This window comes from Neomonachus schauinslandi, chromosome 13 (genome assembly GCF_002201575.2).
Source record: "Neomonachus schauinslandi chromosome 13, ASM220157v2, whole genome shotgun sequence".
In the NCBI taxonomy this organism is placed as follows: domain Eukaryota; kingdom Metazoa; phylum Chordata; class Mammalia; order Carnivora; family Phocidae; genus Neomonachus; species Neomonachus schauinslandi.
In genome coordinates this window covers 31,547,378-31,619,466 of record NC_058415.1, presented here as the reverse complement: position 1 = coordinate 31,619,466, position 72,089 = coordinate 31,547,378, and the positions used below count along the sequence as shown (strand labels likewise).

Genomic DNA, 72,089 nt, shown 5'->3' with positions numbered 1-72,089 from the left:
TCACCCAAATTTAACGAAAGTACAGACTGGAAGTTATTGTCACTTATGTTGTACCTCAAGTGGAGAAGGGATTGAGTCACTTAGAAATCACAAACACCCATGAGTTTCAGGCATGTAACTATAGTCCATCGAGGTCTCACAGCTGAAAATGTTTGGGAACTGCCATCCTAGAAGACGGGAGCACAGTATTTAAAATACTAGAGGGGCAAGAATGGCCTTAGAGTGTTTTTTGCCAGGCTTCAGTCCTGCATCTGTATTGGGTTGAAGAAAGAGATTCCAGGTAATAGCAAGAATTGCAACAGTGATGCAAAAAGTAAAACTAGGAAGCAAACACCAACTGGCAATGGCTGAGAAGGCAGTGAGAAAAGTCATTCCCAAGGAGTTACTGGTAACTTAATGCCCTGGACCTGCATCCCTTAACAATTTTCATGTATCTTTCACGTCATCTATATAATATAGATATGACACACACTTTCTCTCTCCCCTTTAAATAGGCAAATGCTTTTACTTTGTGTTCCGTGTAAAAATAAAGAGTCCAGGGCCAAAAGGGTACTACTAAGTTTTCCTTCAGCTCTGGTTCATGTCCCACCTACAGTGGTATAAACAAAAGAATGAGAGGAAGTGACAGAATCCTTTCAAAGTAGAAAAACCTCTGGATTCTCAAAATATTTAGAGATCCATCAACATAACTCTTCCTTAAAGACCTAATCCCCAGGATGCAGGCTCAACCTCCCAGAGTAATATCCAAGTAAGGTTACCCTACTCTAACCAGAACTTCTATAGCCCTGAATTGCTGCCCTCTATTTGGACCCTCAAAAGTGGAGTCAATTACACAATTACTCCGCTTTTCAAATTTAATTCGCTGAGATCACCTGAGGACTTCGTTAAAAATACAGATTCTACTTCAATAGGCGTGAGGCTCCCAGGTGAAGCTAATGCTGCAGGTCCTGCTGATTCAGGGACCATACTTTGAATAGTAAGAAATTAGGAGACTGACATTCTTCAACATCCATTTTCAAACTCTGGTGGCCATGAGAATCTCCCATGGGGTCTTGTTAAATTCAACCACTTGCAATTCTGGGGTTAGCTGAGCACCTATAATAAATATCCACAAGTGTTGTGGATATTTCTTTCTTGCCTATACCTTACCAAAGACTAAAAGCAGCAAACCTAACATAAAAGACACTGTAAATTTGTTTTTATTTATGACATTTTTCACTACATAGCAGTAAAGGGGTGCTTTTCAAATAAGCACAAAGGCATTTTATAGGCTAGGGGCAGCCCTGTGATGCCAATCCAGTAGTTGTCGGTTATAGATCTACTACTCTGTCCATGGACTGTGAATTCCAAAGAGTAAGAGAGAATGGAGGGAATAATCACTGCCATGGCTACTCCTCGGCTCACAAAGAAGTATACACAGCTGAAGCAGTGTCTTCCTTCTGTCTTCAACTCAATGGGGCACCAAAGGTCCATTTTTCATCCCTACTGGTTTATCACTGAGCTGAAGAAATCAAAGTAGTGAGTTATCAACTCTCCTGGGGGAAGAGGTACAAAAGGGTAATTATCCTCAACATGTTTTCCCTAAACCCGGAATGAGTTTCCTGGTTTACTGGAAGTCTACTTTGTTGACCTGAATTTAACTCAATTTCTACTTTTTCCTCAAGACAGCCAGGTGCCATGTTTTCTTTTAGTATATTTGATCATTAGACTTTAGGAGTGTTTCCCAGGTACATATTCTCATGCTTCATTTCTATCTCTTGTGAAGTCACCAAAGTATCCCAGCAATTCATGTACTCTTATATCCCTAGCTAAAAAATAGTAAATAGTATCTTTTGACCAAAAGATAAAAAGGTATCAGTCACTAGAGGTATAGCAATATAAATTTAGGTAGTGTTTAACACATATGATTTCAAAAGCAAAGTATACAGTATAATTGAACACCTGTTTTTACAAGTCAAACAGTAAAGGATCAATATAAAGCAGCTTCAAACACCTATCAAAGATGCTATCACTTATTTAAAAACAAGTTAAAATAAACCCTGGCTCTTTCTCTCTCAGAGTATAATCTCTGGCAGCAAAGTAAAATTGACTCCACTTTTGAGGGTCCAAATAGAGGGCAGCAAAGTAAAATTTCTGGGCAGTTTTTGAAGCTAAGCCTATGAAGGGAAGAAAAATACTCCTTTCAAATCCTTTGTGGCTATAGGAAAACGCTACTTCCACCAAATCAAAGAGCTACATTTACTCCAAACCACAGAACTGAAGCCAAACTGTGGTCTATCCAACTGGAGAATGCCACCTTTTTGGGGGGGGGGGGGCGGAGAGACAAAATTGGGTAGGCTTGGGTCTCTAGGTATAGATTTCTCCGGTAAGAAAAATCTTCAATAGGCCAGAGCATGGCCATACCATACAACTACCAGAGACACCCACAGACACCCTCACTGCCAAACCACTTTCAGCCTTCAAGTATGTAACGCTGGCTATGCTCCAGTTGCTGTTTTAAAAGCTTGTGTGAGGGGGACTACATCAGAAGGTGAGAAGCAAAAAGAGCAAAACAGTCTTTCATACTCCTTTCCATTCTGGGAATAATCCCCCTTTCTTGCCTATACCTGGGAGTTTAAACCCGATTCCGAATTCCATCAATAGCTCGTTCCTTCAGCCCAAGTCTCTAATCTTCAAGACAGATTCCAATTCTAGAAGAGGAGCCAGAAGTTTTGTAAACCCTTCGAATCTTCAGTGTGTTCAAATCCCTTCACAGTGAAGAGTCAGCCTAGGGTTCTTGAGCCTAAGAGGAAGCGAGTTCTAAGTTTCCCTCCTCCTATTTGGGAGGCGGGAGCGCAGAGGAGCCACGGAAGCAATGCGAGCCGTTAGCCGGTCAGCGGGGCCGGGAGCCGGAGCCGTCGGCCCTCCCCACTAGCACTCTGGCATGGCCGCCAGAGCCTGCTGCCCTCCCCGCCTCCAGGGGCGCCGACCCCGCAGAGCGCGGGAAGCTAGGGAACCCAGGCGCTCCGGCGGGCTGTGCCAGAGGCTACTGACCGGCTGAGAAAGGGGGGTGAGGTCTCTGCGCTCTGGGTGCCTCCGCCGCTGACCCTGCCAGGCGCACCTGCACTTTAGGGCTCGTAGGGACCCCGCTGCGCCCCCTCGGCGGGGCCTGGGCCTGCACTCTGAGCCTCGCGGGCTGCCCACCCGAAGTGGAGCCAGGTGCTCTCTGCGCGCGGCGCACCAAGCTCTCGGGCCCGCCCAACCTACGCGTTCTGGCGGCGCCCTGCAGCCCGCTCCCCGAGCTTCCCGAAAGGTGCCGTGGGCTCGCCTCACCTGCTTGCCCCGGTAGAAGAGGCGCTGGCACTCGGGCCGCACGTCGAACAGCGCCCATACCCGCTCGCGCAGCTCCTCAATTGTGGCTTTGCGAGACACGTCCTCAATGGTGCGCGTCTGGGAGCCGTCGATGGTGCGAACCTGAATCCACATCTTGGCGCCGGGAGAGGGGGCTGGCCCGGCTTTGTCTCCCCCTGCGTTCCGGACGCCGCGCCCCGCCCGGCCCGCTTCCCCAGCGGCTCCGGCTCTCCGCGGGCGGCGGGCGAGCGCGCACACAAATGAGGGAAACCGACCAGACGCCGGGACCCCACAAGCGGCGGCGACTCCGAACTCGCACGCCTGCCCAGCCGGGCTGAGAAGAAAAGGAAACCGGAACCCGTCGCAGGGGCCGCCACTACCGCAGACCCCCACCTCACAAGTAGGAAGAAGCCTTGTCTGCGCGGCGCGGAGTGTTTACTTATAGAGCTCTAGCTCCCACATGGAGGTCACGGCGCCAACCCGGATCTCGCGAGATCGACGGCCGGCTCCGCCTTAAAGAGGAAGCAGCGGGGGTGGGGAGGCGCGGAGGAGAAGGCTACAGACCCGAGAGAACTAAAATGGGCGGGGGCGGGGAGGGCGGGGTGGAGGGGCGGGGCTGCGGAGAGCCGTTACTTGCCGCTTCTACTGCACCTGGGCCCTGGAAACGCCCTCTAGTCTTCGGGTTTCGCGCGGTTACAAAGCCCACCGCATGGGTTCCCGTTTTAGTGTTGGTTTTGGGACCCAGGGGGCTAGCGACTCCTCAGGCCTAAGCGGTTACGGTTTCTGTGGTCTCAAAAACACATCCAAAAAAAGCAACTCTGACGTGCGCTTGTATGATCATGAAAATGGGGGTACGGGCGGGCGCGTCCTAAATTTCTGAGAAAGCACATAAGGAAGTGAGCCTGCTCCACGGCGCCCAGCCGAACACGGCCCGACCCGCGGCGTGGCGGGGCCCGCCGCCCGGGAAAGGACCCATGACCCTTCTGCTTCGCGAACTTCCTACTGGGCCCGAATTTGCCGCCGGGCCCGAATGCTGTCTGCGCGCGGAAACCTGCTTCCTGTGGTTTCCCGCGGCTGGGTCAAGGTGGAGGCTTCAGGTCGCAGGCCGCTGGTCCCGCTGGTATCGCCCTCTCTGATCCAACGCGCTCAGGCCTGGACCTTTGGCCACAGAGGTTTTGGTGTTGCCACCTGGAGCGCCGCTCGCCAGAATCGGACGTTTCTGATTGTGGACCTTCCTTGTCAGTGCGCCTTTGTCCTAAGGGATTGAAGGGTCATGGAAAACACTTATAAAGGATGCAGAACTACACAACTCAGAAGAAAAAACTCCGAAGATCCTACCAGGAATAAATTCTCAGAAATAGGCCCAATGCGGGATTACCTAACAGTGGGTTTATTTAAAATGAAAATGTCTTCATAAGAAGGAAGAGAACATATGAAAGTAGAGCTATATAGAGGGACATAGCTATAAAATAATATATATAACAAAATTTGGACTTTATATTTGCCATAATCCATGACTTGACTATTCAGACTGGTGCTAATTATTACCATAAAGGTAGAGCAGCAATTTTGTAATAACCGATTCAAATAATTACAAGTCTGGCGAAGTCCAGAAGTAGCATAAAAAAAAAGGATGGTCCAACATGGAAGAGACAGAAAAAATGGAATACTTCCACATATTTTGGGTCTCTGCTCTTCCTGAAAATTTTACATTCACTTATATCTTCTAAATATAATTCATCTTATCTGCTCCTGATTTAAGTACAGCAAATATTGAATATTCATTACATGTGTGAATGAGATGATGGAGATATGTAAAGCACGCTTCTAACCTGCCCCAGTAAGGAATAGCTATTTGCTATTATAAGAACGTGCTATTATACCCTTGTGAAGACATGTTAAGAGTTTCTTTAATTCTCTGCATACAGAGAATTTACAACCTAGTTCAGGTAAGATTTAGAAAAGATGAAAACACTAAAGAATTGTTTAGTATTAAGTAGTTTGTTGTCAGTTTAAACAGTAATTAGCAATGAAAGAAGGGGGACTGGAATGATCTGGAAGGGTAAGGATAGGGGTACAACTTGACCTAAGTTAGATGGTATATTGTAATGGGGGCAGCATTTAAATGTTCAACTCATAGATGAGATAGATCTGAATTATAATCCCAGTTTTGATGTTTACTTCAAATATGATCTTGGACCAATTATTTGTTTTAATTTCCTCAATGTAAAATGGTGTTTATAACATTTAATGAATGTATAGTGTTTAGCATAGCACCCATCCCTTGGTAGGACACAATAAATTATTTTTGTGGATTTAGATAAGCAGAGAATGCCTAAAGAGAAGAGAATGCTTACACACAGAAAGTTTGCATTTTTACAGGTCAGAAGAGATTGTGTATCAGAGAAAGGTTTACTAGATAGAGAAGGGCAGAGTGTCAAGATTAGCATTCAAAGCAGTAGGTTTTGCAGGCCCCAGGGAGAAACTAAAATTTTAAGGAGTCCACTGATGCATTAAATATACATTTGGAAAGATAACAGAAGGAATTTTTTTTTTTTAAGATTTTATTTATTTATTTGAGACAGAGAGAATGAGAGAGAGAGAGAGTACATGAGAGGGGGGAGGGTCAGAGGGAGAAGCAGGCTCCCCGCCCAGCAGGGAGCCCAATGCGGGACTCGATCCAGGGACTCCAGGATCATGACCTGAGCCGAAGGCAGTCGCTTAACCAACTGAGCCACCCAGGCGCCCAACAGAAGGAATTTTGAAGGATGTCTTAGGGAAAAACTAAGGGACCAATCAGAAAGTTTAGTGAAGAAGCAATTGTGTCAATTTCAGTGAAATTTTGTGGCAGTGGATAAGAGAAGAAAGAGCAGATTCCAGAATATTCTAGAAAATCAAGCCTACCAGACTTGTAAGATGTGTGAATATGAGGGATGTGGAAATGTGAAATGCTGGGACTAATTCCTGGGTTTCTAGTTTGGGAGAAAAATGGATGCTCTTAACTGAACTAGATGGAGATGTATAACTGACCATTGGAAATATAAGTCCAAAGTTTTGAAGGGAAGTAGAAAAGTTCTGAAAGAGGAACTAGTCAAGACTTTCTGTACTCACCCCCATGAGGGGATTTATCCTTGTTAATGTGGTGGAGAACTTTTGGGGGGAAAGCTGTCAAAATTGGTATCTACCTGGACTGTATAGGATTTGTGTTAATCCAATCAATATAGATCCCAAAGGATTGGTAGGACAGGATTTAGAGGTGTGAGACCCAGAAAAGATATATTTGTCCTGTGTAGACCAAATTAATTACCTCTTGAAACATAAGCTTATGTGTGTAGTAAGTTACTTAGGATATAAATAAGTAATTGCAAATAGCGATTCTATATGTAACAAAATACACCCTTCTGTGTTTCTCCACACAGTACATATTGTAACTAAGGTTTCCCCTCTTTTCCTACATGCCTTTGCCTACTTAGAAAGTTGCCCAGTTGAAAAAGCAAGATAGAAGTTCTCTGACAAAAACCAAAATATCAGACAGTTCTGACATAACATGCTTCATTATCACATGAGTAGCTGAAACAACTTGGATGTGAACAGGCAAAGGAAAGAGGAATTATTTATGTAGCTAAAAAGCAAATGCTAAAATTTATGCCATCAGTCATGACTCAAAATTTGTTCAAGTCAAAACAGGCAAAACAGAAAACGATTGATTTTTGAGCTAATTATTCTAGACTCCTCACACCACAGAATATCTCCAGTTTTCTCACCTAATGTCCCATAGTCAACAACTTTCATGTATATTAAAAAAGAGAATTTCAATTTGCTCTCTGAAGCTACGATTATCACCTTTTCATCAGCATTTCTATGTTGGTGGTCTTCCTTTTTCTCCACTAGAGCCACTCTACCTGCTTGCTGTCCTGGAGTCCAAGGGCAAGGAATACATCAATGGAATCAGTGCTCTCAGGCTTCTAGTTGAGTCTGGCCACTGGGAAGGAAGCACAAATAGAAAACTAAAAGAATGAGGTCAGTATATTTATTCCACTGGCTTTCCCCCTGAAAGTTCATCTCTAGCTATCTGTTGCCTTCCTGGGAAGTTACTACTCCTCTTAAAGTAGCCTACTCTACGTGACCTTTCGTTTCTCTTGTTGCTTTGGGTCTACAGATTGTTAACAGTTCTACAGTCCTAGATCCATGCATATTCCTTCAGTTTTCTGTATCATGGCCCATACCCTTTCATTTGGTCCCTTGCAAGTGTATGTGTGTGTAGTGGGGGGGGTGTCATTAAAGTACCTTAATTGAAGGAGAACTACATGTTATGAGAAGTGAACTAAAATTTCCATTGACAAAAGAATACTTTATATTGTGGCTCATTACTTAAATTAGCTATATTTTAAAGGGTATGCTCCTTTTTAATAGAATCACAGATTCTTACTGTGGACATCTGCTTTAGAGATCATTCCTGGCTATCTTCTCTTTAACAAATAAGAAAATGATTTGGATAAGGATGTGTAATCAATGAATAACAGTGTTAGAGCTTAGACTCCTGTGTCCTTCCTCTTTAGACAATGTTCTTTACCTTTCAGCTGTCCCTCTTTTGTTTCTCTCAAGGCTTCTCCATTCACTTTGTCTAGAGAATAATCCTTGTCCTTCCTGCAATGAGTGCCTCTCACTGGTTCTTTGATGGCTCAGATAGAAGTGGGGACCTGGGATTCTCACTAAAGACTTACAGTTTATCCATGTTTTCAGTCACATGCTTTCTCCTACCTTCTAAAAAAATTTTTTTAAAGATGTTATTTTTAAGTAATCTCTACACCCAACATGGGGCTCAAACTCACAACACTGAGATCAAGAATCGCATGCTCTACCAACTGAGCCAGCCAGGTACTCCTCCTCTCTTCGAGAACTGGTCCTCCTCTCTGAGGGTCTTTGGGTCAATTCAGCTCAGATTTTCCCCACTGGAGGCAGGTAAGGCTCTATTTTCTAGTGATGGGGTCAATTCTAGTTACAACTTGCTCTATGAAACAAACGTTAGAGGTTTAAAATAACAACAGTGCCTTTACTGTTTTTCACATTTTCTGTAGCACAAGAGTTCTAAATTGACTCAGTTGGAAAGCCTGAGTTCTGGCTCAGAATTTATTATGCTATTGTAATCAGATGGAGCTAAAACTGGAAGAATGGAGACTAGAGCAATTGGGAACTATCTAGGCATGTCACCCTTGGAAGTTTCAGGACTTCTCCACGGACTTCTCTATGTGGGCTAGTTTGGGCTTTCTCACAGCACGGCTGCCTCAGAGTAGTCAGGCTCCTTAACGTGGTAATTGAAGACTTTAAGGGTGAGAATTCCAGTGAGCAAAGTATAAGCTGCATCACCTTTATGGCTTTGTTTGAAAGTCCTATAGCATCACCTGTACCATACTCTTTTGACCAAAACATTTATAAAAGCCCATTCAGTTTCAGGAGGAGGGGATACATACCCCACCTCTTGATGGGAGGGGTGTCAAAAGTCATATTGTAAGAAGAACATATGGGATGGAAGATACTGTTGCAGCCATTTTGGGGAAATAGAAACTTCTATAACTTCTCCGTCTAATTTCTTCCATCTTTCTTTTTTTGTATAACCAAAGTTTTTAAATTATGAAATACATCAGTCATACAAAAAAGGTATAGAGAATAATATAAACCCTTTTGTATTCACCACTTTGCTTTAGAAATAAAGCATTTCGAGTAGTTAAAATCCCTCTCTGCTTACATTCTCTTTCTTTTCCAAAGAGAGAAACATGGTCTTGAATTGAATATTTATTATTGTCATGCCTGTCTTTATACTTTTAATGCATGTATCTCTAAAAAATAGTAAATTTCAGGTCTTTTTACAGTTTATTTATAACATGATTCTTTATAACATTGAAACGTTTTAATTCAATATCATTTTTCTGAGATTTATTTGCATTAACATATAGCTCTAGTGCAAACTGTATTAAAGGTTCAGATGGGGAATATGTTAAGTTTTGTGGACAGATGATATCTTGCAACTTTTCATCCTACACTTGTAATACAAAAGCGGCTACTTAATACATAAATGTGCCTTTGTTCTCATAAGACTTTATGAAAATAGGTGGCAGGGTGCAGAATTGCTGACCCCAGATCTAATATAAAAATTATAACACTACAAATATCTCATGTTCCCTAAAAGTTACTTTAGGTTATAACCCATCGCCAACCCCATCCTTATCATATTCCTTTGCCTTAAGAAATTTTGAGCAACACTGACTTAAGAGTGAAATTGGCAGTTTTACTAAATTTTGATTTGTGGAAAGCCTCATTGGACTCTAGTTTTCACCTTTTATTCTTGAGGGTAAAGGTCAGTAAACCCCTGTCTTTAGACCCCTCTGGCCACCCTCTTTTGAATTTGCCCAGGCTCTTTCTTACCATGCCTTCTCTGCCTAGAAAATTTCAACACCTATGTCATGATTTCCCTCAAATGCCACTTCCTCCAGGCTGACTTTCCTGATACTCCCCAGCTGAAGGAAATGCTTCACCTGTATTCTCAAACTTAGTTCATGTCTCTACTCTAACACTTAACTCAGAGCTGTAATTTGTTTGCATAACTGTCTTTCCCCACTAAATTTTTGATTCCCTAAAGGACAGGGACTTAGTCTATTTATCTTTGTTTCCAACACAAAAGTCAGTGCTTGGTGCCTAGATACACGTGGTTGTTATCTAGAGTCTATTCAGGTATCTAATTGGACCAAGAAACAAATTTACATAATCTGCAGACCTCTAAAGGCAGAGATACCACTTTCTTCATCATTATATCCCACCTCACCCTAGAACATTTCTTCATGTCCTCTTTGCAGGGAAGTAGGTAAATCATGTATTCTTTTATACAAATAACTATAATTTTTGTATAGAGAAAACTTTGCTGTACATTTTCTTATAATCTAAATTTCCAGGTACTAAGAGATTGAATGCCTTTAAAACTAATTGCTATTTATGAAGAAGTATAAGAAAATTGAGGTAATAAAAAACAGATTTTTTTGTCTAGACTAGTACAGAGGAAAAAATACAGTGTTTCAATCTCACTAATGTATTTAGTTTGCTATGAGGATTACTGCCTGTGAAGGGGAAAGGTTATTAACATAAATACATTCTATAGAAAGGTGTTTTCCCCCCATTTTCCAATTGAAAACACATGTTGACATTATTTTGCTGATTTGCATGAGCAAGAAATCCTTTATAACTGATCCATATCCATTTAGTAATTAGTTTATTTAATGAAGTTTAATGAAAGTGTATAGCATGTATGGGCTCTAGAATCGAAGAGACCTGAATTTGACTCTGCAATCTGCTAATTGTCAGTGTCATAGCATTGGGCAACTTACTCAATTTCTCTGAGCCTTGATTTCTGTATCTGAAATAGAGTGCCACAAGAACCAAATGAGACAAAGTCTCTCTGCATAGGCACTTGATAATGGTTAATTTCTTCTGTTGTTTTTTTTCCCCACAATATCTGAACGCATTCTGTCAATAGAATTTATTCTGGTTTTCAAATGATTCTGTTGATGATTTGAGACAATAAAGAATTTGGAATGGGAAGCAGTGTTGTCATTTTTAGTCCATTTTATGGATTTGGGTTTATGAGCTTGAAGAAGCTCTTTCCGATAGGGTTCCAGTCAGCTTAAGATGGAGATGAATTATGAAGTGCTAACTTCTGCTTGGCAGAGTTGCATATATCTAAATTATTTTTGTGTTTCATTAGTTCAACAAGCAAATCATAATACTTATAAGGCACTTTAAGGAGCTTTCTATCCTCTTATGAAATCCCAGAGGATTTCCAAAACTCAGAAAGATCTACTATTTGCCTTCTCTCTGCTCATTCCCAGACTCTAAGTTTAAAATCTAAAACACAATTTTGTAAAGCCAAAAGAAAAAAAAATCACAATACAATTGCAAAAATATTTACAGTGATATAATAGTCTCATTTTCTCATTTTCTTCCTGGTACCTAAAATGATATTTACACTGTACAAATAAACCAAATATATCTATGTACTCCCTATAAAACTGTACTATTAAAATTGCATTTTTAGGGGTGCCTGGTTGGCTCAATCATTAAGCGTCTGCCTTCGGCTCAGGTCATGATCCCAGGGTCCTGGGATCAAGCCCCGCATCGGACTCCCTGCTCAACGGGAAGCCTGCTTCTCCCTCTCCCACTCCCCCAGCTTGTGTTCCCTCTCTTGCTGTCTCTCTTTCTGTCAGATAAATAAAATCTTTAAAATTAAAAACTTTAAAAAATACATTTTTATAAAGTTTCCATACAGTGAGGAAATTTTGTAATCCCTTTTAGGTTGTTGAATGAGAATTTTTAAACGATATTTACCCTACATATTTTCTTTTATAAACTACCATGAAGATTTTTTATTGTGAAATTTAATATAATTTATAAACTACAAAAAATTTTAGCAAAAGACTACATTAGACTAAGAGTTAGCAGGGACTGGGTTGAGCAAGATCATAGTTTTTCTTGACTGTCGATTTCCTATCTCTAAATTGTAATGAGCAGGAAAAGTAATATTGCATTAGAATAAACCACTAGTGATTAGCTGGTGGTGAGGTGGCTGATAGCTTAAGCTTTAGAGTCAGCTCTGGAGTCAACTCTGTGAGACAAACCTCAGTTTCTCAACTGTAATCTATTATTTACCTAATAGATTTATGGTAAGAATAAATGAGATATCATATGTAAGTACTTGACATTCCATTCAGTGAATGTTGAGTACCATTATCAGCAGTAGCAACTATTGGCAGGACTCAAAAGCAATTGTGTTTGAGTTTTTCATAATGATAATTAAGAATTTTTTTCCGAGACACTGGGTGGCTCAGTCCATTAAGCGTCTGCCTTTGGCTCAGGTCATGATCCTAGAGTCCTGGGATCGAGTCCCACATTTGGCTCCCTGCTCAGCGGGGAACCTGCTTCTCCCTCTCCCTCTGCCCCTCCTCCTGCTTCTGGTCTAGCTCTCTCTCTGACAAATAAATAAATAAATAATTTTTTTTTCATGAAGTACTTGTGATATACTTCCTGTATTTGTTAGATTTTATTGCATTACAAGCCACCTCAAAACTTAGAGGCTTAAAACAACAGCCATTTATTTCATTCATTATTCTATGTGTTAACAATTTGGACTAGGCTCAACTAAGTGGTTCTTCAGGTTTCAGATGATGGCTGGCTGGTTTAGAATGGCCTCACCTGAAATGATCTGTCACTGAACCATGTGGGTCTAGCCTGGGTTTATTCACATGGTAGATGTGCAGGGTTCTAAGAAAGCCAGTGGAAGCCTACAAGACCTCTTGAGGCCTAGGCCTAAAATTGGCACAGTGTCAATTCATCAGATTTTATTGAACAAATCAAGTACAAGCCCAGCCCAAATTCAAGGAGAGGGAGAATTGACTCCCCTTCTTGACAGGAGGAACTGCAAAGACTCATTGCAAAGGGGTAGGGAGGGAAATAATTATGGCCATTTTGTAATTAATCTAAAACACCATCTATTAATCCTACATGTAATAGATTACCCATTGGTAATCTTTTATAGTATTAGTAAGCTTGTTACTCTATTTCTCATAATCCACCAATCTCTCAGTCTAACCACAGATTGCTACTGTAAGTGCACTTCATATATTTGCTGGTTCAGGCTGAATTTCTTGTCACATGACTGGTTGGTGCTGGTAAACTTTGATCTACCTCAAATTTGTGATGCAGTATCATTTTATCTAATCCCAGCTAGGGCAAAATTATATACTTTCTTGAGTGACCCCTTAGAATATATCATGGTACAATCTGAAAGATGTTAGGAATTACTGTTTTGTTTTATATCCATAGCAATAAAAAATGTTTTTAAGAATATCACAACAATGTTTAGTTTCTTAAAACTTACCACAAGTCCCAGGAGAATGGACTAAAGATAAAGACTGACAATGTTGAGTGGTAGCAAGAATAAAGAGCAACTGGGACTTTCGTACCTTGCAGGATGGGAACACAGATTGATTCAACCAAATCTGAAACCTGGGCAGTTTCTACATACCTACCCTAGGAGCAATTCTACTCATAGGTATATATGCAACAGAAATTAATGCATATGTCCAATAAACTATGTACAAGAATGTTTGTAGTAGCTTTAGTTATAATAGCTCCAAGTTGGAAACCACCTAAATATCTATAAATAGGAGAATGAATGAACAAATTGTAGTATATTTATACCATGGAATTCTACACAGCAATAGAAAAGAATGGGCTACTAATATATGCCACAACATGAATGAATCTCAGAGTCATTATGTTGAGTAAATGAAGCCAGGCACAAAAACTATATACTGTATGATTTCTTATATAAAGTTCAAGAAAATGCAAATTTAATCCATAGTGTTAGAAGTCAAAACTTCGGAGAATGAAGGAATTGGTGGTGTTGACTGAGAGAGTACAAGAGAAACTTCTGGGTGATAGTAATATTCTATATTATGATCTGGATAGTGGCCACAGAAGAGTTTATATATGGAAAATTTTACTTATGAGGTGTTCATTTTATGTATATTGAATGTTTATATATACCTACACTCACATAGTTATATGGATATCCTTCTTAGAAAAAGTGGACTTTTTATGTCTACCTATGGGTGGTATAAATGAAAATGAAAATTCTAGCTTTAGCATTGATCTGTATTGAGAAATTAACTTTCCACTCTTCTCCCTCCCTTTTTAGAGACTAATTAGGGAGAAAGTTCAGTATAAGAGTTTGATCTGGTCAAAGGTAAAGAAATTTAAAAGCTTGGCAAGATGGCGGAGGAGTAGGAGACCTGGATTTCGTCTCCTCTCAGGAATTCAGCTGGATAGGGATCAAACCAATCTGAACACCTACAAACTCAACAGGAGATCGAAGAAAAGAAGAGCAACAACTCTCTGAACAGAAAAGTGACCACTTTCTGGAAGGTAGGACGTGTGCAGAAGTGAATCCGAGGCAATATTTGGGAGGGTAGACGGCGGGGGAGGGGCCTCCGTCGGCCGCTTCTGGCAAGTGATAGAACCATGGAGCACAAAATCGGAACTTTTAGAAGTCTGCTCCGCTGAGGGATGTCATTCCGGTGGCTAAGCGGGGGGGTGGAACCCTTGGGGGAAAGTGTGGTCTCAGGACCCTCGGGGTCACAGAAAGACCGGGGGTGCCTGAGTGTGGCAGAGCTCCCAGGTAACAGAGCAGGGAAGCCTGCTGCAGAGGCGGAGCCCAGGCGCGGGCTCTCAGCTCGGGGTTGCCATAAACCGTGATCCGCGGCACAGTCGGGCCACTGCTCCTCCAGCAGGGACCTAACAAGAGGCAGATCCGGGGAGACTCACCTTCCCCCCCAGGAGGAGTCGCGTGGGAGTGCACCGCAGGGATCCACTGGGTTTGGAGACTCCACCCGGGGTCGGGTGCCAGAGATAGAAACACGCAGTCACAGGCCGGGTGAGCACGGAGTGTGGCTGGAGACCAGGGAGACGGGAGTGACTGGTGGCTTTTCTCTGGGGGCTCACTGAGGAGCAGGGCCTGAGTTCTGGGTTCCTCCGAGGCAGAGATTGGGAGGCTGCCATTTTCACTCTGCCTCCAAACCTGTACGGAAAGCTTGAAGGGAACAAAAGCTCTGGAGAGCAAACTCGAGCAGATTACTTAGTCCGGACCGGGCAAGGGTGGCGCAATTCTGCCTCTGGCAAAGACTTTTAGAAACCACGGCAACAGGCCCCTCCCCCAGAAGATCAGCAAGAACAGCCACCCAAGACCAAGTTTACCGATCAATGAGAACGGCAGAACTCCAGCGCTAGGGGAATACTGAACATAGAATTCATGGCTTTTTTACCATGATTTTTTGTCTTTCAAAGTTAATTTTTTTTAACTGTCTTTTTTTTTTTTGAATTTTTCTTTTTCCCTTTTTCAACCAACATCTTATCAATCCCTTTTTTAAAAAAAAACATTTTTATTTTTCATTTTTAGAGTCATAGCCTATCCCTTCATAGTAGATACCTGTATTTTTGGCATATATATATAAGTTGTTCTCTCTTTAAAATTTTGACATAGTTTCTTCTAACAGATCAAAATATACCCTAAATCTCTATTGTATGGTTTTTTTCTACTCCCCTGCCTGATCATATTCTCTCCCTTTTTTTCATATCCTCTTCTTTCTTTTTTCAAACAACTTCTTATCAATTCCTTTTATAAAATTTTTTATAATTTCCATCTTTACAGTCATATTCCATCCCTTCATCATAACAACCGTTATTTTTGTACATATGTAAGTTTTTCTTTCTTTAAAATTTTGGGAGGCACTTTCTTCTAACAGACAAAATACACCCAAAATCTAGTGTGTGGCACTGATCTATATACCAGCCTGATCATATTTGATCACATTCTCTTTTTTGTTGTTGTTGTTTTGTTCTGTTTTTGCTTGTTTTTGTCTTTATCTTTTCCTTTTTTTTTCTTTTTCTTTTTTTATCTCTTTCCCTTTCTTTTCCCACTGCTTCAGGTCTTTTCTGATTTGTTTAGAGTATATTTTCTGGGGACGTTGTTACCCTGTTAGCATTTTGTTCTCTCATTCATCTATTCTCCTCTGGACAAAATGACAAGACGGAAAAAATCATCTCAACAAAAAGAACAAGAGATAGTACGGACTGCCAGGGACTACTCAATACGGACATTAGTATGATGTCGGATCTAGAGTTCAGAATCATCACTTTAAAGATACTAGCTGGGCTTGAAAAAAGCATGGAAGTTATTAGAGAAACCCTTTCGGGAGAAGTAAAGGAACTAAAATCTAACCAAGTCAGAATCAAAAAGGCTATTAATGAGGTGCAATCAAATATGGGGGCACTAACTGCTAGGATAAATGAGGCAGAAGAGAGAATCAGTGATATAGAAGACCAAATGATGGAAAATAAAGAAGTTGAGAAAAAGAGAGATAAATAACTACTGGATCACAAGGGCAGAATTCCACATATAAGTGATACCATAAGATGAAACAACATTAGAATAATTGGGATCCCAGAAGAATAAGAAAGAGAGAGAGGGGCAGAAGGTATACTGGAGCAAATTATAGCAGACAACTTCCCTAATTTGGGGAAGGAAACAGGCATCAAAATCCAGGAAGCACAGAGAACCCCTCTCAAAATCAATAAAAATAGGTCAACACCCCGACATCTAATAGTAAAACTTACGAGTCTCAGAGACAAAGAGAAAAGCCTGAAAGCAGCTCGGGAGAAGAGATATGTAACCTACAATGGTAGAAACATTAGATTGGCAACAGACCTATCCACAGAGACCTGGCAGGCCAGAAAGGACTGGCAGGATATATTCAGAGCACTAAATGACAAAAATATACAGCCAAGAATACTATATCCAGCTAGGCTGTCATTGAAAATAGAAGGAGAGATAAAAAGCTTCCAGGACAAACAAAAACTAAAGGAATTTGCAAACACGAAACCAGCCCTACAAGAAATCTTGAAAGGGGTCCTCTAAGCAAAGAGAGAGCCTAAAAGCAACATAGACCAGAAAGGAACACAGACAATATACAGTAACTGTCACCTTACAGGCAATACAATGGCACTAAATTCCTATCTTTCAATAGTTACCCTGAATGTAAATGGGCTAAATGCCCCAAACAAAAGATACAGGCTATCAGATTGGATTAAAAAACAAGACCCATTGATATGCTGTCTGCAAGAGACTCATTTTAGACCCAAAGACACCCGCAGATTGAAAGTGAGGGGGTGGAAAACCATTTACCATGGTAATGGACACCAAAAGAAAGCTGGGTGGCAATCCTTATATCAGACAAATTAGATTTTAAACCAAAGACTGTAGTAAGAGTTGAGGAAGGACACTATATCCTACTTAAAGTGTCTATCCAACAAGAAGATCTAGCAATTGTAAATATCTATGCCCCTAACATGGGAGCAGCCAATTATATAAGGCAATTAATAACAAATGCAAAGAAACACATTGACAACAATACAATAATAGTGGGGGACTTTAACAACCCCCTCACGGAAATGGACAGATCATCTAAGCAAAAGATCAACAAGGAAATAAAGACTTTAAATGACACACTGGACCAAATGGACTTCACAGACATATTCAGAACATTCCATCCCAAAGCAACAGAATACACATTCTTCTCCGGTGGCCATGGAACATTCCCCAGAATAGATCACATCCTAGCTCACATATCAGGTACAACTGGTACCAAAAGATTGGGATCATTCCTTGCATGTTTTCAAAATACAATGCTTTGAAACTAGAACTCAAACACAAGAGGAAAGTCAGAAAGAACTCAAATACATGGAGGCTAAAGAGCATCCTACTAAAGTATGAATGGGTCAACCAGGAAATTAAAGAAGAATTAAAAAAATTCATGGAAACCAATGAAAATGAAAACACAACTGTTCAAAATCTGTGGGATGCAGCAAAGGCAGTCCTAAGAGGAAAGTATATAGCAATACAAGCCTTTCTCAAGAAACAAGAAAGGTCTCAAGTACACAACCTAACCCTACACCTAAAGCAGCTGGAGAAAGAACAGCAAATAAAGCCTAAGCCCAGCAGGAGAAGAGAAATAATAAAGATCAGAGCAGAAATCAATGAAATAGAAACTAAAAGAACAGTAGAACAGATCAATGAAACTAGGAGCTGGTTCTTTGAAAGAATTAACAAGTATGATAAACCCCTGGCCAGACTTCTCAAAAAGAAAAGAGAAATGACCCATACCAACAATCAGGAATGAAAGAGGAGAGATCACAACCAACACCAAAGAAGTACAGACAATGATAAGAACATATTATGAGCAACTCTATGCCAGCAAATTAGATAACTTGGAAGAAATGGATGCATTCCTAGAGATGTATCAACTACCAAAACTGAACCAGGAAGAAATAGACAACCTGAACAGACCTATAACCACTAAGGAAATTGAAGCAGTCATCAAAAATCTCCCAAAAAACAAAAGCCCAGGGCCAGATGGCTTCCCAGGGGAGTTCTACCAAACATTTCAAGAAGAATGAATACCTATTCTTCTGAAACTGTTCCAAAAAAATAGAAATGGAAGGAAAACTTCCAAACTCATTTTATGAGGCCAACATTACCTTGATCCCAAAACCAGACAAAGACCCCATCAAAAAGGAGAACTACAGACCAATATCCCTGATGAACATGGATGCAAAAATTCTCACGAAAATACTAGCCAATAGGATCCAACAGTACATTAAAAGGATTATTCACCACAACCAAGTGGTATTTATCCCTGGGCTGCAAGGTTGGTTCAACTTCTGCAAATCAATCAATGTGATACAATATATTAACAAAAGAAAGAACAAGAATCATATGATCCTCTCAATAGATGCAGAAAAAGCATTTGACAAAGTACAGCATCCTTTCTTGATCAAAACTCTTCAGAGAATAGGCATAGAGGGTCCATACCTCAATATCATAAAAGCCATCTATGAAAAACCTACAGCGAATATCATTCTCAATGGGGAAAAACTGAGAGCTCTCCCCCTAAGGTCAGGAACGCGGCAGGGATGTCCACTCTCACCACTGCTATTCAACATAGTATTAGATGTCCTAACCACAGCAATCAGACAACAAAAAGAAATCAAAGGCATCCAAATTGGCAAAGAAGAAGTCAAACTCTCACTCTTTGCAGATGATATGAGACTTTATGTGGAAAACCCAAAAGACTCCACCCCAAAACTGCTAGAACTCCTACAGGAATTCAGTAAAGTGGCAGGATATAAAATCAATGCACAGAAATCTGTGGCATTCCTATACACCAACAACAAGACAGAAGAAAGAGATAATAAGGAGCTGATTCCATTTACAATTGCACCCAAAAACATCAGATACCTAGGAATAAATCTAAACAAAGAGGCAAAGGATCTGTCCTCAGAAAACTGCAAAATATTCATGAAAGAAATTGAGGAAGACACAAAGAAATGGAAAAATGTTCCATGCTCATGGATTGGAAGAACAAATATTGTGAAGATGTCAATGCTACCTAGAGCAATCTACACATTCAATGCAATCCCCATCAAAATACCACCCACTGTTTTCAAAGAAATGGAACAAATAATCCTAAAATTGGTATGGAACCAGAAAAGACCTTGAAGAGCCAGAGGAATGTTGAAAAAGAAAAGCAAAGCTGGCGGCGTCACAATTCCAGACTTCCAGCTCTATTACAAAGCTGTCATCATCAAGACAGTATGGTACTGGCACAAAAACAGACACATCAATCAATGGAACAGAATAGAGAGCCCAGAAATGGACCCTCAACTCTATGGTCAACTCATCTTTGACAAAACAGGAAAGAATGTCCAATGGCAAAAAGACAGTCTCTTCAACAAATGGTGTTGGGAAAATTGGATAGCCACATGCAGAAGAATGAAACTGGACCATTTCCTTACATCACACACAAAAATAGACTCCAAATGGTTGAAAGACCTCAATGTGAGACAGGAGTCCATCCAAATCCTAAAGGAGAACACAGGCAGCAACCTCTTCGACCTCAGCCGAGGCCACTTCTTCCTAGAAACATTGCCAAAGGCAATGGAAGCAAGGGCAAAAATGAACTATTGGGACTTCATCAAGATAAAAAGCTTTTGCAAAGTAAAGGAAACAGTCAACAAAACCAAAAGACAACTGACAGAATGGGAGAAGATATTTGCAAATGACATATCAGATAAAGGGCTAGTATCCAAAATCTATAAAGAACTTATCAAACTCAACACCCAAAGAACAAAGAATCCAATCAAGAAATGGGCAGAAGACATCAACAGACATTTTTCCAAAGAAGACATCCAAATGGCCAACAGACACTTGACAACGTGCTCAACATTGCTTGGCATCAGGGAAATCCAAATCAAAACCTCAATGAGATACCACCTCACACCAGTCAAAATGGCTAAAATTCACAAGTCAAGAAATGACAGATGTTGGCCCGGATGCGGAGAAAGGGGAACCCTCCTACACTGTTGGTGGGAATGCAAGCTGGTGCGGCCACTCTGGAAAACGGTATGGAGGTTCCTCAAAAAGTTGAAAATAGAGCTACCATATGATTCAGCAATTGCACTACTGGGTATTTACCCCAGAGATACAAAAGTAGGGATCCAAAAGGATACGTGCACCCTGATGTTTATAGCAGCACTGTCCACAATAGCCAAACTGTGGAAAGAGCCAAGATGTCCATCGACAGATGAATGGATAAAGAAGATGTGGTCTATATATACAATGGAATATTATGCAGCCATCAAAAGGAATGAGATCTTGCCATTTGCAACGACGTGGATGGAACTGCAGGGTATTATGCTGAGCGAAATAAGTCAAAGAGAGAAATACATGTATCATATGACCTCACTGATATGAGGTATTCTTAATCTCAGGAAACAAACTGAGGGTTGCTGGAGTGGGGGGTGGGGTGGGAGGGATGGGGTGATTGGGTGATAGACACTGGGGAGGGTATGTGCTCTGGTAAGCGCTGTGAATTGTGCAAGACTGTTGAATCTCAGATCTGTACCTCTGAAACAAATAATGCAATATATTTTAAGAAAAAAAAAAAAGAAGAAGATAGGAGGGGAACAATGAAGGGGGGGGAAATCGGAGGGGTAGACGAACCATGAGAGATGATGGACCCTGAAAAACAAACTGAGGGTTCTAGAGGGGAGGGGTGTGGGAGGATGGGTTAGCCTGGTTTTGGGTATTGAGGAGGGCACGTTCTGCATGGAGCACTGGGTGTTATGCACAAACAATGAATCATGGAACACTACATCTAAAACTAATGATGTAATGTATGGGGATTAACATAACAATAAAAAAAATAAAAGTAAAATGAATGAAAAAAAAAGAAATTTAAAAGCCCCTGCAGGTTCTGTAATTAAGGCTCTTGATGAGAGGTTGGTTGTTCTATATTTTGGGGAAAGGTATGATAGTGTGTATATATGTACATGTGTGAATACATATGCATGTGTGTGACCGTGTATGCATATGCTGTGTGCACACATGTAATACATGTATGTGTGCCCATGAGTATGTATATATGTGCATGTGTGTTTTCTACTAGTTTCCCATTGAGGAGCTTGGAGGCATAGCTTTCCTCTAATATATCAAAGGTTTCATGAAAGGGTGTATGCTTTGAGTTAAGTCCCAAAATTTTGCTGAAGATCCTAAGTACTATTATTCTAGATATAACAATGCAGACTTGGAGAAATGTTTAACCTCAGGTGAATAGCTCTAGGTGGAAGTGGGCACAAGGCACAGAGCCTAGGACTAGTATATCACTCCTGTGTTAAGGAGGATGTATTTATAAAGTAGTATTAGAATCTCACTGTGAAGGTAAAAGGAGAGGGTCTCTGGGGCAAAGTGACCTTTGGGGGAGGGTGAAGCAAGTCTAGGAACTATGCTGCTCCCCCAAAGGGAACCTTATTTCTGTTCTTGGACCTATAGCATCCAGTTCTTTGTTTTTTCCTACATTGTTATTCCCTCTAGCTTTCTCCCAATTCTTCAGAAAAACATAGTATCTATTCTGCAGCCTTATGTGGGTGGTGTTGGGATAGTCGGCAAGGGAATTAAGAGACAAAGCAGTAAATGGAAGAGCGGCCTTACCATCTCACCTCTCCCTGAGGCCAATGTAACTGGAACCACAGGGTATAGAGAGGGAGGACAGTGATCCTAGAATTCACGACGCCACCAGGAGTGAAATGAACCAAACTCCACTACGTGACAACAAAGAAGCTTCTGCAACATGGACAAATGCAGGAGGGGATGGCAGACCAACCCCCTAAAATAAGGCAGGGGTGGGAAAGGTGGGTAAGAATGAGCAGACACTTGGCTCACAGTATGGTTTAGATCTTTGATAAAAAAGACTGGAATGACATGTGAATGAGAAGATTGAAAAGAGACCTATTGGATTTTTTACCATGTGTTGAAATATCCATGTGTATAATTTTAAAACGCCAAAATAGGGGCACCTGGGAGGCTTAGTAGATTAAGTGTCTGCCTTTGGCTCAGATCGTGATCTCAGGGTCCTGGGATGGAGCCCTGCATTGGGCTCCCTGCCCAGTGGGGAATCTGCTTCTCCCTCTGCCCCGCTCCCTCTGACCCTCCCCCCACTCATGCGCTCTCTCTCTCTCAAATAAATAAATAAAATCTTTAAGAAAAAAAAGAGCCAAAATGCATTTGCAATTAGCTTCCTGATATCATGAAAGTATGGGAACAAATTGAAACAAGGTACAAATTTTAAAAAGTAGGGTAATACTTAAAATATATTTCTTGAGAATTTCAATGATTCTGAATTATTCAAAGATCAGTGGGGGGGAATCATGGATTAGAAATGAATGTGGTTGAAATTGTATGTATCTTCAGCAACTTTATGCAAAGTCAGCAAAAAGGCTAACTACTTTTTAATTGTCAAAAATGTCAAAAGAAACTCAAGGAGAGTAAATGTAATTGAGGCAGGGGCAAGCCCTTGTCAGATTTTGTATTCAGTAACTTCAACAAAGCAACTCTTAAAATATTATGAGAAAAACTTTATATGTCCCATAGTCTTGTAGTCTTGGAAAGTAAGTAGAAATAGAATATATGCCCCTGAATGACTCCTTTGAATCAGAAAGTCATATCAGACCAATACTAGAAGTAGTATGATTTCCCTGTATCTTTTCTGGACTCTGTCCCAATCCATATATAGTGATTAAGATGGTAACTCTGAATGTGGCCCAGTTTCGGAGCAGTCAATTCAACCATGGTGTAGTCAGTCATCAAAGCATCCAGACCCACATGGTCATTTTATTTGCTGTTGTGTATAGAACCAGTTTATTATTTTCTGTTAAATTATTTGCAAGATTACTGAAGTGTGTTTTTTTTTCTTCCTGTTCTCATTGATAGACATTTATTTGTGGCTTAAAAATACTTGGTGAGGGAGAGGAGCAGAGGAGAAGGAGACCTAAATTTCGTCTGGTCCCAGAAATTCAGCTAGATAGGAATCGAACCATTCTGATCATCTATGAACTCAACAAGAGATCGAAGAAAAGAATAGCAACAAATCTCTGAACAGAAAAGTGACCACTTTCTGGAAGGTAGGACGTGCAGAGAAGTGAATCCGAGGTGATATATGGAAAGATAGACAGTGGGGCAGGGGCCCTCTGTCGGCTGCTTCTGGCAAGTGATAGAGCCGCGGAGCACAAAATTGGAAATTTTGGAAGTTCGCTCTGATGAGGGACGTCGCTCCAGTGGCTAAGCGGGGGGTGGAACCCTCTCTGGGACAGTGTGGTCTCAGGACCCTCGGGGTCACAGAAAGACCGGGGGTGCCTGATGTGGCAGAGCTCCCAGGTATCAGAGCAGGGCAGCTGGCTGCAGAGATGGAGCCGAGAAGTGTGCTCTCAGCTCGGGGTTGCCATAAACTGTGATCTGTGGCACAGTCGGACAACTGCTCCTCCAGCAGGGACCCAACAAGTGGCAGATCCAGGGAGACTCCCCTTCCTCCCCCAGGAGGAGCAGTGCGGGAGCGCACCGCAGGGATCTACTGGGTTTGGAGACTCGACATGGGGTCGGGTGCCAGAGATAGAAATGCTCGGTCACTGGCCGGGTGAGCACGGAGTGCGGCCGGAGACCGGGGAGACGGGAGTGATTGCTTTTTTCTGGGGGCACACTGAGAAGCCGGGTGCCGAGTTCTGGGCTCCTCTGGGGTGGAGATTGGGAGGCCGCCATTTTCACTCTCGTCTTCCAAAGCTATATGGAAAGGTTGCAGGGAGCAAAACCTCCAGGGAGCAAACCCAAGCAGATTACTTAGCCTGGGCCCAGCAAGGGTGGGGCAATTCCGCCTCTGGCAAAGACATTTGGGAACCACAGCAATAGGCCCCTCCCTGAGAAGATCAGCAAGAACAGCCAGCCAAGACCAAATTTACCGATCAATGAGAATGGCAGAACTCCAGCGCTAGGGGAATACTGCACATAGAATTCATGGCTTTTTTCCCATGATTTTTTAGTCTTTCAAAGTTAATTTTTTTTAACTTTCTTTTCCTTTTTTTTTTTTTTGAATTTTTCTTTTACCCCTTTTCAACCAACATCTTATCAATCCCTTTTTTAAAAAAATCTTTTTTATTTTTCATTTTTAGAGTCATATTTTATCCATTCAGAGTAGTTAACCTTATTTTTGGTATATATATATATAAGTTGTTCTCTCTTTAAAACTTTGGGATACAGTTTCTTCTAACAAACCAAAATATACCCTGAATCTCTAGTGTATGGCTTTGTTCTAGTTTCCTGCCTGATCACATTCTCTCCCTTTTTTTTTTAAATCCTCTTCTTACTTTTTTCAACCAACTTTTTATCAGTTCCTTTTAAAAATCTTTTATAATTTTCATCTTTACAGTCATATTCCATCATATTTACCCTTATTTTTACAGTTATATAAGTTTTTCTTTCTTTAAAAGTTTGGGAGGCACTTTCTTCTAACAGACCAAAATATGTCCAAAATCTAGCGTATGGCACTGATCTATGCACCAGCCTGATCATGTTTGATCATATTCTGTTTTTTGTTTGTTTTTATCTTTTCTTTTTTTATTCTTTTTTCTTTCTTTCCCTTTCTTTTCCACCAGTTTCAGGTCTCCTCTGATTTGTTTAGTGTATATTTTTCTGCATTCATTGTTACCCTGTTAGCATTTTGTTCTCTCATTCATCTATTTTCCTCTGGACAAAATGACAAGATGGAAAAAATCACCTCAACAAAAAGAACAAGAGGCAGTACTGACTGCCAGGGACCTACGCAATACGGACATTAGTATGATGTCGGAACTAGAGTTCAGATTGATGATTTTAAAGATACTACCTGGGCTTGAAAAAAGCATGGAAGGTATCAGAGAAACCCTTTCTGGAGAAATAAAAGAGCTAAAATCAAACCAAGTCGAAATCAAAAAGGCTATAAATGAGGTGCAATCAAAAATGGAGGCTCTAACTCCTAGGATAAATGAGGCAGAAGAGAGAATTAGTGATATAGAAGACTAAATGATGGAAAATAAAGAAGCTGAGAAAAAGAGAGAGAAACAACTACTGGATCACGGGGGCAGAATTCAACAGATAAATGATACCATAACATGAAATAATATTAGAATAATTGGGATCCCAAAAGAAGAAGAAGAAAGAGAGAGAAGGTGCAGAAGGTATATTGGAGGAAATTATAGCAGAGAACTTCCCTAAAGTGGGGAAGGAAACAGGCATCAAAATCCAGGAAGCACAGAGAACCCCCCTCAAAATCAATAAAAATAGGTCAACACCCCATCATCTAATAGTAAAGTTATGAGACTCAGACGCAAAGAGAAAATCCTGAAAGCAGCTTGGTACAAGATATCTGTAACCTACAATGGTAGAAACATTATATTGGCAGCAGACCTATCCACAGAGACCTGGCAGGCCAGAAAGGACTGGCAGGATATATTCAGAGCACTAAATGACAAAAATATGCAGCCGAGAATACTATATCCAGCTAGACTGTCATTGAAAATAGAAGGAGAGATAAAAAGCTTCCAGGACAAACAAAAACTAAAGGAATTTGCAAACAAAAACAAGAAATCTTGAAAGGGGTCCTCTAAGCCAAGAGAGAGCCTAAAAGTAACATAGACCAGAAAGGAACACAGACAATATACAGTAACTGTCACCTTACAGGCAATACAATGGCACTAAATTCCTATCTTTCAATAGTTACCCTGAATGTAAATGGGCTAAATGCCCCAATCAAAAGACACAGGCTATCAGATTGGATAAAAAAACAAGACCCATCAATATGCTGTCTGCAAGAGACTCATTTTAGAACCAAAGAAACCCCCAGATTGAAAGTTAGATACTGGTAAATCATTTATCATGCTAATGGACATCAAAAGAAAACTGGGTGGCAATCCTTATATCAGACAAATTAGATTTTAAACCAAAGACTGTAATAAGAGATGAGGAAGGACACTATATCCTACTTAAAGGGCCTATCCAACAAGAAGATCTAACAATTGTAAATATCTATGCCCCTAACATGGGAGCAGCCAATTATATAAGGCAATTAATTTCAAAAGCGAAGAAACACATTGACAGCAATACAATAAGTGTGGGGGACATTAACAGCCCCCTCATTGAAATGGACAGATCATCCAAGCAAAAGATCAACAAGGAAATAAAGACTTTAAATGACACACTGGACCAAATGGACTTCACAGATATATTCAGAACATTCCATCCCAAAAGCAACAGAATACACATTCTTCTCTAGTGCCCATGGAACATTCTCCAGAATCGATCACATCCTAGGTCACAAATCAGGTCTCAACTGGTACCAAAGATTGGGATCATTCCCCGCCTATTTTCAGACCACAATGCTTTGAAACTAGAACTCAATCACAAGATGAAAGTTGGAAAAAACTGAAATACATGGAGGCTAAAGAGCATCCTACTAAAGTATGAATGGGTCAACCAGGAAATTAAAGAATTAAAAAAATTCATGGAAATCAATGAAAATGAAAACACAACTGCTCAAAATCTTTGGGATGCAGCAAAGGCAGTCCTAAGAGGAAAGTATATAGCAATACAAGACTTTCTCAGGAAACAAGAAAGGTCTCAAATACACAACCTAACCCTACACCTAAAGGAGCTGGAGAAAGAACAGGAAATAAATCCTAAACCCAGCAGGAGAAGAGAAATAATAAAGATCAGAGCAGAAATCAATGAAATAGAAACCAAAAGAACAGTACAAGAGATTAATGAGCAGATATCAATGAAATAGAAAACAAAAGAACAGTAGAACAGATCAACGAGTTGGTTCTTTGAAAGATTTAACAAGATTGATAAACCCCTGGCCAGACTTATCAAGAAGAAAAGAGAAATGACCAAAATAAATAAAATCATGAATGGAAGAGGAGAGATCACAACCAACACCAAAGAAATACGAACAATTGTAAGAACATATTATGAGCAACTCTATGCCAGCAAATTAGATAACCCGGAAGAAATGGATGCATTCCTAGAGATGTATCAACTACCAAAACTGAACCAGGAAGAAATAGAAAACCTGAACAGACCTATAACCACTAAGGAAATGGAAGCAGTCATCAAAAATCTCCCAATAAACATAAGCCCAGGGCCAGATGGCTTCCCAGTGGAATTCTACCAAACATTTTAAAGAAGAATGAATACCTATTCTTCTGAAACTGTTCCAAAAAATAGAAATGGAAGGAAAACTTCCAAACTCGTTTTAGGAGGCCACCATTACCTTGATCCCCAAACCAAAGACCCCATCAAAAAGGAGAATTACAGACCAATATCCTTGATGAACATGGATGCAAACGTTCTCCCCAAAATACTAGCCAATAGGATCCAACAGTACATTAAAAGGATTATTCACCACAACCTAGTGGTATTTATCCCTGGGCTGCAAGGTTGGTTCAACTTCTGCAAATCAATTAATGTGATACATTAATCAAGAAGGAACAAGAATCATATGATCCTCTCAATAGATGCAGCAAAAGCATTTGACAAAGTACAGCATTCTTTTTGATCAAAACTCTTCAGAGTATAGGGATAGAGGGTCCATACCTCAACATCATAAAAGCCATCTATGAAAAACCTACAGTGAATATCATTCTCTATGGGGAAAAACTGAGAGCTTTTCCCCTAAGGTCAGGAACACGGCAGGGATGTCCACTATCACCACTGCTATTAAATATAGTATTAGCAATCCTAGCCACAGCAATCAGACAACAAAAAGAAATCAAAGGCATCCAAATTGGCAAAGAAGAAGTCAAACTCACTCTTTGCAGATGATATGATACTTTATGTGGAAAACCCAAAAGACTCCACCCCAAAACTGCTAGAACCCATACAGGAATTCAGTAAAGTGGCAGGATATAAAATCAATGCACAGAAATCAGTGGCTTTCCTATACACCAACAACAAGACAGAAGAAAGAGAAATTAAGGAGTCGATCCCATTTACAATTGCACCCAAAACCATCAGATGCCTAGGAATAAATCTAACCAAAGCAGTAAAGGATCTGTACTCAGAAAACTATAAAATACTCATGGAAGAAATGGAGGAAGACACAAAGAAATGGAAAAACGTTCCATGCTCATGGATTGGAAGAACAAATATTGTGAAGATGTCAATGCTACCTAGAGCAGTCTACACGTTCAATGCAATCCCCATCAACATACCATCAACTTTTTTCAAAGAAATTGAACAACTAATCCTAAAATTGGTATGGAACCAGAAAAGACCCCAAATAGCCAGAAGAATGTTGAAAAAGAAAAGTAAAGCTGGTGGCATCACAATTCTGGACTTCAAGCTCTGTTACAAAGCTGTCATCCTCAAGACAGTATTGTACTGGCACAAAAACAGACACATAGATCAGTGGAACAGAATAGAGAGCCCAGAAATGGACCCTCAACTCTATGGCCAACTAATCTTTGACAAAGCAGGAAAGAATATCCAATGGAAAAAAGACAGTCTCTTCAACAAATGGTGTTGGGAAAATTGGATAGCCACATGCAGAAGAATGAAACTGGACCATTTCCTTACACCACACACAAAAATAGACTCCAAATGGTTGAAAGACCTCAATGTGAGACAGGAGTCCATCAAAATCCTAAAGGAGAACACAGGAAACCACCTCTTCAACCTCAGCCAAAGCAACTTCTTCCTAGAAACATTGCCAAAGGCAAGGGAAGCAAGGGCAAAAATGAACTATTGGGACTTCATCAAGATAAAAAGCTTTTGCACAGCAAAAGAAACAGTCAACAAAACCAAAAGACAACCAACAGAATGGATGAAGATATTTGCAAATGACATATCAGATAAAGGGCTAGTATCCAAAATCTGTAAAGAACTTATCAAACTCAACACCCAAAGAACAAATGATGCAATCAAGAAATGGGCAGAAGACATGAACAGACATTTTTCCAAAGAAGGCATCCAAATGGCCAACAGACACATGAAAAAGTGCTCAACATCACTCGGCATCAGGGAAATCCAAATCAAAACCACAATGGTGAGTTTTGTGAAGTGTGCAAGACTGTTGAATCACAGACCTGTACCTCTGAAACAAATAATACATTATATGTTAAAAAAAAGAAAAGATAGCAGTAAGAGTAAAATGAAGGGGGGGAATCGGAGGGGGAGACGAGCCATGAGAGATTATGGACTCTGAGAAACAAACTGAGGGTTCTAGAGGGGAGGGGTTTGGGGGGATGGGTAGCCTGGTGATGGGTATTAACGAGGGCAAGTTCTGCATGGAGCACTTGGTGTTATATGCAAACAATGAATCATCTAACACTACATCAAAACTAATGATGTAATGTATGGTGATTAAGATAACATAATAAAAAAAAATACTTGGTGAATGCTTCAGATGTTGTATTAGGGTTGCCATATTAGGTTGTATTAGATGCTAGGGTTGCCATAACAAAATACCAGAAACTGGTGGCTTAAACAACAGAAATTTATTTTCTCATAGTTTGTAGGCTGGAAGTCCAAGATCAATGTGTCAGCAGGTTTGATTTCTCCTGAGGCCTCTCTTCATGGCTTGCAGATGGCCACCTAGTTGTTTTGTCTTCACATAGTCTTTTCTCTGTGCATGTGCATTCCTCGTGTCTTTCCCTCTTATAAAGATATTGGTCATATTGAATTAGGGTCCTGCCCATATGACCTATTTTACCTTAATTACTTCTTTTTTTTTTTTTACTTTAATATGTTAGTCACCATACAATACATCATTGGTGTTTGATGTGGTGATCCACGATCCATTGTTTTCGTATAACACCCAATGCTCCATGCAGTACGTGCCCTCCTTAATACCCATCACCAGGCTAGCCACTACCCCCTCCCACCTCCCCTCTAAAACCCTGTTTGTGTCTCAGAGTCCATAGTCTCTCATGGTTCATCTCTCCCTCTGATTTTCCTCCCTTCATTTTTCCCTTCCTTCTCCTAATGTCCTCCATGCTATTCCTTATGTTCCGCAAATAAGTGAAACCATATGATAATTGACTTTCTTTGCTTGACTTACTTCTCTTAGCATAATCTCCTCCAGTCCCATCCATGTTGATGTAAAAGTTAGGTATTCATCCTTTCTGATGGCTGAGTAATATTCCATTGTATATATGGACCACATCTTCTTTATCCATTCATCTGTTGAAGGGCTTCTCAGCTCTTTCCACAGTTTGGCTATTGCAGACATTGCTGCTATGAACATTGGGGTGCATATGGCCCTTCTTTTCCCTACATCTGTGTCTTTGGGGTAAATACCCAATAGTGCAATTGCTGGGTCATAGGGTAGCTCTATTTTTAAATTTTTGAGGAACCTCCACACTGTTTTCCAAAATGGCTGTACCAACTTGCATTCCCACCAACAGTGTAAGAGTGTTCCCCTTTCTCCACAACCTCTCTAACATTTGTTGTTTCTCTCCCTGTCCATTTTTGCCATTCTAACTGGTGTAAGGTGGTATCTCAATGTGGTTTTGATTTGAATTTCCCTGATGCTAGTGATGATGAACATTTTTTCATGTGTCTGTTAGCCATTTGTATGTCTTCTTTGGACAATTGTCTGTTCATGTCTTCTGCCCATTTTTTGACTTGACTATTTGTTTTTCAGGTGTTGAGTTTGAGAAGTTCTTTATAGATCTTGGATACCAGCCCTTTATCTGTAGTGTCATTTGCAAATATCTTCTCTCTTTCTGTGGGTTGCGTCTTTGTTCTGTTGACTGTTTCCTTTGCTGTGCAGAAGCTTTTTATCTTGATGAAGTCCCAAAAGTTCATTTTTGCTTTTGTTTCACTAGCTTTTGGAGATGTATCTTGAAAGAAGTTGCTGTGGGCAATGTCAAAGAGGTTACTGCCTTTGTCCTCTAGGATTTTGATGGATTCCTGTCTCACATTGAGGTCTTTCATCCACTTTGAGTTTATCTTTCTGTATGGTGTTAGAAAATGGTCGAGTTTCATTCTTCTGCATGTGGCTGTCCAATTTTCCCAGCACCATTTATTGAAGAGACTGTCTTTTTTTTCATTGCATGTTTTTTCCTGCTTTGTCAAAGATTATTTGACCATAGAGTTGAGGGTCCATATCTGGGTTCTCTATTCTGTTCCTTTGGTGTATATGTCTGTTTTTGTGCCAGCAACACGCTGTCTTGGTGATCACAGCTTTGTAATATTGCTTGAAATCGGGCAACGTGATGCCCCCAGCTTTGTTTCTCTTTTTCAACATTTCCTTGGCGATTTGGGGTCTTTTCTGATTCCATACAAATTTTAGGACTGTTTGTTCCAGCACTTTGAAAAACGTCATTGGAATTTTGATCAGGATGGCATGGAAGGTATTGATTGCTCTGGGTAGCATAGACATTTTAACAATGTTTATTTTTCTAATCCATGAGCATGGAATATTTTTCCATCTTTTTGTGTCTTCTTCAATTTCTTTCATGAGTGTTCTGTAGTTCCTAGAGTATAGATCCTTTACCTCTTTGGTTAGGTTTATTCCGAGGTATCTTATGGTTTTTGGTGCTATTGTAAATGGAATTGTTTCTCTAATCTCTCCCTCTACAGTTGCGTTGTTAGTGTATAAGAAAGCAACTGATTTCTGTGCATTGATTTTGTATCCTGCCACATTACTGAATTGCTATATGAGTTCTACTAATTTGGGGGTGGAGTCTTTTGGGTTTTCCACATAAAGTATCATGTCATCTGTGAAAAGAGAGAGTTTGACTCCTTCTTTGCCAATTTGAATACCTTTTATTTCTTTTTGTTGTCTGATTGATGTTGCTAGGACTTCTAGTACTATGTTGAACAATAGTGGCGAGAGTGGGCATCCTTGACGTCTTCCTGATCTTAAGGGAAAGGCTCTCAGCTTTTCCCCATTGAGGGTGATATTCACTGTGGGTTTTCCATAGATGGATTTTATGAAATTGAGGAATGTTCCCTCTATCCCTATACTCTGGAAAGTTTTAATCAGGAAAGGATGTTGTATTTTGTCAAATGCTTTTTCTTCATCAATTGAGAGGACCGTATGGTTCTTCTCTCCCCTCTTATTAATGTGTTCTGTCACATTGATTGATTTGCAAATGTTGAACCACCCTTGCATTCCAGGGATAACTCCCACTTGGTCATGGTGGATAATCCTTTTAATGCATTGTGGGAGTTTATCAGCTAGGATTTTTTTGCAGATTTTGGAATCCGTGTTCTTCAGGGATATCGGTCTGAAATTCTCCTTTTTGATGGGGTCTTTGCCTGGTTTGGGGATTAAGGTTATGCTGGCCTCATAGAATGAGTAAAGGCTCTATCTCCAAATACAATCATATTGGGGGCTAGGACTTCAACATTTGAATTTGGGGGGAGGGGGACACAATTCAGTTCATGGGATATTGCCATACTCATGAACTTGAAATTTTAGCATTACCCACTTTCCTTTTAAGGTTACAATTTATTGCTAATTGTAAAGAGCAAAATACCCTAAGTAAAGATTGAATTGGAAAAACCCTTGAAACTAATTTATGGATTTTAAAATTTACTTCAGCCAGGTAGAACCTCAGATTGCTAAGAGCTAAATGAATTATAACCACATGTTGACTATTAATCTTAGAAAATTCAGTTATCTAAGATGTTAGTAAAATCACTGGCAAATAAATAACAACTGTGAGAAAGAATAGAATGATCTGATCTTTTTCAGTTTGCAAATTTAAGAAAATCTAGGTGAGTTTTTTTCAGAGCTTTTCCTTTTAATTTTTTAAATTTTAATGATTTATTTATTTATTTATTGGGTTCAATTAGCCAACATATAGTACATCATTAGCTTTTGATGTAGTGTTCAGTGATTCATTAGTTTTGTATAACACCCAGTGCTCATCACAACACATGCCCTCCTTAATACCCATCACCTGCTCACCCCGTCCCTCCACCCCCCCTCCCTTCTGTAACCCTCAGTTTTTTTCCTGGAGTCCAGAGTCTCTCCTGGTTTATCTCCCTCTCTGATTTCTTCCCATTCAATTTTCCCTCCCTTCCCATATGCTTCTCTGCACTATCCCATATTCCACATGAATGAAACCATCTGATAATTGTGTTCCTCTCATTGACTTATTTCACCTAGCATAATACCCTCCCGTGCTTTTCCCTTTAAAAAAAAAGATTTATCTATTTATTTATTGTTATTTATTTATTTGAGAGAGAGAGGTAAGCCAGCAGGGGGAGGGAGGGGGGGGGCAGAGGGAAAGAGAGAATCCCCAAGCATAATTCCCGCTAAGTGTGGAGCTTGTCCCAGGGCTCGATCTCCTTACCAGAGATCATGACTTGATCCAAAATCAAGAGTTGTCCACTTAACCAACTGAGCCACCCAAGCACCCCCAGAGCTTTTTCCTTTTAATGAATCATATTAAATCCTAAAATAGCCGAAGTAAAGAGTTTTGCTTTCTAAAGCTAAATATTTAAGATACAACATTTTCCTTAAAAAAGCAAAGAACCAAAAATGTAAATTAATACATTCTAAAAATATGTAGTGAGGAAAGAAAGAGCTTTGTATATATAACCTAAAGAGATAGAAGTGATTTGTATGTTTTGTCTTAAGAATAGTTATTCCTTTTAGAAAGAGAGGAAAGAGTACTGAGATAAATCATTTTGAAAGATGATTGTTGTTCTGATTTGGCTTTCCTACTTTTAAAATAAACATGGCATGGATGCAAGAAAAGAAGCCTGTGGTTTTTCTGCAAATCGGGAGTGGCTCCTGTGTGTTGGCAAGTTTTGGTGTGTTTGTTCTCAGAGAAATTCTTCCTACTTTGAAAGTCCAAACCCTTAATTAGGGCTTAAAATATGATATTATGGTCATATAAAGTTATAAATATAAAAGATATTTTTAATTTACTTTTAAAATTAAAGTTAAAAAATTTACAATCTGTTCTTTTTTGCAAGCACCTATAACCACAGGTTTTATCCACTGTAAATATCTTACTTTTCCTTGAAAGTCCAGGTAATATTTTTTTGTTTATGATGCTTAATGATGTTTTCTGAGAGAAAAGAAATGTTTATATAACTGTATACCTAACTTTAATAGTTTCTAGAATGGTTTATGAAAATCAAAAAAGAAAGTCTTTTCCCCTCTGACATTGGTAAATAAATATCCTTCAATGATATAAAGCAGTGATAAAAATCTATTGCAATATCCACAGAAACCCCATTATGATAAGTTGCTTTCTAAAGATTGTGGTACCTTGCTTGTTAGGAGAAAATTTAGAGAACGTTGTAATTTCTATTGAGGTCAACAAAAATAAATATGGTTTTAAGTAGTCAAAGAATCAGAATTGGCCAATTTTAAAACAACAAAAATGATTATCTTTCTGAGCCCCAAACTTTTTCATTTGTCTTTTATTGTCTTTAATACGTAGTTAATACATATACATTGTAGAAATTAGGGAAACTTATTTGCGTTTCTTCCATATTCTAGAGAAAACCACTGTGAATTTTTTAATATAAATACTCTAGATATTTTTCCATGTGTATGTAACGTTTACTTAACACTTAACAGAATAACCTGAACAACGTTTCCTTGTTACTATATGTAGATTTTGGTATTTTTGATGGTTTTGCATAATATTCCATTGAATGGATAACATGTTTAACAAACTCCCATTGATGGATATTTGGGAAGTCTCTTAAGTTTTGCTAGTATAATCAATGCCTACATGAACACACACACACACATACATACATATCTATAGCTATATCTACATATGTATATATCTATACCAGCTATCTTTATGATAAGTGATAAATGATATTTCTTTAGAATAAGTTCCTAGATATATATTTACTGGATTAAACAGCATGCATATTTTGACAGATAGAAGCCCTCTTAACCAAAGATATAAAAACTGGTAAATGCCCTATTAATCAAAATAGGTGGCTAAGGAGGGGAATCATAAAAATATTATATATGTATATATACACACACACGGACATACACACATATATACATATAAAATATATATAAACATATACATGTAATTTAAGCATTTTATTTTTACTTAAAAAATATAAATGCATATTCATTCACTAATTTAGATGAAATTTTAAAATTTCTTTTTAGGACTAAGGAATTTGTTGTTGTTATTGTTGACAATGAGACCCATGATTAAAGTTCCATGTACACTCTCTTGGATAAATGACATCTGCAACGAATTGTTTAGGCTTTTTAGCTTCCCTTTTTTTAAGGTGGAGCAAGAACTGAAAAAATGTATACTCCTTCTCCAATCTTTTGCTCCTAATTTGACATTTGTATGTGTGTGATGTGCCTTTAGACTCTATCCAAAGCATTCAAATTGGTTTTCCCTGAAACATCTCTTTTTCTTTTCTTTTATGTAAAACCGATTAAATAACATAATTATGAAACAAGTACAATTGACATAAAAGTATTTTTTAAAAAACCAAACCACTGACTCTTGATAAGCAGAATACTCAAAATTCAAGAGGAGATCAAAGAGTAGTCTACTGGTATAAAGGACTCAATGGGTCCTTGCCAGCAGTGTGTTTTATAGAATCAGTAGAGTGTCAGTTTAATAATTTAGTTAATTCAGGGTTGATTGTGAGAGTTTCTACTAAATGCCTTTCAGTAAAGTACCGTTGACTTGCTCTCTTTCTGCAGTATATGAGAGTGTTTGTCTCCTTCCACTCTGGTTCTCAAACTTTAGTGGCCATAAGAATCATTTGGACAGGGGTGCCTGGTTGGCTCAGTTGGTTAAGTGTCTGCCTTCGGTTCAGGTCATGATCCCAGGGTCCAGGTATCAAACCCCACATAGAGCTCCGTGCTCAGTGGGGAGCCTGCTTCTCCCTCTCCTGCTCCCCCTGCTTGTGCTCTCTCTCTCTCTCTGTCAAATAAATAAATAAATAAAAATCTAAGAAAAAAAAGCAAGAATCACTTGGACAGCTTGTTAAAAATGCAGATTCTTGATACACCATTCTAATAGATTCTGATTTGGGACAAGTCCCAAGAATCTGCAAAATATCAACCAAGGTGATCAGGTCAAAATTTTAATTCAAGGAAGAGATTCTATGATTCTCATTAACCCACAGACAGTCTTCTAACAAAATTTGGTTAAGGTAACAATATTACCCATTTAGGTCATTTCACCTCCTTGATCCAACCTATTTATTCTAGAGAGATAACTTTTAGGAAAAGAATTCTCTTGGTCCATCCAGCTTTTCTATGACAGAGATTTTGACAATCTAAATATTCAGATTTATTTTTGAAAAATCAAAACTAGATATCTGAAAAATCTAAATGCATCTTAGCAGTAGGGGGTAGATCCTCTACAGCACACCAGATAGGATTTTTCAGAGTTGGATTGGGATTCAGAGGTGACTCAGCTTCTTTTTTTTATTTTTAAATTTGAGAATAGTTGACATACAATATTATATTAGTTTCAGGTGTACAACATAGTGATTGAAATTCTCTATATATTATGCTGTGCTCATCATTAGTAGCTGTCACCATACAATGCTATTACAATATCATCGACTATATTCCCTATGCTGTGATTTATTCATTCTATAACTGAAAGCCTGTATCTCCCACCCCTTCACCCAATTTGCTCATCACCCCTATCCTCCCTTTCTCTGGCAACCATCAGTTTGTTCTCTGTATTGATAGGTCTGATTCTGCTTTTTGTTTGTTTATTCATTTGTTTTGTTTTTTAGATTCCATACGTGAATGAATTCATATGGCATTTGTATTTCTCAGTCTGACTTATTTCACTTAGCGTAATACCCTCTACGTCCATCCATATTGTCACAAATAGCATGATCTCATCCTTTTTCAGGACTGTGTAATATTTTCTTTCATATGCAGATATATCTTCTTTATATATTCATCTATCAGTGGACACTTAGGTTGCTTCCATATCTTATCTATTGTAAACAATGCTGCAATAAACACAGGGGTACATATATCTTTTCAAATTAGTTTTTGTTTTCTTTAGGTAAATACCCAGTAATGGAATTATTGGATCATATAGTATTTCTATTTTTAACTTTTTGAGGAACCCCATACTATTTTTCACAGTGGCTGTGCCAATTTATACTCCCACCAATAGCGCGTGAGCTTTTTTTCTCCATATCCTCGCCAACACTTGCTATTTCTTGTCTTTTTGATTTTAGCCATTATGACAGATGTGGTAACACAGATTCTTGCCTGTATATTAAACAGTTTCATAGGGGCAACCTCATCTTAGTTTTTACCCGAGTCATTTTGCCATTAAATGGAATTTAAATAAACCTACAACCAGGTGATGAAGGAATTTGTTCTCTAAAAACCACATCTCTAGTAAGCCAATGATACTAAAACGTGAATTTATTTTTTTATTTAAAAAATTTTTATTTATTAATTTTTAAATTCCAGTATCATTATAAAACCTGAATTTATAATAAGGAGGTAATGCCCATTATCTCCTAAAACAATAGCAACAACAAAATTCTCAATTTTTTTTTGACAATAGAAAACCACAGTTAATTTATTAACACTTTTAAAGGTTTGGGGGCTTCATTCATCTTGACTAAATTACAGTGTAGCTACCTAGTGTCTTGCAGAGAAGGGGGCCATGAGGGGATTTTTATCAGGTTTTTTTTTTTTTTTGCTATTTTTCAGGCTTGAGAGGTGGTATTCAGCTGCAAAGGAAGATATTTTCATACTGGAATGAATATTTCTGATTCTTGCCTTGCCAACGTAGGGCCTACCCTAGGACACTGAGAGCCTGGAGAGCTATGGCTGGCCTGATGGAGTCAATGGATATCAGGAAGAGAATGTCCAGAGGTCAAGGAAGAGTTGAAATTTGGAGAGACTATCTGTGGCTCTAGGAAGCTGAAGCAGGAGTCTTATTTTAAGGTGCCTGAGGCTTTCATCTGTGAGTCAGGCAGGAAGTGTTAAAGGCCTCAGCTTTCTCAGAAAAGTAGGGGAGTAATTATACGTGAGCATCAGGCTGAAAGTCCAGGACTCCAATGATCCATCCAACCTCACAGGTTTCATGGTTCTTGACTGCTTATCGCAGTATCTCTAGGGCCTTGTCTGATCCAACTGGAACCAGTAGATGTCCAGAGGGAATGAGGAAGTACAGGGGCATTAATATTGTATAGGCAAACATGACTAAAGGGAGATGGGATACAGGAAGGAATCAGCAGATAAATTGCCCACCCTTTCTAACAGAAGATTTCGAGACAGAATGGCTCCATATGGCCTTTTCTAGAGAGGTCCCATGACACTGAGCAGTCCATTGCTACAGCCAGTTTAGTAATGCACTATTGTGTTTACCTTCTCTCCTTACCTGAATGAATTCTCTTTTTTTTTCACTCTTGCCTTCCTGACATTATACTCCCCAATAACACATTAGCACAAAAGCTTTGCCTTGGGCTCTGTTTTGGTTTTTTTTTGTTGTTGTTTGTTGTTGTTTAAATTGAGGCTAAGAAAATGGATTCCAGCATAACCCTAAAAAGAAAACTCTCAGGATGGAATTTTGGAGTTGGTTTACCTTCTTGACTAAAGGCAATAGAGACCCCACTGTGGTGGTAAGTGGGAGGATAATGACCCCTGGCAGTGAAATCACAATGAAGTTTTGCCTGTGGTTAGTTGGGAGGAGATGCAAGGTAGAAGGCAAGGCATTCCGAGATCATTATGTGGAAAATACTAATTATAAGACTTCTCACATGGTGTGACTGCCTTTGATGGCAGTAGAAATCTTATATAAAGAAAATGATACTTTCCTCAGCTGCCACTAAGGAGCTCAGTCCTTCTGAGAAAGCTAAGTCGGCATTGGGGTCAGGCCCTTACTTTATCCGGCAACTAGCACTGAGCCTGGCAGTGAACACTCAGCATTTGCCTGCACCATGGCCTTTGTCTAGGAGCTCGCCTGCATCTTCTTAGCCCTCATTGTGCATGATGATGAGGTGACAATCATGGAGGTTAAGATCAATGCCCTCATTAAAGCAGAGGGTGTAAATGTTGAACCTTTCTTGCCGGGCTTGTTTGCAAAAGCCCTGGTCAATGTCAACATCAGAAGCCTCATCTGCAACCTTAGGGGCTCGTGGACCTGACCCAGCAGCTGGTGCTGCCCTAGCAGGAGGTCCTGCTCCCTCCACCACTGCTGCCCCAGCTGAGGAGAAGAAAGTAGAAGCCAAAAAAGAAGAATTGGAGGAGTCTGATGATGACATGGACTTTGGTCTTTTTGACTAAACCTCTTCTGTAAACTGTTCAGTAAATAGCTAAACTCTTGGGCACTTGGGGGCTTAAGTGGTTAAGCATCTGCCTTCGGCTCGGGTCATGATCCCAGGGTCCTGGGATCAAGCCCTGTGCAGGTGTGTGTGGGGGGTGTCCCTGCTCAGCAGGGAGTCTGCTTCTCCCTCTGCCCCTCCCCCCCACTTGTGCAATCTCTTTCTCTTTCTCAAATAAATAAATAAAATCTTTAAAAACATAAATAACTGAACTCTTAAAAAAAAAGGGGGCACCTGGGTGCCTCAGTCAGTTGAGCACCAGCTCTTGCTTTTGGCTCAGGTCATGGGTTCGAGCCCCAAGTTGGGCTCTGTGCTGGGCGTGGAGTCTGCTTAAGATTCTCTCTCTCTCTCTCCCTCTCTCTCTGCCCCTCCCCCACTCTCCCTCTCTCTAAAAAAAAAAAAGAAAGAAAGAAAACAAAATGATATACTCAGGGCAGCTAATGGCATACTTAAGGGTTCCTCTGAAAACCAGAGGTGTCAATGGTAGTCCAGTCTCAGGGTAGACTGGTTTGAAAATCAGATCCAGATTCTAATTATAAGGACAGTAGAGATGTAAAGGAAATTAAATTTGTAACTTCTATGTATATATACTATTTAAAACCAGGACCCAGATGGGGAAGAGGGCACCAAAGACCTGTGATGAGGATATTTGAATGGATAAACCTAAGAACACTGAACTAAAAAATTCCCTGGAATAATTCCTGGGCCAGTGGAATCCACTGGTTTCCTTTGCCAAAGGAAAACACCCTCCCCTTTCCTAGAGTCTCTACAATGGCCTCACCCGAAGCAGGTGCTAATAAGATGATACTTGTTCTCTTTAAAAGCTGCCTCTGCCACAACTTATCACCTCTGGGCCAATAACCAGGATCATATTTCAGTACAGCCTGAGAGGAAATATACAGTCCCTACTTAGGGAAGAAATAGACTATCTAATAAACATATGACAGAATCTGGCCCTTATGTATCAGCAGGAAACAAGGGAATATGTATAGAAGTGGATTTTGAGGATATCAGATCAGGGGAATCTAAGTCTGGATAGGGGAGAATTCACAGGTATGGGGTATCTTGTATGACTCAGGATTCAATGTTCCAGGACCTAGAGTTGCTCTAAACACACTGTCAGTTTGGCTCCTTGAAACTTGGTCATGACAATGGCCTAGAGTATGTGAGGTCAAGTTGCCAGTGGTCTTGGCGTTATATTGACCACTGAAGACATATGGATCAGAGGAGCAGGAATGTTAGAATGGATTTACTATGTACAACCTGAGGACCTATCACTGATTCTGATTATAAGTTCCCTGGAAGGACTCAGAGCTCACTCCTATCTCTAAGGCAATAGGAAATATACTAGGACTGGGTATGCCAGTTTCTTTAGGAAGCTTAGTGATGTCTGTTCTCTGCAGGTAATGACTGAGATGTGGCATGGAAATTAGGCCATCTAATATAAATGAGGACAATGGGATTCCAGAATGAAAGAGACCAGTGGCAGGACTTAATTCTCAGAGGCAAGATGGACATAATTATTGCAATGGGCATCAAAATCAGAATAGCAGTTAGAGTGCCATGACTTACATGGATCTAGTGATTTTAGGGGCAAGATACATGGACAACTGGGGCTCCTGGGTGGCTCAGTTGTTAAGCATCTGCCTTCGGCTCAGGTCATGGTCCCAGGATCCTGGGATCAAGCCCCTCATTGGGCTCCCTGCTCATCGGGAAGCCTGCTTCTCCCTCTCCCACTCCGCCTGCTTGTGTTCCCTCTCTCACTGTGTCTCTCTCTGTCAAATAAATAAATAAAATCTTTAAAAAAAAAGATACACGGAGAACTTATTAGGCATTGCTTGATTTGGATAATAGAAAATGAAGAGCTGGAAAGCTGACATCAGTGCTATAGTGAAAACTCACCCAGTTTCTAGAACTAAATAGACCCAGAGTCCATTGACTGAAGACGAGACCAGGTTTCCTTGAGGAAGAACCTAGCAATGCCAGTAGAGTATATAGGACAAATATTCTTCTGATCCTTCCCTAAGGGGACCTTTGGTCATTTACAAGTGTGCCAGGGGAAAAGGCAATAACCAGGCTTTCCAAATCTGTTAGGTAGGAAGTCTGAGCTGGCACTGGCATTAATATTAAGAGGCCCAAAATACTGTCCTGTCTTCCAGTTAGAATGGGAGTTATGGTAGCCAGATGATAAATGGAGCTTTAGTGCAAGTCCAATTCACAGTGGTATCAATGAGTCAGCAGACCTGTCCTGTAGGTATTCCCTACATATATTCTAGTTTTTCCTTGAATATATAAATGGAATAGCTATCAGCTGAAATAGGTATCAGAACTTTTACATGGGTTTCCTGTACTATGTAAATTAAGGGTCATTATTTTCAGAAAGGCCAAGTGACAGTGCCAGAAACTGACTACTCCCTCAGTAAAAAAGGTAAATTATAAATAATGCCTTATCCCAGAAGGGATTGCAATGATTTGCACCACTATAAGACTTGAAAGATGTGGGGGTTGTGGTCCCCATTGCATTTCCTTTCAGTTCACCTCTTTATTCTCTCAAAACCGAGGGATGTTGATAGATGATGGTGGACCACCATACATCCAGTAGTGACAGTCTCAGTCATGGCTTGTGGGCAGGATATGGTTATATTTACAGAAGCACATTCATTTATCCTCTGACATTTGCCATGTGGATATTGGTGTAGTGAATGCTTGTCTTCCAATCCTCATCTGTAAGGAGTATCAAAATCTGTTTGCCTTTATAGAGTAGGAACAGCATGGAGTTAATGCCTTATGGGGCAAACTTTTACTTATGGGAAAGGGGAGGTGAAAAAAACTGAAAGATAAATTGCCTGCCCTTCAAAGATTCCAAGATGCAGTAATTCCAAAATGCCTTTCTGGAGATATCCCACATTATCAAAGAACTTGTTAAGTCTCTTTTATAAGTATGACCAGCTCAGTAAATACACAAAAGATTGTATTACCTTTTTGTCCTTCCTTGCTTCATTTACCTTTTCCCTTTGTTTTTGCCTCTCTGGCTGTGAATCTCCAAGGAAGAATTAGCACAGAGTTTTGCTTCATGTTGCTTTCTAAGAATCTGAGCTAAGAAAACGGCCCTCCATACTCTCCTTACCCAACACCAACTAGTTGAACTTAGAAAGGGAAACATAAATGTGTAGATAAGCACATGTTAATTTTGAAAGACTGCTGCTCTCCATTATTTCTATGAAAATCAATGGAGAAGATGTAGTAAATGTCAGATTGTTTAAAAATTAACTACAGATTGCGTTTAAAAATATTTACACAATAAAGTGGTGCCTGGGTGCCTCAGTTGGTTAAGCGACTGACTTTTGATTTTGGCTCAGGTCATGGTCTCAGAGTCCTGAGATCAAGCCCTGCGTTGGGCTCTGAACTCAGCGGGAAGACAGCTTGAGATTCTCTCTCTCCCTCTACCTCGGCCCACCACCCCCTACTCTCATTCTCTAAAATAAATAAATAAATCTTTAAAAAATATTTGCATAGTAGAAATATAAGTTCTATTTACCTCTGTAATAACTGGCCAGCTTAGACTATAAATTAACTTACTATTCATTAATAAAATTAATATCCCTTGGAGCTATAGACCTTCTGAAAAGCTATATAGCATCTGATCATTTTTATTTACATTTATCATTTAGTTTGTGTCAACAAGCCAGTGTCTATGAGCAACTCTTTTAAGATTGCAAGTACTGAATATTCTAATCTCTGCACCAGAATCCAAGTATGATTGACATTCTGATTTGGAAAATATTTTAAGGAGACAGTTTTGACCACCAGTAGTAAAAGTTGTGTTGTAGCATTAGTTTGCAGTGGACTTATGAAGTGCTGGATTTAATCCTCAAACATAGGCACTGAGTTTATTGGAAAACTAGGAGCAAGTTCCTGAACTTTCATCAAAAGAGACAAGAATAAATGTGTCTTGAGGGGAACTTGAGCTCTGAGGTTCCCTGCCTTTCTGGTTTAACAAAGCCTTAATGAGTTGACCTTCAGGGCACAGTTTCAAAGACACTGCTTTTAATTTAATCCTTTTTTTTTTTTTCTGGGCAGACATAACCAAACATGTTGTTTAATAATTATTTTCAATGTCATTGTACTCCATGATATGCTGTGTACCACAGGCTCTACAGATGTACATGCCAGTGGGAGTGACTGCCTCAGGAGGTAGACCTGGGAAGAGGTCCTTGCAGACTGTAGGAGCAGGCTTGATGCTCTTTGGACAAAGCTTTCTGTGGTTCCAGCAATTCCATGTGTGACTTAGAAGAGTGGGAGGTACTGGGTCTTGGTAGGCAAGTCTCTTGACTTGTGGGCCTCATTCTATAGGGAGGAGCATGGATGAAGGAAGGCTAGGTAAAGTACAGGGTTTGAGGCAGGGCCTGGGTCTATGGTGATATGGAAAGTTGGCATGATCAAGGAACAAAAAGACTGGTGAAGCTGGAAGGAAGTAAACATGAGAGGCCGTGGTAATAGGATGAGATTGATCAGATAAGCCTTGAAGATCATGACAAGGCATTTAGATTTTTGTTTTATTGGTATGCTTGTTTGCCAGTCAGACTGCATTAGGTCTGCAGAGCCTTAAGTAAGAGCTGACTAGGACCTTGTCTGAGGCTTATCTGCAAAACTTTGGGACAGGAGACTTTGTGAAAGAAAGGACTTGAGATTTCAGCTAGTTTGTGGTGACCCAGAGGTCAAAGTAGACCAAAGTATTCAGATGGAGCCAAGGTAATATCATAGCATGGAGAAAGGAGCTTTTTCATGATATAATTCACCATGTACACCCCAGGGCCTGGAACTAGAAACAAGGCCTATTTTAACTCACCTAAGAGCTGGGTAGGAGACAGAAAGTTACACTTTGCTATGAAGCTGACAAATGTTTATGTTTCGTGTTGTCTTGGTTTTACTTACAAACACCCTTAGGTTCTTTACAGCAGTGCCCTTGGACCTTTCTTTTCTTTCTACCTTCCTGTAAACTGAACCCCAGTTTGCCTGAATCTCAAATCCTGGTTCTGCAATCCCAGCCTTTGGCCTTTGGGTTAAGTATTAGCTCTTTGCCTTACAAGCTTTCCAATGTAAGCTTTCCATAATGGAGTCTGACTTAGCCGGCCTGTCTGACCTCCTGATGGCACATGGCAAACACTGTTCCAGGTGTGACCACTTGCAATCTAACTTCTGCCCTAGCTAGAACAACCTTTGCTTCCCAGCAAGGAGAAACTAAACATTTTGTTATGAACCACCAGATTCAGAGCACCTGCTCGGTTGCCCTGGCAACAAGGCACTGGCTCCGCTTTTCTTTAGTCCCCAGGCTTGGAGAATATGACACTACAGAAGGAAAATTCAGAGCCCCAAGGACAGGTACCTGTTGGGTCCACCCAGTCAGTGGATGTTGGAATGCAGATACAGACCCTGCTTTTACAGACTGGTGTTAGCAGCTACTGTAGGCAGCTAGGCCCATCCCTTTTTACCCATCCAGAGAAATGTAGAGGCAATCCAGCAGAACTCCCTGAAATTAAGCAGTCATAATGATTCATTGAATATCCAAAGCTTTGGTTGGGAATTGGGGGGGAGGGGTGGTGCCGGGAGCAAACTGATTTCATTACTAACATACTGCATTTTAAAAGATGTGGAGGGTGATAGTTCTGTTCCTGAAGCCCAAAAGCCATGTCCAGAGGGGGAGCAAAGAAGGTCCATCCACAAGAACTGATAGGTATTGCTTATCTGCTAGGAGGAAGAACTGACACCTCTAGGGCTTTATAGGCTATCCTGGAGGAAATGAGTTGGGGTGATCCAAACTTCCACCACAATTTAACCACAGCCTCAAGAAAAGATTATGTAATAAGCTAGTTCAAGTCACCAGGCTTGAGCCTTTCAATATTAACAAGCCTCTGTACAATGTTGGAAATGGGACTAGCACACACTATTCCTCTCTCTCTCTCTCAGATGGTAGCAGGGCCACGTTCCCAAGGTGTGTGCATGTGTGTATGCACGTGTGTGTACGTGTGCATACCTGTCACTCTCTGTTTGCCAGCTCCCCCACGCAAGGCACCTATATCCCTGTTACACATCATGCTATTTTTAGGCAGATTGCATTCTTCTTTTTTTTTTTTTAAGATTTTATTTATTTATTTGACAGAGAGAGACACAGTGAGAGAGGGAACACAAGCAGGGGGAGTGGGAGAAGCAGGCTTCCCACTGAGCAGGGAGCCCAATGCAGGGCTTGATCCCAGGACCCTGGGATCATGACCTGAGCGGAAGGCAGACGCTTAACCGACTGAGCCACCCACGCGCCCCCAGACTGCATTATCCTTATTCTACTTCTAAAAAATACTTGCTTAAAGATCTATTGCACAAAAAGTATAGATTAGTTTTAAGGATTTGTTATTGGCAATTAATATTCAAAGACACTTCCTCTGGTAAGTGCCCTCCTTCATACAGAGAACACCTTTGGGAATGTTTTATATATGATGCTTGCACTATTTTTTTTTAAAGATTTTATTTATTTATTTGAGAGAGAGAGAGTACGCACACACACGAGTGGGAGGAGGGACAGAGGGAGAGGGAGAAGCAGACTCCCTGCTGAGCAGGGGGTCTGATGCAGGGCTCTATCTCAGGACCCCAAGATCATGACCTGAGCTGAAGGCAGACGCTTAACTGACTGAGCCACCCAGGTGCCCCTGACACTTGCACTATAAAAATGTTCCTGGACAATCCTTGGTAACAGTGACTAATGTTTAATAGTGGCAGCAGGACTTCTGCCTTTGGGAGGCAGCAGATAGTCAAGAGCCTGGATCTGAGTCAGACGCACCTGGATTCAAATGTCCACTCTGCCATTTACAAGCTGCAGAGACTTGGGCAAGTTTTTTAATCTTCCTGCCTTAATTTTTTCACTTATGAAATTTCTTCCTTAAGGGGCTTTGGTGAGGATTAAAGAAGATAATAGATGTAAAGTCCTTAGAACAGCGTTCAAATAAATGCATGACAAGAAGGTTTACAGGACTGTGCTCAGGATTATGAATGCTCCTTTAAGATTTGTAGGACACTTTTTTTCTTTTTTCTTTCTTTTTAGGATGTGCCAAGATTTTATTTCTTCAAAGGAACAATAAACAAAATTCTATAATTCAGAATGATTATGTATAATATCAAATTGCCACCAAAACACCTAGAGCATTGCCCCTTCAAGAGAAGGAGGTACTTAAGCCTATTCATTATATTTTTAAATTCTTTACAATTCCTTCTCTCTACCATTCTATTGGCTGATTTGCAAGCTGGTTATTTATGCAGAGACTGGACTGTCAATATTAAACAGCACCCTAAATTAGTTTAAAAAAAGTTTCTTCATACTCTACCTACTCCAACACTCCAATGTAGTAATCAGGTTTTTTTTCATATAACAACTGTAAAAGAATTGTTTGTCCAAATGAGTTGCTTTACTGAAGATTAAATAGATTGTTACTAATTTATCACAAAGCAAACAACCATTTTTCATTGTTACTGATTTTATTTATTTACTTCAAAGATTTTAAAAATTTATTTATTTGACATAGAGAGAGAGAGAGAATGCGCACAAGCAGGGGGATCGACAGGCAGAGGGAGAAGCAGACTCCCGGCTGAGCAAGGAGCTCAATGTGGGGCTCGATCCCACGACCTGGGATCATTACACGAGCCGAAGGCAGACGCTTAACTGATTGAGCCACCCAGGCGTCCCTCATTGTTATTGATTTTAACGGAAAAATGCTCTTAACATCTGTGCCTACAAACCATGAACTTTAAAAATACATATTTTGCAAAAGTTTTTTCTTTCCATAATATCATTTCAGAACTGCTACAGTTATTACATCACTATAAAATTTTTTTGAATAATTCTGATAATTATGAAATGAACTATATACAGCAAAACAAATCAGCCTTTGCCTTCCAAATTGTAAATGGACTGTGGTTCTTTTAGGAAGCACTGAAACAATAAGTAAGCACAGATCAACTGGCCTTACTCATCACCACTGTTTCAGACATATGGTTACTTTTGAAAATATAGATAGCTAGATTTCATAGCCAGATTAGATAGGTCATAGATACAAACATTTATATGTATTTTAAATTTTTTATTGTTATGTTAATCACCATACATTACATCATTAATTTTTGATGTAGTGTTCCGTGATTCATGTTTGTGTATAACACCCAGTGCTCCATGCAGAATGTGCTCTCTTTAATACCCATCACCAGGCTAACACATCCTTCCGCCCCCCTCCCCTCTAGAACCCTGTTTGTTTTTCAGGGCCCACAGTCTCTCAAGGTTCGTCTCGCCCTCTGATTCCCCCCCTTCATTCTTCCCCTCCTGCTATCTTCTTCTTCTTTTTTCTTTAATGTATACTGTATTATTTGTTTCAGAGGTACAGGTCTGTGATTCAACAGTCTTGCACACTTCACAGCACTCAGCATAGCACATACCCTCCCGAATGTCTATCACCCAGCCACCCCTACCCTCCTACCCCTACCACTCCAGCAACCCTCAGTTTGTTTCCTGAGATTAAGAATTCCTCATATCAGTGAGGTCATATGATACATGTATTTCTCTGATTGACTTATTTTGCTCAGCATACACCCTCCAGTTCCATACACGTCGTTGCAAATGGCAAGATCTCATTCCTTTTGATGGCTGCATAATATTCCATTGTATATATATACCACATCTTCTTTATCCATTCATCTGTCGATGGACATCTTGGCTCTTTCCACAATTTGGCTATTGTGGACATTGCTGCTATAAACATCGGAGTGCACGTACCCCTTTGGATCCCTACATTTGTATCTTTGGGGTAAATACCCAGTAGTGCCATTGCTGGATCATATGGTAGCTCTATTTTCAACTTTTTGAGGAATCTCCATACTGTTTTCCAGGGTGGCTGCACCAGCTTGCATTCCCACCAACAGTGTAGGAGGGCTCCCCTTTCTCCGCATCCCCTCAACATCTCTCCTTCCCTGACTTGTTAATTTTAGCCATTCTGACTGGTGTGAGGTGGTATCTCATTGAGGTTTTGATTTGGATTTCCCTGATGCCAAGTGATGTTGAACACATTTTCATGTGTCTGCAGGCCATTTGGAGGTCTTCTTTGGAAAAATGTCTGTTCATGTCTTCTGCCCATTTCTTGATTGGATCATTTGTTCTTTGGTTGTTGAGTTTGATAAGTTCTTTATAGATTTTGGATACTAGCCCTTTATCTGATATGTCATTTGCAAATATCTTCACCCATTCTGTCGGTTGTCTTTTGTTTTGTTGACTGTTTCTTTCGCTGTGCAAAAGCTTTTTATCTTGATGAGGTCCCAATAGTTCATTTTTTGCCCTTGCTTTCCTTGCCTTTGGCAATGTTTCTAGGAAGAAGTTGCTGCAGCTGAGGTCGAAGAGGTGGCTGCCTGTGTTCTCTTTTAGGATGTTGATGGACTCCTGTCTCACATTTATGTTTTTCAACCATTTTGAGTCTATTTTTTAGTGTGGTGTAAGGAAATGGTCTAGTTTCATTCTTACACTTGTGGCTGTCCAATTTTCCCAACACCATTTGTTGAAGAGACTGTCTTTTTGCCATTGGACATTCTTTCCTACTTTGTCAAAGATGAGTTGACCATAGAGTTGAGGGTCCATTTCTGGGCTCTCTATTCTGTTCCATTGATTGATGTGTCTGTTTTTATGCCAGTACCATGCTGTCTTGATGATGACAGCTTTGTAATAGAGCTGGAAGTCCGGAATTGTGATGCCGCCAGCTTTGCTTTTCTTTTTCAACATTCCTCTGGTTATTCGGGGTCTTTTCTGGTTCCATACCAATTTTAGGATTATTTGTTCCATTTCTTTGAAAACAGTGGATGGTATTTTGATGGGGATTGCATTGAATGTGTAGATTGCTCTAGGTAGCATTGACATCTTCACAATATTTGTTCTTCCAATCCATGAGTGTGGAACATTTTTCCATTTCTTTGTGTCTTCCTCAATTTCTTCCATGAGTATTTTATAGTTTTCTGAGTAGATTCTTTGCCTCTTTGTTTAGATTTATTCCTAGGTATCTGATGGTTTTGGGTGCAATTGTAAATGGGATCGACTCCTTAATTTCTCTTTCTTCTGTCTTGTTGTTGGTGTATAGGAATGCCACTGATTTCCGTGCATTGATTTTATATCCTGCCACTTGACTGAATTCCGGTATGAGTTCTAGCCATTTTGAGGTGGCATCTTTTGGGTTTTCCACATAAAGTATCATATCTTCTGCAAAGAGTGAGAGTTTGACTTCTTCTTTGCCAATTCGAATGCCTTTTATTTCTTTTTGTTGTCTGATTGCTGTGGCTAGAACTGCTATTACTATGTTGAATAGCAGTGGTGATAGTGGACATCCCTGCCGTGTTCCTGACCTTAGGGGGAAAGCTCTCAGTTTTTCCCCATTGAGACTGATATTCGCTGTGGGTTTTTCACAGATGGCTTTTATGATATTGAGGTATGGACCATCTATACCTGTACTCTGAAGAGTTTTGATCAAAAAGAATGCTGTACTTTGTTAAATGCGTTTTCTGCATCTATTGAGAGGATCGTATGATTCTTGTTCTTTCTTTTGTTAATGTATTGTATCACATTGATTGATTTGCGGATGTTGAACCAACCTTGCACCCCAGGGATAAATCCCACTTGGTCATGGTGAATAATCCTTTTAATGTACTGTTGGATCCTATTGGCTAGTATTTTGGTGAGAATTTTTGCATCCATGTTCATCAGGGATATTGGTCTGTAGTTCTCCTTTTTGATGGGGTCTTTGTCTGGTTTTGGGATCAAGGTAATGGTGGCCTTGTAAAACGAGTTTGGAAGTTTTCCTTCCATTTCTATTTTTTGGAACAGTTTCAGAAGAATAGGTATTAATCCTTCTTTAAATGTTTGGTAGAACTCCCCTGGGAAGCCATCTGGCCCTGGGCTTTTTTTTTGTTGTGGGTTTTTCATAGATGGCTTTTATGATATTGAGTTATGTATCCTCTATCCCTACACTGTGAAGAGTTTTAATCAAGAAAGGATGCTGTACTTTGTCAAATGCTTTTTCTGCATCTATTGAGAGGATCATATGGCTCTTGTCCTTTCTTTTATTAATGTAGTGTATCACATTGATTGATTTCCGGATGTTGAACCAACCTTGCAGCCCAGGGATAAATCCCACTTGGTCATGGTGAATAATCCTTTTAATGTACTGTTGGATCCTATTGGTTAACATTTTGGTGAGTATTTTGGCATCCATATTTATCAGGGATACTGGTCTGTAATTCTCCTTTTTGGTTGGGTCTTTGTCTGGTTTTGGGATCAAGGTAATGCTGGCCTCAGAAAATGAGTTTGGAAGTTTTCCTTCCATTTATAATTTTTTGGAATAGCTTCAGAAGAATAGGTATTAATTCTTCTTTAAATGTTTGGTAGAATTCCCCTAGGAAACCATCTGGCCCTGGACTCTTGTTTTTTGGGAGATTTTTGATTACTGCTTCAATTTCCTTAGTGGTTAAGGGTCTGATCAGGTTTTCTATTTCTTCCTGGTCCAGTTTTGGTAGTTGATACATCTCTAGGAATGCATCCATTTCTTCCAGATTGTCTAATTCGTTGGCATATAGTTGCTCATAATTGTTTGTATTTCTTTGGTGTTGGTTGTGATCTCTCCTCTTTCATTCATGATTTTGTTGATTTGGATCCTTTTTCTTTTCTTTTCGATAAGTCTGCCCAGGGGTTTATCAATCTTATTAATTCTTTCAAAGAACCAGCTCCTAGTTTCATTGATCTGTTCTACTGTTCTTTTAGTTTCTATTTCATTGATTTCTGCTCTGATCTTCATTATTCTCTTCTCCTGCTGGGTTTAGGCTTTATTTGCTGTTCTTTCTCCAGCTCCTTTAGGTGTAGGGTTAGGCTGTGTATTTGAGACCTTTCTTGTTTCTTGAGAAAGGCTTGTATTGCTTTGTACTTCCCTCTTAGGACAGCCTTTGCTGCATCCCAAAGATTTTGAACAGTTGTGTTTTCAATTCCAATTGTTTCCATGAATTTTTTTAGATCTTCTTTAATTTCTTAGTTGACCCATTCATTCTTTAGTAGGATGCTCTTTAGCCTCCATGTATTTGAGTTCTTTCCAACTTTCCTCTTGTGATTGAGTTCGAGTTTCAAAGCACTGTGGTCCAAAAGTATGCAGGCAATGATCCCAGTCTTTTGGTACAGGATGAGACCTGATTTGTGACCCAGGATGTGATCTATTCTGGAGAATGTTCCATGGGCCCTAGAGAAGAATGTGTATTCTGTTGCTTTGGGATGGAATGTTCTGAATAGATCTGTGAAGTCCATCTTGTCCAGTGTGTCATTCAAAGGCCTTATTTCCTTGTTGATCTTCTGCTTAGATGATCTGTCCATTTCAGTGAGGGGGGTGTTAAAGTCTTTGATGTTGTTATTAATTGGGTTATATAATTGGCTGCTCCCATGTTAGGGGCATAAATATTTACGATTGTTAGATCTTCTTGTTGGATATACCCTTTAAGTATGATATAGTGTCCTTTCTTGTCTCTTATTACGGTCTTTGGTTTAAAATCTAATTTGTCTGATAAGGATTGCCACCCCAGCTTTCTTTTGATGTCCATTAGCATGATAAATGATTTACCAGTATCTCACTTTCAATCTGGAGGAGTCTTTGGGTCTAAAATGAGTCTCTTGCAGACAGCATATTGATGGATCTTGCTTTTTTAATCCAATCTGATAGCCTGTGTCTTTTGATTGGGGCATTTAGTCCATTTACATTCAGGGTAACTATTGAAAGATAGGAATTTAGTGCCATTGTATTGCCTGTAAGGTGACTGTTACAGTATATTGTCTGTGTTCCTTTCTGGTTTATGTTACTTTTGGGCTCTCTCTTGGCTTAGAGGACCCCTTTCAATATTTCTGTAGGACTGGTTTGGTTTTCATAAATTCTTTTAGTTTTTGTTTGTCCTGGAAGATTTTTATCTCTCCTTCTATTTTCAATGACAGCCTAGCTGGGTAAAGTATTCTTGACTGCATATTTTTCTCGTTTAGTGCTCTGAATATATCATGTCTGTCCTTTCTGGCCTGCCAGGTCTCTGTGGATAGGTCTGTTGCCAATCTAGTGTTTCTACTGTTGTAGGTTACAGACCTCTTGTCCTGAGCTGCTTTCAGGATTTTCTCTTTGTCTCTGAGACTTGTAAGTTTTACTATTAGATGTTGTGGTGTTTACCTATTTTTATTGATTTTGTGGGGGCTTCTCTGTGCCTCCTGGATTTTGATGCCTGTTTCCTTCCCCAAATTAGGGAAGTTCTCTGCTATAATTTGTCCAATATACCCTCTGCCCCTCTCTCTCTTTCTTCTTCTTCTGGGATCCCAATTATTCTAATATTCTTTCACTTTATGGTATCACTTAGCTCTTGAATTCTCCCCTTGCAATCCAGTAGTTGTTTATCTCTTATTTTCTCAGCTTCTTTATTCTCAATTATTTGGTCTTCTATATCGCTAATTCTCTCTTCTGCCTCATTTATCCTAGCAGTTAGAGCCTCCATTTTTTATTGCACCTCATTAATAGCCTTTTTTTAAAAAAAGATTTTATTTATTTATTTGACAGACAGACACAGTGAGAGAGGGAACATAAGCAGGGGGAGAGGGAGAGGGAGAAGCAGGCTTCCCGCTGAGCAAGGAGCCCAATGCGGGGCTCGATCCCAGGACCCTGGGATCATGACCTGAGCTGAAGGCGGATGCTTAATGACTGAGCCACTCAGGCACCCCTCATTAATAGCCTTTTTGATTTCAACTTGTTTAGATTTTATTTCTTCAGAAAGGTATCCTCTAGTGTCTTCTATGCTTTTTTCAAGCCAAGCTAGTATCTTTATAATCGTTATTCTGAACTCTAGTTCTGACATCTTACTAATGTCCATATTGATTAGGTCCCTGGCAGTTGGTACTGCCTCTTGTTCTTTTGTTTGAGGTGAGTTTTTCTATTTTGTCTTTTTTGTCGAGAGAAGAATACATGAACAAGAGAACAAAATGCTAAAGGGGTAACAACAACCCCAGAGAAATATACACTAAACAAATCAGAAGAGACCCAAAACCAGGGGGGAAAGAAAAAAGAAAAAAATATATGAGGCTGGTGAATAGAACAGAGTCATACACTAGATTTTGGGTGTATTTTGGTCTGTTAGAAGAAACTGCATCCCAAAATTTTAAAGAAAGTAAAAAAAAAATATATATATATATATATATATATATATATACAGAAAAATAAGGTTAAATGCAATGAAGGGATGTGATATGACTGTAAAAATGAAAATTAAAAAAAGATTTTAAAAAAGGAATTGATAAGAAGTTGGTTGAAAAAAAAAAGAACAATTAAAAAAAAAACAGAATGTGATCAGGAGGGTAAATAGAAGAGAGGCATACACTAGATTTTGGGTATATTTTGGTCTGTTAGAAGAAACTGCATCCCCAAATTTTAAAGATAATCTTATATATATACAAAAAAAAAAAGGTTAAATACAATGAAGGGACAGAATATGACTGTAAAAATGAAAATTAAAAAAGTTTCAAAAAGGAATTGATAAAAAGTTGGTTGAAAAAGGAAAGAAGATAAATAAAAAAAAATTTAAAAAATTAAAGTTGAAAGATTAAAGAATCATGGGGAAAAAAGCCATGAATTCTATGTGCTGTATTCCCCTAGAGCTGGAGTTCTGCTGTTCTCATTGATCAGTAAACTTGGTCTTGGCTGGATGTTCTTGCTGATCTTCTGGGGGAGGGGCTTGTTGCATTGATTCTCAAATATCTTTGCCCCAGGTGGAATTGCACTGCCCTTGCCAGGGGCCAGGCTAAGTAATCTGCTCTGGCTTGCTCTCTGTGGCTTTTGTTCCCTGAAGGCTTTCGGCACAGCTTTAGAGAATGAGAATGAAAATGGCGGCCCCCCAGTCTCTGACCCTTGAGGAGCTGAGAGCTTGAGGCCCCACTCCTCAGTGAGCCCTCAGAGAAAAGCAGTCAATCACTCCTGTCTCCCTAGTCTCTGTCCACACTCTGTGCTCACCCAGCCTGTGACTAAGCATTTCAATCTCTGGCACATGGCCCCGTTTGGAGTCTCCAAACCCAGTAGATTCCTGCAGGGGCACCCTTCTGTACCACTCCTCCTGGGGGAGGAAGGGGAGTCTCCCTGGATCTGCCACCTGTTGGGCCCCTGCTGGAAGAGTAGTGGCCCAACTGTGCTGCAGATCACGGGTTATGGCAACCCCGAGCTGAGAACTCACTGCTTGGCTCACTCTTTGTGGCTGGCTTCCCTGCTCCAATACCTGGGAGCTCTGCTGCACTCAGGCACCCCCGGTCTTTCTGTGACCCTGAGGGTCCTGAGACCACACTGTCCCAGTGAGGGTTCCACCCCCTGCTTAGCCACTGGAGTGATGTCCCTCACCGGAGCAAACTTCTATATGTCCCAATTTTATGCTGTGCTGCTCTATCACTTGCTGGTAGCTGGTTGACAGAGGCTCCCTCCCACTTCCCCCCGCATTCTGTCCTCTCATATATTGCCTTAGATTTTCTTCTCTGCACATACTACCTTGCAGAAAGTGGTCACCTTTCTATTCATAGAGTTGCTGCTACTCTTTTCTTCCTTCTCCAGTTGAGTTTGTAGGTGTTCAGAATGGTTTGATAGCTATCTAGCTGGATTCCTGGGACCAGACAAAATTTAGGTCTCCTACTCCTCCGCCATCTTGGACTCAAGAAGTGCACTTTAATCAGACCTACTTTGAAGTTTTCATGATTAAAATGCCCAAAGCAGCTAAAATTAAACTTCCTTCAAATTTTTGCTTGTTCTCTTACATTTCCAAGCAAGTGAGATGCCAACACCTTTTCTTTTGACTCTATAGGAATCAATGGATGTGTTGGTCAGTGGCCTCAGAATCCTTCAAGACCTCGTTAGAAAAGAGGAAGCATATTTCCTTCTTTTTTCTTTTTGAAACATATTTCTTGATCTTTAGAATGATCAAAGGCAACATAAGAAAGTATTCAAGCAAAAAGGACACACAGTTTTTCCTTGTCCTATGAACCTATCTTCCTCTCTCATTTGAATGTTGCACAGGCAGTCTTCCTATCAGAATGTCAGAATTCCAGTGGTCCATTTGAAGTAGGTTACGTGGCAATCCCTAACAAATTACCATCAACTTTTTTCACAGAAATGGAACAAATAATCCTAAAATTTGCATGGAACCAGAAAAGACGCTGAATAGCCAGAGAAATGTTGAAAAAGAAAACCAAAGCTGGTAGCATCCCAATTCCAGGCTTTAAAGTCTATTACAAAGCTATAATCATCAAGACAGTATGGTACTGGCATAAAAACAGACACATCAATCAATGGAACAGAATAGAGAACCCAGAAATGGATCCTCAACTCTATGGTCAAGTAATCTTCGACAAAGCAGGAAAGAATATCCAGTGGAAAAAAGACAGTCTCTTCAATAAATGGTATTGGAAAAACTGGACAGCCGCATGCAGAAGAATGAAACTGGACCATTTTCTTACACCACACACAAAAATAGACTCAAAGTGGAAGAAAGACTTCAATGTGAGACAGGAATCCATCAAAATCCTGGAGGAGAACACAGGCAGCAACCTCTTCGACCTCAGCTGCAGCAACTTCTTCCTAGACACATTGCCAAAGGCATGGGAAGCAAGGGCAAAAATGAACTATTGGGACTTCATCAAGATAAAAAGTTTTTGCACAGCAAAGGAAACAGTCAACAAAATGAAAAGACAACCGACAGAATGGGAAAAGATGTTTGCAAGTGACATATCAAATGAAGAGCTAGTATCCAAAATCTATAAAGAACTTATCAAACTCAACACCCAAGGAACAACTAATCCAATCAAGAAATGGGTAGAAGACATGAACAGACATTTCTTCAAAGAAGACATCCAAATGGCCAACAGACACATGAAAAAGGGCTCAACATCGCTCAGCATCAGGGAAATACAAATCAAAACTACACCAGTCAGAATGGCTAAAAATAACAAGTCAGGAAACGACAGATGTTGGTGAGGATGTGGAGAAAGGGGAACCCTCCTCCACTGTTGGTGGGAAGGCAAGCTGGTGCAACACTCTGGAAAACAGGATGGAGGTTCCTCAAAAATTTGAAAATAGAGGTACCCTATGACCCAGCAATTGCACTACTGGGTATTTACCCCAAAGATACAATTGTAATAATCTGAAGGGGCACCTGCACCCCAGTGTTTATAGCAGCAATGTCCACAATAGCCAAACTATGAAAAGAGCCCAGATGTTCATCAACAGATGAATGGATAAAGAAGAAGTGGTATATATATCTAGAACGGAATATTATGCAGCCATTACAAAATGAACTCTTGCCATTTGCAATGAGGTGGATGGAACTAGAAGGTATTACGCTAAGCAAAATAAGTCAATCAGAGAAAGACAATTATCATATGATCTCATTGTTATGTGGAATTTGAGAAACAAGGCAGAGGATCATAGGGGAAGAGAGGAAAAAATGAAACAAGAAGAAACCAGACAGGGAGACAAACCACAAGAGACTCTCAATCTCAGGAAACAGACTGAGGTTTCCTGGAGTGGAGGGGGGGTGGGAGGGCTGTGGTGGCTGGGTGATGGACATTGGGGAGGGTATGTGCTGTGGTGAATGCTCTGAATTGTGTAAGACTGATGAATCACAGACCTGTATCCCTGAAACAAATAATACATTATATGTTAATAATAAAAAAATTATTTATTTGAGATGAGGTGGGGGGGGTGGCAGACGGAGAGAATCCTCAAGCAGACTCCCCATTGAGCATGGAGCCCTACACAGGGCTCGACCTCATGACCCATGATATCACAACCTGAGCTGAAACCAAGAGTTGGACACTTAACCAACTGAGCCACCCAGGTGCCCCAGCCCCAGTAGTTTTGATAGAGTGGCACTCATCCTTTTTTCTTACATTGGAGTTCATGGGCAAGAAATATACTCTCATAGCCCAGATACAGCTGACCTCATACTCTAGCAGAATCAACACATGGCACCATCTCCTTGATGGGTAGAACCATCAAGAATATTGACTAGTATCATCAGAAGACCTACAAAATTGTAGGCCAGAGGTCACTGCTCACCTCTCTGCAGTCCATGCAAGCCATGAGAGTAGGTATGTGGTATAGTTTCTGTCAAATCTGAAGCTTAGAACTAAAGTAGCCTCCAGAAGTTGCTGGTCAATTTCTCTGGGAGTGATGTTAGCAGTATGCTGGGGTATGTATGATGCTAATGTACAAGGACTTGGTATTCTACTTCAATCCTTCCAGTTGCATGTGGAGTGTCATCTGTGAGAGTTAGAACTTTCAAACCTTGTCTCTACCTTCTATCCTAACCCCTACACTCTTATGGGCAATGGAAGACCAAGAAAACTGAGAGCCTCAGGGAATTTTTTTCTAATATCCCTCCCAACCAGTGGTTCTTAGGAGTTGAGCCAGACCTATGAATGGGCATCTTTAAGGGTTCCAATGTTCCAGGAAGTAGAGGAAATTGCATCCCGAAGTGGTCAGGTTAAATTTAAATAGACTGAAGCTAGACTACAAGAGCCAAATAGGGGTAGATAAACAGAAGGGATCAAATTATGAAGATAGACTACAGAATGAGAAGAAGCAATGCATGAGAAGAGTAGAAGTAAGTAGAAGAAAGGAAGTCTGGAGGAAACCTTTAATCCAGTATCCACATGTTCACGGAGGCTTTTTATTTGATGTCCATGACTATTAATGCAGGTATGCTGAAATCCAATAAAAGAGCCAAAGCAAATGTGCAGCTCCAGCATTGCTAGTATTAACTCTTTAATTCTACATCCTTATCCACTTGCAAATCTATCCATCCCTCTCTCTTTTGCAGTTGTTTCCTAAGTCAGAGATTCTACCTCTTAAATACTCCTCAATCTATTTCTATAGTGACCAGAGTGATCTATCTAAAACACATCTGACTTAAGTACCTTCAATGCCTTTCTATTTCCTATAGAATTAGTGTCTGAGAGCATATAAGACTATTTATGATCTTGCCCATGCTATTTCTCTACCCTCATCTCTCTCTAGACCCAATGACTTATTGATATTTCCTGAAACATGCCATTCTATTACATTCCTACATGACTTAGTTTCTCTGGATATTATCTGGAGTGTTCTGCTCTTGTCTGTCTGGCAAATTCCTGCTAGTATTCTATGACTTTCTGCCTCTCTGAAATCTTTTCTGACCTATCGAGGCAGAGTTGAAACCACTTTTTTCACAGACTTCCTCTATTGTAGCACCTACTGCAGGGAATCATAATGATTTGAAAATTTGTTTCTAGAGAGTATGGACCACGTCTAATTTCTGTGCCTTCAGAGCCTGGCACTGGGCCTGACACATGGTAGGGTCTTAAATTACCTTTTTTTTTTTTAAGATTTTATTTATTTATTTGAGAGAGAGAGAGAGTGAGAGAGAACATGAGCAGGGGGGAGGGAGAGGGACAAATAGACTCCCCGCTGAGCAGGGAGCCCAATGTGGGGCTCCATCCCAGGACCCTAGGATCATGACCTGAGCCAAAGGCAGACCCTTAACTGACTGAGTTACTGTGGCGCCCCTTAAATTATCTTTGAATAGGGAAGCAAATGCTTTGTTTAAAAGTGGGAGGAACTTGTCAACATGTTGTTGATAACCTCTTGGATCCAAGATTCAATGTCTGAAATATGTGATATTGATTCCTTCATTAATTCAATAAGTGTTTCTTGAGCATCTATGCTAGGCCAGGCATGGGAATACAATGATGAAGAAAAAGAGATATGTTCTTTACTGCTCTTAGGGAGTTGAAGATTTATTGGGGGAAAACTGTTACTGCATTTGCTTGAATTACTAAATAAATAGAACATATTCTGGGTTTGGCCCAGGATGTCAGTCTGAGATTTTCCCTAACACCGGGCTTTCTGCAGTATGAGGTCAAAGCCTTTGCCTGTTGGTCTACTTTATGTGTGCTGCAAGTTTGTCTTTAGTTCTTCAGCACAGAAAAACCATTTTGGTTGGTGAATACTACAAAGTAAGAAACAAACATATAAAACAGTTGAACATCTTGTTTTAATCCAAGCAAAACTTTGTGTTTAGAAATCTGTGGAGGGTTGAGATACATAAGTGACTTTACAGTTTACCATTTGCTTTTGCATTTATTGTGGTTTCTGGTTTTGCTTATAGGAAAACCAAAGGAATAGGGAGGCATTCAAAAATCAACAAAACAGGATCACCTTCTTAGATTGGAGGGACTGCCTTTAGGCAGTGACATGTTATAATATATACCCAAGCAAATAAAAGTCCTATCCCCCTGCTGAAAATGAAAAAGACACAAACTTCTACCTCAGACAATGTGACTGGAGGAGTGAAAGTAGCTGCCGGGTCCTGGCATTTTGAAAATGGAAAAGGAATCCTTCCCCTCTGCCCTACTCCCCAAATCCCCTGAGGGCTCAAGCTCTGTTTCCTTTTCAGTTGGGGTTAGTTTTAAAAGAGGACAGACTTGAAGTCAAAGAAACCAGTGATGTATAAAGTCAGTTAGGTACACTCAGAGGCATAGGGCCAGCATTACAGGGAATGAGCATTCTGTTTTAAATGTTGCAGTGTTGCTTAAGACAGGGGTGTATCTTTCTTGAATTTGGCTGTACTGTTTTCCCTCCAGCCCCTCAGATGGAGATGGTAACAACTAGGAATTACTGCAGAACAGAGAAGCATTTTTTTTTTCTTTTTAGGTGGCATGCTATTGTGGTAGGCACATGCTGCCGCAACAGAAAGATTAAGAAGCACAAGGCAAAGTTGCAATTTCAGCTTGAGTCCAAAGTAACAATCTCTTAAATTGAAGCTAAAGTTATTTTGCTTAATTAGGAGCTTAAAAAAAATCAAGTTTTTAAAGGCTATAGTATTATGTAACAATTAGTCTACCAATACTTTCCTCTCATTTCTGGGGGTCTCAGAGAAACAGTGTTCTTGATCATCTTTTTTAAAGCAAAAATTGTAGGCCAGGTAGAGCTTTCAGGATTCCTTCTGAGATTTAGGGAAGGAAGGAAATGGGGAGGGGATAAAATTACAGATTATTTCATACCTTTTTTCCAGTTCTAAAAAGAAAGCTACTTTGGCATTCTGATAGACTAGTTTTTCTGAAAAAGTTTGGGCGTGGGCCTAAGATCTCTCTGAAGCCATTGTCCTGTCCATTTAAATGCAACTCCAGAAGGCTAGTATAGTGATACATTTCATCTACTAACTTTAGCGTAAAATAACTGGGTACAAAATGTTGGGGTCTCTATCTCAACAGCAGCAAATACCTATGTTCAAATGGGAATTATTTTTCTCAAAACTGGCCTCTGTCCATTTCCTGAATTAACTTTACCATTGTGATTTAGTTGCTTGTTTTTGATAGGCAGAGTCACAATTGTGATGAGGAAAGGGAGTTCTTGCACTGGTTAGGTGGCCAGGCAAGGTAACCAAGGGGTTCATTCCGGCTCCAGAATGGGCAGCAGGTCATGCCCACTGCCTGCAACCAGATCATCTCTACTCCTTGGAACCAGATCAACTCCACTCCACTGAACTGGATCATTCCCACTCCTGGAAAGTGGGAGCGGATCATTCCCACTCCCTGAAGCCAGGAGTGAATCATCTCCACTCCCAGCTGAAGAAGGAAGGCAGTCACTGCCAAGCTCTCTGCCACCTGCAACTCTGGACTTGATTGCCCCCATCAGACCTTCAAAAGATCTGAATGTGGCTGACTTCTTCATGTCTCCAAGCTTTCTGCAAATGGCAGAGCCCATGGTAGACAGGGCAGCTAAAGTCTTTTGTTTCATGTAAACATTGGAGACTTGAACATTGTGCCAGTTCTTGGACAGATTCTGCCTTAGCCCCACCAAGGCTATGAGGCCCAGCTTCCTCTTGAGCTCCATGCAACATCTTTCTTTGGCTGCCAGAGTATAGCATAGGGTTACAATTTCCTCCTCCAATTTAGTGAGCTCATATTTGAGCTCCTTTCGTTCAGCCTCTGTGAGATCCTCTGGTTCGGCATGTGTGTTTGCTGAGATCTCTGTCATGGTGCCTGGCATGGACTAGGAAAGATCTTCATGAAGAGAGTCCAGGTCCAATTCTTGGTAGAGAGAGTCATACACATAGCCAGTGGAGAAATAATCTTGGCCAGCAGAGTTGAAATCTAAACCTGTGGGGTCCAACTCTTGGCTGGTGGAGTAGGACTCTGGGAGGGATGGATCCATATCTTAGCTGGCAGAATGGCCTCCTTGGCGGGTAGTTGGCTGTTCTGACGTTGCTCTGACATGTGCAATGGATGCCTCCGCTCAAGGGGTCCACTTCCGGGTGGAGGGTAGGGAGTGGGGGGTGGGGCAGGGGCAGGGGCAGGGGCAGGGCCTGGCCCTGCTGGTTTGGTGATGCGAAGGCGAGATTTCCCGGTCAAAGACAGCAGCGGAAGGAACCCTGGGCTCAGCTGCAATGACTCCCATGCTCCTGGTGGTGTTTCAATGTAACAATGAACGTGTGAGGTGGGTGGTATGCCAACTATTATCAGAGAGAGGTTTTTTTTTTTCCTTTTGCCGTAGTAGGGGGGTAGGTCCCAGCCTTCAAACAGTCTGACTTCCCTTAGGGACCTCTTTGCACCACACCAGGCATTGCCAAACTCTTGAAAATCAGTTGAACCCCTTGTACTAATTTATAAATTTATTAAAAAGCCCAATACAGAAAATAAATGAAAACTACCTCAAGGTGGGGGCAGGAAGTCTAGAACTCCTGGTCTTGTATCCTCTCCATTTTCCCTTCCCAGATTACCAAAGGGCCCGAGAAACTCCTAGGACTACTCATAAAGTGGATTTGGAGGCTCCTCATAACTCTTCAGTCTAGATAGTGAAGGACATGCATGCTCCTGTGGCATGAAGTATCAACCATGCCAGAGGCTTGGGATAGTGAAACTCAGTGAGTCTGACCAGTCATAATTGTCTGTTACTTTTGGGAGGAGAAAGAAGGAGAACAAATAAATCTGTAATAGTTGTGGCAAATTTAAGGTTAATAAGAACAAAGACTATTGTTTTTTAAAAATTAAAAAAAATTAATTTCAATTAATTAACATATAATGTATTATTAGTTTCAGAGGTAGACGTCAGTGATTCATCAGTCTTATATAATACCCAATGCTCATTACATCACATGCCCAACTTAATGTCCATCACCCAGTTACCACATCCCCTTACCTCTCCCCTCCAGCAACCCTCAGTTTGTTTTCTATGATAAAGAGACCCTTATGGTTTTTCTCTTTCTCTGCTATCATCTTATTTTATTTTTCCTCTCTTCCCCTATGATCCTCTCTTTTGTTTCTTAAATTCCACATATAAGTGAGAGCATCTGATAATTGTCTTTCTCTGATTGACTTATTTCGCTTAGCATAATACCCTCTAGTTCCATCCACCTCATTGCAAATGGCAAGATTTCATTTTTTTGGTGGCTGAGTAGTATTCCATTGTATATATATACCTACCACATCTGTCATCTGTCGATGGACACCTGGGCTCTTTCACAGTTTGGCTATTGTCGACATTGCTGCCATAAACATTGGGGTGCAGGTGCCCCTTCTTTTCACTACATCTGTATCTTTGGAGTAAATATCTAGTAGTGTAATTGCTAGGTCATAGGGTAGCTCTATTTTCAAATTTTTGAGGAATCTCCATACTGTTTTCCAGAGTGGCTGCACCAGCTTGCATTCCCACCACAGTGTAAGAGGGTTCCCCTTTCTCCACCTTCTTGCCAACAGCTGTCATTTCCTGACTTGTTAATTTTAGCCATTCTGACTGGTGTGAGGTGGTATCTCATTGAGGTTTTGATTTGGATTTCCCTGATGCTGAGCAATGTTGAACACTTTTTCATGTGTCTGTTGGCCATTTGGATGTCTTCTTTGAAGAAATGTCTGTTCATGTCTTCTGCCCATTTCTTGATTGGATTATTTGTTCCTTGGGTGTTGAGTTTGGTAAGTTCTTTATAGATTTTGGATACTAGCTCTTTATTTGATATTTCATTTGCAAATATCTTCTCCCATTCTGTCAGTTGTCTTTTCATTTTGTTGACTGTTTCCTTTGCTGTGCAAAGACTTTTTATCTTGATGAAGTCCCAATAGTTCATTTTTGCCCTTGCTTCCCATGCCTTTGGCGATTTTTCTAGGAAGAAGTTGCTGTGGCTGAGGTCGAAGAGGTTGCTGCCTGTGTTCTCCTCTAGGATTTTGATGGATTCCTGTCTCACATTGAGGTCTTTCATCCACTTTGAGTCTATTTTTGTGTGTGGTGTAAGAAAATGGTCCAGTTTCATTCTTCTGCATGTGGCTGTCCAATTTTCCCAACACCATTTATTGAAGAGACTGTCTTTTTTCCATTGGACATTCTTTCCTGCTTTGTCAAAGATTACTTGACCATAGAGTTGAGGGTCCATTTCTGGGTTCTCTATTCTGTTCCATTGATCTATGTGTCTGTTTTTGTGCCAGTACCATACTGTCTTGAGGATGACAGCTTTGTAATAGAGCTTGAAGTCTGGGATTGTGATGCCAATGTTTTCAACGTTCCTCTGACTATTCAGGGTATTTATGGTTCCATACAAATTTTAGGATTGTTTGTTTCAGCTTGGTGAAAAATGTGAATGGTATTTTGATAGGGATTGCATTGAATGTGTAGATTGGTCTGGGTAGCATAGACATTTTAACAATATTTATTCTTCCAATCCATGAGCATGGAACATTTTTCCATTTCTTTGTGTCTTCCTCTAGTTCTTTCATAAATGTTCTATAGTTTTTAGAGTGCAGATCCTTTACATCTTTGGTTAGGTTTATTCCTAAGTATCTTATGGGTTTTGGTGCAGTTGTAAATGGGATCAACTCTTTAATTTCTCTTTCTTCTGTCTCATTGTTAGTGTATAGAAATGCAGCTACCTTCTGTGCATTGATTTTATATCCTACCACTTTGCTGAATTCCTGTATGAGTTCTAGCAATTTTTTGGTGGAGTCTTTTGGGTGTTCAACATAGAGTATCATGTCATCTGTGAAGAGTGAGAGTTTGACTTCTTCTTTGCTGATTCTAGCAAAGACTATTGTATTGTGAGAATTTAGGAGAGAAGGAATAAGACATATGCAAATGGACAGCATATGGGTTTTCAATATTGCAGTTGCGTTTTTTTCCTAAACAGCCACTTATGTTTCTGAACGCATGTCTGCCCACATACATGGTTATCAGATGTGGGAGATGGTCTGCAAAGTAAAGTAGTAGTTGGATATTGTTTGTCAGGTTATAAAACCACAATATCCCTTATTTCTACTCAGAGCTTATAATTCATACAGTGGAAAAATCAGGGCTTCAATCCAGTGAGGGGAGGTGGTCACATATCACTTAGCCCATTGTTAGACTGCCCATTCCCAGGGAATAGCCTTGAGCAAGTTTTAGATTCTAGTGATTTTGTTGGAGATTCTGGTAGTTATTGCAAGCATGAGGATCAGCAATTTGCCATATGCATGCCTTATGTAGTTACAATGAAACATCTAGCTGGGCATCCAAACTAATTTTAAGCCTCCCTTTGGGTTTGTAGTAAATAACCCTTTCACATAACTCAGTAGTGTTTATTATGTCTTGCTCTGAAGTGTGTGCTTCCCTAGATTAAAAAATGAGGATTGTTCTTGTTGGAAACATGAAAGCTGATGAGGGTTTGGCTATGGGTATAAAGGCCTGAAAAGGGCAGCAAGGACTGCCTAAAAGTGTTTTGTTCCACAGGGTGGACTTTTCCTCTAATGCCTGCAGAAACACTAGTGGTTTCAGGAATGGCTCTCTGAACCAGAACTCTTTCAAAACCGAGTATGAAAGTTAAAGAACACCCTGAATTAAGCTAAATAACACGGAACAAACACTGTCCATTCAAAGTAAAGATTCCAAATGACCAGATTTGAATTTGCATTTGATTATCCTTCTCTGAACTATTTCAGCCACCAGCCTCACTGTCTATTTTGTTTTTATGCTTCCATGCCCTTCAATTCAAAGAATGAAATCCCTTGTTAAACTTTGATTCTTGTAAGTAGTGTAATGATCCAAATCAAAACATGGCTTCTGGAAGGGTGCCTCCTAGCTAGCAGTGTTCTGACCTCCTGAGTAGCTACCTGTACAAATAACTCACACAATAGAACAAGCCATTTTATTAGGCTTATACATAACCACATACAAAACAACACTTATATTTTGAAAACAGATCTGTCAAATGAAATTTCATTTAATTTATAGTGATTCTAGCCAATTGTTTGAATAAACTATCCTTTTAAGTTGTAAAATACCAAACTATTGCTCCATGGTTTTAGAATCTTGCATCTCTAGATTAGACAACGAAATAATTTATATCACATAGAAAGGTCCACGAAGTTGTTAATCTGAAACTGAAAGCTTTTTGATGCTATTTAGGTACTAAATACAGCCAAAATATTTGATTCAGTAACCTATGGAGAAAGAACTTGAGAATTATTTTTAATCCTGTAAAAGTTTGCTATCTTTTGTTTCCAAAGAAGACATTATTTATCCATTTTTAGTAAAGAATGAACATTAATTATTTCTCTAGTAAGAGTGATGAGTTTATATACCAATAATGCATAAACATAACGGTAAATGGTACAACAAAAATGATGTTTCTTTCTTCCTAATGTTTAGAAACTTCTATGTTATGTTTCATAAATAAATTATTGAAACTTGAATGTAAAAGCAAAGCCATAACCTTTTAGGTCTGGATTGTTTAGGATAAAAGAAGTGAGATTGTAGTGTATTTGATACTTGAGTCTAGAAATGATTAGGGACTAGTACCAATGCCAGCAGGTTTAATCATTTGACTTCTTTTGTTATAAAAGATCAATATAGAGCTTCCTTTTCTCCTTCCTTCCTTCTTTTTCTTTCTTTCCCTCCTTCCTTCCTTCTTTTTCTTTCTTTCCCTCCTTTTTTCTTTCTTTCTTTCTTTCTTTCTTTCTTTCTTTCTTTCTTTCTTTCTTTCTTTCTTTCTTTCTTTCTTTCTTTCTTTCTTTCTTTCTTTCCTTCTTTTTCTTTCTCTCTCTCTCTCTTTCTTTCTAAATTCAATTAGCCAACATATAGTACACCATTAGTTTCAAATACAGAGTTCAGTAATTCATTAGTTGTGTATAACATCTAGTGCTCATCACACACATGCCCTCCTTAATGCCCATCACCCAGATACCCCGTCCCCCCTCCCCTCCAGCAACCCTCAATTTGTTTCCTATATGAATAAGAGACTCTTATGATTTGTCTCCCTCTCCAATTTCTTCCCATTCAGTTTTCCCTTCCTTCCCTTATGATCCTCTGCACTATTTGTTACATTCCACATGAGTGAAACCATATGATAATTGTCTTTCTCTGATTGACTTATTTCACTTAGCATAATACCCTCTAGTTCCATCCACGTCAATGTAAATGGTAGGTATTCATCCTTTCTGATGGCTGAGTAATATTCCATTGTATCCATATACCACATCTTTATCCGTTCATCAGTCAATCCCAGCTCTTTCCACAGTTTGGCTACTGTGGACATTGCTGCTATAAACATTGGGGTGTTGACGCCCCTTCATTTCACTACATCTGTATCTTTGGGGAAAATACGCAGTAGTGCAATTGCTGGGTCATAGGCTAGCTCTATTTTTAACTTCTTGAGGAGCCTCCATACTGTTTTCCAGAATGGCTCTACCAGCTTGCATTCCCACCAACAGTGTAGAGGGTTCCCCTTTCTCCACATCCTCACCAACATTTGTTGTTTCCTGTCTTGTTAATTTTAGCCATTCTAACTGGTGTAAGGTGGTATCTCATTGTACTTTGATTTGTTATTTCCCTGATGACAAGTGATGTGGAGCATTTTTTCATGTGTCTGTTGGCCATTTGGATGTCTTCTTTGGAGAAGTGTCTTTTCATGTCTTCTGCCCATTTCTTGACTGGATTATTTGTTTTTTTGGGTGTTGAGTTTGAGAAGTTCTTTATAGATCTTGGATACTAGCCCTTTATCTGATAGGTCATTTGCAAATATATTCTCCCATTCTGTAGGTTGCCTCTTAGTTGTGTTGATTGTTTCCTTTGATGTGCAGAAACTTTTTATGCTGATGAAGTCCCAGTAGTTCATTTTTGCTTTTGTTTCCCTTGCCTTTAGAGATGTGTCTCGTAAGAAGTTGCTGCAGCTGAGGTCCAAGAGGTTGCTGCCTGTGTTCTCCTCCAGGATTTTGATGGATTCCTGTCTCACATTGAGGTCTTTCATCCATTTAGAGTTTATCTTTGTGTATGGTGTAAGAGAATGGTCCAGTTTCGTTCTTCTGCATGTGGCTGCTTCCTAATTACATCAACTTGTAAAATAATCCCACATTGGTGGTTCAGATTGCTCCTGAAGAACTAACAGTTCACCCTGCAGTCCAATCAATTGCACTGCTGGATTTAACCATTGTGAGTTCTCTAGGGCTTTATTTCTAATATTATAGAATATTATATTATTCTATATTCTAATATAGAATATTATGAACATTTTGTTCATTTTAGCTGAATACCAGGAAAAATGTTTAAATATTTAATTAAGCATGAAAATAAGGCATGTAGTTGAAACCCTAAGCCAGTCAGAATGTTTCAAGAGTAGGGGGAGAAAATTGGTAGTTGGGCCTTTCTTGTGGAAAGCCAGGATATTATGTTTGATTTTAGTTTGCCAATTATTTTCACTACTATCTCATATCATCATCCAGCTCCATCAATAATACTTGCAGTGTGTCACCCTCCCCAGGGGTATTCTCCAGCATGAACTGGAATATTTACTGTAGTTTACAGCTGCAAGCATTATTGTTATCAATACTCATATTTCAGTAGTTAAGTTGATCTTCATTTTGGATGACATTTCCTTTCAGCAGCCTTTCTACACGGACTAATTAGACTTAAAAATACTTAGCTGTATAATAGAATAGGATTTTCCTTTCTAAAGCTCAAACATACAGTCAGGATATTAAGTTGGAGCTTATTACTGTTATTCACTGTCTTTGGTGGTGTATATAGTTGTGGCAGGAGTCCCCAGAAGAATGAAATTAAAATTTAGAGTCTTTTCTCCTTCCACAACTGTCTATTTTTGTGAGTTGATATGTATGGGGTGAATGGACTTGTTAGGAATTTTGTTATACAGATCCTTAGAGTTAGAAGAAATGTCAGGGAGATGGTGGGATGGAGACAAGGGAAAGGAAAATGATCAAAAGATGTACAAGTTTCCCTAGATTAAAAACAAAGATTCTTCTTGTTGGAAACATGGTGTGTACATAAAGGCCTACAAAATGTAGCAAGTGCTCCTTAAACACTGTATTTTGTCCTAGAGAATAGACTTTTCCTTTGATTCTTGCAGAAATGTTAGTGTTCCAGGAACCTTCCCAGACTTTGAACCAGAAACTGCTCTCTTGGCTTAAGATGAAGGGCAAGGGAGCCTATGAACTAAGCTAAATAAAAGGCAGAATGGGAGGGGGAACCAATGTAGGGTTTTCTCATTCCTTTCTTTTCATTTGGATGAGGTAAGGATGGGGCCACATATTCTCCCTTCCCAGAAGTTTGACTTTTGTTTTCTTTTTGCATGTTAGAGGATAGCATGTTGGAAGATAAGTTCTGGGGCAACAGTGGGGAGTCATCTAGGAAAGAAAGTGGGCAAAACTGGTATGTGAGTGAGAAAAGACTTGGTCAGTAATGGGCTGATAGATATAGATTGCTTGTGTTCTGCCAAGAAACTGAGGGCTTGGCATGTTTTTCTAGTTATGACCTAGAAGTTTAGAGGATGCCTTAAAAGGGAGCGGGAGATTGTAAAATGACAAGATTGGGACTTGCTTCTCACTATCACCCTCTTCCCCAACCAAAACACTTTCTGAATTACATGTAATTCCAACATGTGCAGACTGCTGCTAAAATGTCAGATTACTTGACCCTTAACTAAGCAGGAAAATTTATCTGGATGATGTTTAGATTTTGGGTACCAGGAGATACATCTTTCCTCAAGTGACTGGGCACAGAGTGGACATCTATAGAGAGGACAGAGTAGAAGTACATGGAAGGGCTAGCCCTGAGCATAGAGGACTCCAAGAACTAACTGGGAAGGCTTGTGGTGGGGCTGCTGAAGTCCTGAAGCTTGGCACTGAAGGTTTTGAACCAGCAAAATGTGGGGGCCAAAGCAGTTTGACTGACATATCTGCAGACTGCAGAGACCTGGAAACAATCAGGTTATTAATAGACAATTCACGATCTTTTAAAGGTTATGACCACTGTGGTGGATTTGCTGTGACATGAAAAACCTAAAGCCTGGACTCTACTCCCTGGTTGCTTAGCTATTCTTGTCTTAAAATTGTCATTCCTGCTATGGCAACAGCATAATTACTTCATTTCCTTGATTGTGAGATACAATTAATTGTAAGACACATCTTCATTTTAGTAAGAAGTTTCTAGGAGGCAAAACCTACTATGTTAAATCATACATTGATTTAAGATGCAATCCCAATTTTAGAAACATTAAAATGCCACAAAATGTGCACCTTAGAATTAAAGAAATATAGTAGTAATGCAGCAAGGTACAAACACTAATGGCTCTGCTTGATTCTTCTACCTGGAATTCAGAATAGACTTTCTTTTATTTTGGGGGAGGGTTGTCTTTCCTATCCAGCATATTTTTTGTTATTAAAAATTTTTTTAATTCCAGGGGCCCTTGGGTGGCGCAGTCAGTTGGGCATTCGACTCTTGGTTTTGGCTCAGGTCATGATCTCAGGGTCTTGAAATCAAGACCCACATCAGGCTCTGAACTCAGTGAAGAGTCTGCTAGTTTCTCTCTCCTTCTCCCTCTCCCCCTCCCAGTGTGCTCTCTTTCTCTCTCTCTCTCCAAAATAAATAAATAAATCTTAATTTTTAAAAAAATTCCAGTATAGTTAACATATAATGTCATATTAGTTTGGGGTGTACAATATAGTAATTCAACAATTCCATACATTACCCAGTGCTCATCATAACAAGGCCTGTATTGTAATATACTTCCCTCTTAGGACTGCCTTTGCTGCATCCCAAAGGTTTTGGACTGTTGTGTTTTTATTTTCATTTGCTTACATGTAATTTTTATTTCTTAATTTCCTGGTTAACCCATTCATTCTTTAGTAGGATTTTCTTTTACCTCCATATATTTGTGGTCTTTCCAAATTTTCTTTTTGTGATTGACTTCAAGTTTCCTAGTGTTGTGGTCTGAAAATATGCATGGTAAGATCTCAGTCTTTTTGGAACCATGAGAGACGATGGACTCTGAAAAACAAACAGGGTTCTAGAGGGGAGGGGGGTGGGAGGATGGGTTAGCCTGGTGGTGGGTACTGAGGAGGGCACGTTCTGCATGGAGCACTGGGTGTTATGCACAAACAATGAATCATGGAACACTTCATCTAAAACTAATGATGTAATGTATGGGGATTAACATAAGAATAAAAAAAAATTAAAAAAAAAAAAAAAGATCTCAGTCTTTTTGTACTTGTTGAGGGCTGATTTGTGACCCAGTATGTGATCTATTCTGGAGAATGTTCCATGTGCACTCAAAAAGAATGTGTATTCTGCTGCTTTAGGATGAAATGTTCTGAATATATCTGTTAAGTCCATCTGGTCCAGTGTGTCATTCAAAGCCATTGTTTCCTTGTTGATTTTCTGCTTAGATGATCAGTCCATTGCTGTGAGTGGGGTATTAAAGTCCCCTACTTATTACTGTATTATTATCAATGAGTTTCTTTATGTTTGTTATTAATTGATTTATATATTTGGGTGCTTCCAAGTTGAGGGCATAAATATGTACAATAGTTAGGTGTTCTTGATATATAGACCCCTTAATTATGATATAATGCCCTCCTTCATCTTTTGTGATAGTCTTGCATTAAAATCTAGTTTTTTCTGATATAGGTATGGCTACTCTGGCTTTCTTTTGACATCCATTAGCATGATAGTTGGTTCTCCATCCCCTCACTTTCAATCTGCAGGTGCCTTTAGGTTAAAATGAGTCTCTTAAAAGCAGCACATAGATGTGTCTTTTTTTTTTAAGGTTTTATTTATTTACTTGACAGAGAGAGAGAGAGAACACTCAGCAGAGGGAGAGGGGAGAAACAGACTTCCCGCTGACCAGGGAGCCTGATGCAGGACTTGATCCCAGGGCCCTGGGATCATGACCTGAGCTGAGAGCAGACGCTTAACTGACTGACCCACCCCAGTGCCCCTGTCTTGTTTTTTTTTTTTTAATCCATTCTGACACCCTATGTCTTTTGATTGGAGCATTTGGTCCATTTACATTCAGAGTGATTATTGATAGATATGGATTTAGTGCCATTGTGTTACCTGTAAAG

The 72,089-nt window shown here is 39.9% G+C and overlaps 2 protein-coding genes and 1 pseudogene across 2 annotated transcripts in view; 1 reads left to right on the top strand and 2 right to left on the bottom strand.

The window, feature by feature from the left end:
* UHRF2 (ubiquitin like with PHD and ring finger domains 2) overlaps nucleotides 1-3,599 on the bottom strand; it is a 93,315-nt gene extending 89,716 nt beyond the window's left edge. Inside the window, exon 1 of the mRNA XM_021682408.1 lies at nucleotides 3,313-3,599. Coding sequence (XP_021538083.1) covers nucleotides 3,313-3,465 — 153 coding nt within the window. The 5' untranslated portion in view covers nucleotides 3,466-3,599. The remainder of the gene's footprint in view (nucleotides 1-3,312) is intronic.
* Nucleotides 3,600-39,244: 35,645 nt separating this feature from the next.
* Nucleotides 39,245-39,590, top strand: LOC110573785 (annotated as a pseudogene).
* Nucleotides 39,591-61,167: 21,577 nt separating this feature from the next.
* Nucleotides 61,168-61,932, bottom strand: TPD52L3 (TPD52 like 3). The gene is given in 1 exon segment (XM_021682426.1): nucleotides 61,168-61,932. A coding segment is annotated over 1 exon segment (765 nt).
* Nucleotides 61,933-72,089: the final 10,157 nt, after the last annotated feature.